General features: G+C 46.1%; 25 non-coding genes and 4 pseudogenes across 25 annotated transcripts; all 29 read right to left on the bottom strand.

The window, feature by feature from the left end:
* Positions 1-675: 675 nt before the first annotated feature.
* On the bottom strand, positions 676-866 carry LOC130306967 (U2 spliceosomal RNA). Its single transcript, XR_008856241.1, has one exon. It is a non-coding gene; the product is annotated as a U2 spliceosomal RNA (small nuclear RNA).
* Positions 867-2,955: 2,089 nt separating this feature from the next.
* Positions 2,956-3,141, bottom strand: LOC130306981 (U2 spliceosomal RNA). Its single transcript, XR_008856254.1, has one exon. It is a non-coding gene; the product is annotated as a U2 spliceosomal RNA (small nuclear RNA).
* A 5,389-nt stretch (positions 3,142-8,530) lies between these two features.
* LOC130306986 (U2 spliceosomal RNA) lies at positions 8,531-8,748 on the bottom strand (annotated as a pseudogene).
* A 2,089-nt stretch (positions 8,749-10,837) lies between these two features.
* On the bottom strand, positions 10,838-11,031 carry LOC130306979 (U2 spliceosomal RNA). The gene has a single exon (XR_008856252.1). It is a non-coding gene; the product is annotated as a U2 spliceosomal RNA (small nuclear RNA).
* A 2,089-nt stretch (positions 11,032-13,120) lies between these two features.
* On the bottom strand, positions 13,121-13,311 carry LOC130306966 (U2 spliceosomal RNA). Its single transcript, XR_008856240.1, has one exon. It is a non-coding gene; the product is annotated as a U2 spliceosomal RNA (small nuclear RNA).
* A 2,101-nt stretch (positions 13,312-15,412) lies between these two features.
* On the bottom strand, positions 15,413-15,603 carry LOC130306965 (U2 spliceosomal RNA). The gene has a single exon (XR_008856239.1). It is a non-coding gene; the product is annotated as a U2 spliceosomal RNA (small nuclear RNA).
* Positions 15,604-17,686: 2,083 nt separating this feature from the next.
* LOC130306964 (U2 spliceosomal RNA) lies at positions 17,687-17,877 on the bottom strand. Its single transcript, XR_008856238.1, has one exon. It is a non-coding gene; the product is annotated as a U2 spliceosomal RNA (small nuclear RNA).
* A 2,087-nt stretch (positions 17,878-19,964) lies between these two features.
* LOC130306963 (U2 spliceosomal RNA) lies at positions 19,965-20,155 on the bottom strand. The gene has a single exon (XR_008856237.1). It is a non-coding gene; the product is annotated as a U2 spliceosomal RNA (small nuclear RNA).
* Positions 20,156-22,245: 2,090 nt separating this feature from the next.
* LOC130306962 (U2 spliceosomal RNA) lies at positions 22,246-22,436 on the bottom strand. Its single transcript, XR_008856236.1, has one exon. It is a non-coding gene; the product is annotated as a U2 spliceosomal RNA (small nuclear RNA).
* Positions 22,437-24,521: 2,085 nt separating this feature from the next.
* LOC130306983 (U2 spliceosomal RNA) lies at positions 24,522-24,702 on the bottom strand (annotated as a pseudogene).
* Positions 24,703-25,394: 692 nt separating this feature from the next.
* Positions 25,395-25,554, bottom strand: LOC130306984 (U2 spliceosomal RNA; annotated as a pseudogene).
* Positions 25,555-27,643: 2,089 nt separating this feature from the next.
* LOC130306961 (U2 spliceosomal RNA) lies at positions 27,644-27,834 on the bottom strand. The gene has a single exon (XR_008856235.1). It is a non-coding gene; the product is annotated as a U2 spliceosomal RNA (small nuclear RNA).
* A 2,089-nt stretch (positions 27,835-29,923) lies between these two features.
* LOC130306960 (U2 spliceosomal RNA) lies at positions 29,924-30,114 on the bottom strand. Its single transcript, XR_008856234.1, has one exon. It is a non-coding gene; the product is annotated as a U2 spliceosomal RNA (small nuclear RNA).
* Positions 30,115-32,188: 2,074 nt separating this feature from the next.
* On the bottom strand, positions 32,189-32,379 carry LOC130306958 (U2 spliceosomal RNA). The gene has a single exon (XR_008856232.1). It is a non-coding gene; the product is annotated as a U2 spliceosomal RNA (small nuclear RNA).
* A 2,089-nt stretch (positions 32,380-34,468) lies between these two features.
* Positions 34,469-34,659, bottom strand: LOC130306957 (U2 spliceosomal RNA). The gene has a single exon (XR_008856231.1). It is a non-coding gene; the product is annotated as a U2 spliceosomal RNA (small nuclear RNA).
* A 2,082-nt stretch (positions 34,660-36,741) lies between these two features.
* LOC130306980 (U2 spliceosomal RNA) lies at positions 36,742-36,927 on the bottom strand. Its single transcript, XR_008856253.1, has one exon. It is a non-coding gene; the product is annotated as a U2 spliceosomal RNA (small nuclear RNA).
* Positions 36,928-42,316: 5,389 nt separating this feature from the next.
* On the bottom strand, positions 42,317-42,534 carry LOC130306985 (U2 spliceosomal RNA; annotated as a pseudogene).
* Positions 42,535-44,613: 2,079 nt separating this feature from the next.
* Positions 44,614-44,804, bottom strand: LOC130306956 (U2 spliceosomal RNA). The gene has a single exon (XR_008856230.1). It is a non-coding gene; the product is annotated as a U2 spliceosomal RNA (small nuclear RNA).
* A 2,090-nt stretch (positions 44,805-46,894) lies between these two features.
* On the bottom strand, positions 46,895-47,085 carry LOC130306955 (U2 spliceosomal RNA). The gene has a single exon (XR_008856229.1). It is a non-coding gene; the product is annotated as a U2 spliceosomal RNA (small nuclear RNA).
* Positions 47,086-49,176: 2,091 nt separating this feature from the next.
* LOC130306954 (U2 spliceosomal RNA) lies at positions 49,177-49,367 on the bottom strand. Its single transcript, XR_008856228.1, has one exon. It is a non-coding gene; the product is annotated as a U2 spliceosomal RNA (small nuclear RNA).
* Positions 49,368-51,455: 2,088 nt separating this feature from the next.
* On the bottom strand, positions 51,456-51,646 carry LOC130306953 (U2 spliceosomal RNA). Its single transcript, XR_008856227.1, has one exon. It is a non-coding gene; the product is annotated as a U2 spliceosomal RNA (small nuclear RNA).
* A 2,089-nt stretch (positions 51,647-53,735) lies between these two features.
* On the bottom strand, positions 53,736-53,926 carry LOC130306952 (U2 spliceosomal RNA). The gene has a single exon (XR_008856226.1). It is a non-coding gene; the product is annotated as a U2 spliceosomal RNA (small nuclear RNA).
* A 2,090-nt stretch (positions 53,927-56,016) lies between these two features.
* On the bottom strand, positions 56,017-56,207 carry LOC130306951 (U2 spliceosomal RNA). The gene has a single exon (XR_008856225.1). It is a non-coding gene; the product is annotated as a U2 spliceosomal RNA (small nuclear RNA).
* Positions 56,208-58,292: 2,085 nt separating this feature from the next.
* On the bottom strand, positions 58,293-58,483 carry LOC130306950 (U2 spliceosomal RNA). Its single transcript, XR_008856224.1, has one exon. It is a non-coding gene; the product is annotated as a U2 spliceosomal RNA (small nuclear RNA).
* Positions 58,484-60,570: 2,087 nt separating this feature from the next.
* LOC130306949 (U2 spliceosomal RNA) lies at positions 60,571-60,761 on the bottom strand. Its single transcript, XR_008856223.1, has one exon. It is a non-coding gene; the product is annotated as a U2 spliceosomal RNA (small nuclear RNA).
* A 2,083-nt stretch (positions 60,762-62,844) lies between these two features.
* LOC130306987 (U2 spliceosomal RNA) lies at positions 62,845-63,035 on the bottom strand. Its single transcript, XR_008856256.1, has one exon. It is a non-coding gene; the product is annotated as a U2 spliceosomal RNA (small nuclear RNA).
* A 2,091-nt stretch (positions 63,036-65,126) lies between these two features.
* On the bottom strand, positions 65,127-65,317 carry LOC130306982 (U2 spliceosomal RNA). Its single transcript, XR_008856255.1, has one exon. It is a non-coding gene; the product is annotated as a U2 spliceosomal RNA (small nuclear RNA).
* A 2,087-nt stretch (positions 65,318-67,404) lies between these two features.
* LOC130306970 (U2 spliceosomal RNA) lies at positions 67,405-67,595 on the bottom strand. The gene has a single exon (XR_008856244.1). It is a non-coding gene; the product is annotated as a U2 spliceosomal RNA (small nuclear RNA).
* A 2,085-nt stretch (positions 67,596-69,680) lies between these two features.
* Positions 69,681-69,871, bottom strand: LOC130306959 (U2 spliceosomal RNA). Its single transcript, XR_008856233.1, has one exon. It is a non-coding gene; the product is annotated as a U2 spliceosomal RNA (small nuclear RNA).
* Between the last annotated feature and the right edge of the window lie 101 nt (positions 69,872-69,972).

Below are 69,972 nucleotides of genomic sequence, written 5' to 3'. Positions count from 1 at the left end.
GCATCAGGTAGGTGCACTATAGCATAGCCTAACCCTCTGTACTTTGGTCTATATTGATGCGGGACATAGACAGCCAGCTGATGACCAATCCATTAGTGCAATGGATGGCTGGAAGCATTTGTCTTTGCCTTTGCAATACCACAGAAGCAATGCATGGTCAATGTACAGCAATGACACACCTGTGTGAACAGCCAGGAGACCCCCCCATGTTATGTTACATAGTTACATAGTTAGTACGGTCGAAAAAAGACATATGTCCATCAAGTTCAACCAGGGAATTAAGGGGTAGGGGTGTGGCGCGATATTGGGGAAGGGATGAGATTTTATATTTCTTCATAAGCATTAATCTTATTTTGTCAATTAGGAACATTCAGCACCCACCCGCTATCAAGGCAGCTGCCTATCATGTCATGCCCTACCTGCACAGGTGTGCTGGCTACTCAAATGATCCAATTAAGGAGGCCATTTAGTCAGCAGCAGCAGAAGTCCTGTGCCTGGACGCTCCAACAGCGGCCAGACACAAGCAGAAGCAGCAGAAGCAGCAGCAGCACCACCTTTTGTTTTTTGGCTGCAGCAGCAGCAGCAGCAGCAGCAAGGCCCACAGGGCTGGCTAGCTGGCTAGCCAGCAAGCAGGTAGCAATGAAAGTAGGAATCTTTCTTTTTAACCCTGTAAGGGGGTGGTGCACTGTACCCGAAGATACTGCCATATCGGGTCAATGCATAGGGCGACGGAAGCAAGCTTCGAAATCGGCCCCCGTTCTCAAAAATCCATTTAATATATGGTCCCCAGATAGGGGACGTATCAGATATTAAACTGATAAGAACAGATACTACACTTGATCTTAGCCAAAAGGCCGAGAAGCGATAACCGTGAAAGGGGCGGGCCCAACAAGGTCCCCTTCATGGGCACTATCACTGCTTGCTGTCAGGGAGGCTGCCAGACAATTTTCCATGCACACTCTGGGCTGGGGGGCAGTCAACCACCAGTACACACAGCAGAACCTAAACCCATACCATTATTGCTAAGCAGCAAGACAGGGGCCCATTGCACTCCCACGGGGCCTTTTTAAATGCAATCCATAACCCGGATTTGCCAGGAACCCTTCTTACTCCTCCTACTTGCATGTGACACTGGGCTTAGGATCTGCATAGGAAACACACACACAAGCACACACCTACCTTTGTTGCCTGCAGATGCCTCCTTGGCTGTCCCCAAACGGTATCAAACCAACACCCACGGGAAGCTGTAAGCATAGAGGACATGCCTGCACCCCATTGGACTTACCTGTGTGGGTTAAATCCGGGTTATTTGACAACCTATGGCGGTGATGGTTCTGCTCAGGCAGAGCAGTGCTGATGCTCCTCATAAAGCTGTCGCTGCTGTGAAGGTTCTAGGTGACATCACAATCCCTATGGTTACATACACAACAAAGCTGGGTTGTTGTTGTTTACACTCTGCAAGGCCTGTGGAAGTGAGTGACATCATAGCACTGTAGTTCTGAGGGTTCTAGATGGATGCAACAATCTCCTGTTGCTTCTATGAAGGCCATAATAGACGACATCACCAAACAGCTCCATAGTCACATACACAGCAAAGGAGAGATGTTGTTTACACCTAGTGATGTCAGTGGTATTGAGTGACATCACAGCACAGTGCTAAGGCTCCTGGGCCTGGACACAGCAGCGGCTGCAATATCTCAACGGAGAATACGTTTATATATATGTGTGTGTGTGCGCGTATATATATATATATATATATATATATATATATATATATATATATTTCTCCGCCGAAATCACTTTTAAACCCATTTCCACCTTTTTTTCCCTTCTCTTCCTCTTACTTTTTTTTCACGTTTTTTTACGTTTTTCTCCTTTTCGCCTCTTTTCTGGGCGTATTATTCTTCTTTTTCTTCTTTTTTTTCGTCTAATGCATACCCCATCAGTGCAGCAATGCTTATTCAATACCGCCAGCAGATGGAGACACTGGGGGATAATTTTCTAAGGATTTATACTGATTTTTCCTGTCTGAATTTGTCGCACAGAAAGTTGCAGGCCAAATATGTGTGACATTTCTGCGACTTTAGCTTCTAGAGCATTTTTACAACATTATACATAGGTGCTGAATACATAAAAAGCGACTGTTCAGCGACAGACAAGTCGCATCGGCTGAAAGTAGGCCAGAATGTCAGTCCATGTTGGAGCAGGTTTAGATACAGTCTAAAGCATAGATCTCAAAGTCTGTGCACAGAATTTAGCAAGGGCCTCGCACCTTCTGATGCATCAGGTAGGTGCACTATAGCATAGCCTAACCCTCTGTACTTTGGTCTATATTGATGCGGGACATAGACAGCCAGCTGATGACCAATCCATTAGTGCAATGGATGGCTGGAAGCATTTGTCTTTGCCTTTGCAATACCACAGAAGCAATGCATGGTCAATGTACAGCAATGACACACCTGTGTGAACAGCCAGGAGACCCCCCCATGTTATGTTACATAGTTACATAGTTAGTACGGTCGAAAAAAGACATATGTCCATCAAGTTCAACCAGGGAATTAAGGGGTAGGGGTGTGGCGCGATATTGGGGAAGGGATGAGATTTTATATTTCTTCATAAGCATTAATCTTATTTTGTCAATTAGGAACATTCAGCACCCACCCGCTATCAAGGCAGCTGCCTATCATGTCATGCCCTACCTGCACAGGTGTGCTGGCTACTCAAATGATCCAATTAAGGAGGCCATTTAGTCAGCAGCAGCAGAAGTCCTGTGCCTGGACGCTCCAACAGCGGCCAGACACAAGCAGAAGCAGCAGAAGCAGCAGCAGCACCACCTTTTGTTTTTTGGCTGCAGCAGCAGCAGCAGCAGCAGCAAGGCCCACAGGGCTGGCTAGCTGGCTAGCCAGCAAGCAGGTAGCAATGAAAGTAGGAATCTTTCTTTTTAACCCTGTAAGGGGGTGGTGCACTGTACCCGAAGATACTGCCATATCGGGTCAATGCATAGGGCGACGGAAGCAAGCTTCGAAATCGGCCCCCGTTCTCAAAAATCCATTTAATATATGGTCCCCAGATAGGGGACGTATCAGATATTAAACTGATAAGAACAGATAAGGTTTCAACAAAATTTTATTGAATAAATAAGAAACCATACAAAATTTAAAATGCAAAATAATAAAAGGTTCACAAAAGTTTTAAAATACAAATAATAAAACCAGTAATAAAAGGAGAAAAAATAAAAATGGCAGGATAAAACATTATACAAATGTCATAAAAACTGATTATATTGTTATTTCGTTCCATAGAGGCAGACACCACATGGATGCTGCCTCGCTGGCCCCCAACTGTTTCTTGTCTCTTAGGTAATAGATGTACATCTCACTCAGGGCCAGCTTTATACAGTTTTTAACATCAATAAAATCATGTTTAAAAAGTAAGATGTTCCTAACTTTCCAGATGGCATTTTTAAAACAATTAATAATCATCCAGCAGATCATCTGCTGTTTAAAATTGGGGCAGTTAAAAAGACCGTAAAAGACACATTCGTGATTAAAATCTTTTAGGCCGCAGGCCCACTTCAAAAGTGGGCCTACCTTCCTCCAAAGCTCCCGTGCAAAAGGGCAGTTCCAAAATATGTGCAGCACCGTTTCGTCCACTCCGCAGCCATCTCTCGGGCACTTGGCTCTCGCCACCAGTCCTCGCCTGTGCTGGAACTCACGAGTAGGGAGGCACTGGTGGACGACTGCCCAGGCAAGATCCCTGTGTACATTCGCCAGAAACTTCCCGTACACGTTCCGCCATACCTTTTTGGATCTTGCCTGTGTGAAATTGGACACTGCCAGGGTAACCTCACTCCGCCTGAGGACCTTTGATACCTTTCTCTGGTCCCCCAGTATGTCAGGCTCCAAATCTTGGAGACCTAGGAGCCTGACTGTCTTTTCCAACACCACATAATGTTTTGGGGGACACAGAAGCACCGGAGCGTTCAGAGGGATGCGCAACCATCTTTTAAAAACCATGCCCGCAGCGTACCTTAAAAAGCAGCTAAAAATGCCATCGGATTTAATAATTTTAAAACAGAAACAGAAATACTTTATGTAAAAGAAAGTAAAAAGGTTAGGAACATCTTTCCCGCCATTATCTTTACTTTTGTACATAAAATCACGCTTTAATTTCTCCATTTTTGAACCCCATAAAAAAGTAAAAACAATTCTAGTTACTTTTTTAATGTAAAAAATAGATGGAGGAAATACCATGGCAATGTATAGCATAATAGGGAGTAAAACCATCTTTATTATTAAAATCTTCCCCTCCATGGTAAGGTTTCTAAGATTCCACATTAAAATCTTCTTCTCCATCTTAGCTATAGCTGAATCCCAGTTAGGGCTCCCATCATTGACCTGGTTAAAAACAATACCTAAAACTTTAATTTGATCCTGTTGCATTGTGACTCCTGGGGTGATGGATGAATCCCAGGAGCCAATATAAAAACAGTCACATTTATCTGTGTTTAGCTTAAAACCAGAGACCTCGCAGAAATAGCTGGTGTTCCTCAATGCCCCCCTCATGGATGGAGAGTCCGGGCACAGTATGGTGACATCATCCATGTACCCCAACACCTTTAGATGGGTCCCTCCTCCACCAGGTATCGGTACGCCTCTTACTACCCGGTCTTTTCTGAGGAGGGCCATCAGTGGTTCGATTGCGCAAATAAAAAGGAGTGGGGACAGGGGGCAGCCCTGTTTGACACCTGATAAAAGAGGAACACCGCTGGTTAAAAAGCCATTAACAGAGACTTGACTAAAACAGGATCGGTATAAAAGCATGATTCGGCTTAAAATCGTTTCAGGCACTGCCATCTTTTTAAGAACTAAAAACAGGTATTCATGGGAGACCCTATCAAAGGCTTTTTCAAAGTCTAAGGATAAAATTGCTACAGTTTGATTTCTATCCTTAAAATACCATAAAACATCTCTTAAAATATTTAGGGATTCAGCTATAGACCTTCCAGGTACCCCACAAACCTGATTTGGGTGAATTAATTTATGAATAAAAGGTTTAAAACGAACAGCTAATAACTTGGCTAAAACTTTATAATCGACATTTAAAAGTGTGATGGGGCGCCAATTTTTTAGCATATCCTTTTCACCCTTTTTAAAAAGTAATGATACAATCCCCCTCCTCCAGGAAGGGGGAAGTTCATTAACAATAAAAGTTTCTTTATACAATAAAACCATATCATCCTTTAAAATATCCCAAAAAGCTAAATAAAATTCGATGGGTAAACCATCTTCCCCAGGGGCCTTCCCACTAGAAAAACTTTTAAAAACAAATAAAAGTTCATCTAAGTTAAGATCACGGGATAAAACCTCCTGGTCTAAAACATCTAGCTTAAAATCAAGGGAATTAAGAACATGTTCTAAAAAGGATGGATTAAGATCTTTCTTATTAAAAAGAAGCTGGTAGAAGTTAAAAACTGCATCTAACATGCCTTTTGGAGTGGATTCACCCTCAAGGTTTTGGATGATATCCCTCCTATTCATCACTTTTTTAAAAAAGAAACGGGAACATTTCTCGCCCTCCTCCAGGTGCTGCACATGTGAGTTAAAAATGATTTGTTTCCCTTTCTTTTCTATGGCATGTTTTATTTCAGTTTTAAGGTTTAAAATATCATTTTCTACATCCATACCAGCTTCTTTCAATTTAAAAAGTACATTTAAACGCATGTTAAGAACATAAAACCACTGTTTTTCCATTTTTGCCTTCTTCTTACCTGCTTTGATAAAAAAAAATCTGATTTTAGATTTGGTGCCCTCCCACCAGTGCAGCATAGGCTCGTGGGGTTTTCTTTGTGATTGCCAGCACTGGTAGGTCCGCACAAACTCCTCTTTTATCTCAGGGTCCTCTAGGAGTGTGGTGTTTAATCTCCAGAGGCCCCTTTTTGCTTTTTGCTCCCCCTCTAGCTCCAGGCCCACCAAGAGGAGCTTATGATCAGAGAAGATATTCTGCTCGAGCGTGCATTTCAGGGGTTTAAAAGCTCTAGAGGAAAAAATAAAATCGATTCTGGAGCTCACTCTTCCATTGGACCATGTGGCGCCCGGGTCCTCCGGCAAGAGATCCTTCCAGCAATCTTTCAAATTAAAATCATCAATAAAATTTTTAAGCAGGTAAGAAGTGCGGTCTTTACGATTAATATCCCCACCCTGCCGGTGTTCCCCATCACGTATGCAGTTAAAATCACCTCCCACCAGCAGGGGGGAAGACCCAACACAAAACAGTGGTAAAATTTCAAATAGTTCTGCCCGCTCCTGTTTATCAGGAGGGGCATACACATTTAAAACACGAATTAAAAGTCCATTAAAATATAGATGAATTAAAAGAGCTCTGCCAGGCACAATCTCAGTTACTGTATGAATCGAAAAGGACTGGCCTCGGCAGAGCAGCCCAACACCCACAGAACGACAGTCATTTGCACCGGACCATATGGATGGGCCCAGCTTCCAGTCTTCTTTTAAGTCTTTATAGTCCATTTTACTAGGGATTCCACATTCTTGTAGCAGGCAAAGGTCAAAGTCACATGTCTCTAGATAAGAAAATAAAGCAGCCCTGCGATCAGGGCTCTTTAAGGACCTCACATTGAGTGAGGCAATTTTTACAGGGATAGGCATAGTTTATGGAGAGTCCGTGCTTGGAGAATCAAAGTCAATAATAAGCTGCGTACCGTCATCCCCCGCCTGCGGGGTCATCAGCTCCTTGATGTTCTGAGGGTCGGAGCTTGAGATCGATGATGCCCCGACCCTGAGCTCGCTCTCTTCCGAACTACGGCACGCCGCTTTCCTTTGAATGTCTTCCTCTTCTTCTTCTCTTTGTCTTTTAAATGTCACACTGCTGTCCATATCCTCTGTGTTGCTCTCACTCGATGTAATCTCTGGCCCCCGGCTGATGGATCTGCGTCTTCTTTCATCTTTTGACGACTGGAACTGCTGCACAGGGGCCTGTGAGGCCTCTTTTCCGGAACCTTTGCCGCTACCTTGGGAAGTTTTCATCGCTTGTTCCCCAGCAAGCGTTGCTGAGGACTGTTGCTCCAACTTCCCCATCGATCGACGATGGCCAGTTTTACCCACCGGGTCCACTGCTGGCGGGGCAGCAAACCCTGGTTTGGCGCCACATGTCTTCTTGGCCCTGTCCTGTATAGGCGGAGTAACAGGACCGGGCTCAGACCTGGCCACCTGGCTCCCCTTCCGGCGGGCTTTCACCGGGGCCTCTTCGTCCGGAGCAGGGCGACCCTGGGCCAAGCCAGTACCTGGCTTATGCTGCAATTTTGGGTCCACCTCTGCCCCCACCGAGGCCCGTCGGCTGCCACCCGCCACAGGTGAGCCCCCTTCAGAAGTTTCGGCGGGCTCTTGAGCCAGGTAGGAAGTCGATCGACGTCTTTCAATTTCCCGGGCAGTAAACTCGATCACCCGCCCGGGCTTCGTGGAATCCCCATGGCCTCCCCCTAGCACTACCACCGGTGGGCCCCCCGATGGAGCACCAGAGATCTTGGGCCTGGACCCATCAGTACCTGCCATCTGGGGTTTGGGCATCTTAAAAAAGGACGTCTTTTGTCCTGTCCCCTCTTTGGGTGGGCCCAGCCTTGACCCACCCATCGTAGTTTTTGCTTTATGGGGACAGGAATTAAAATCGTGATTTTCCTCTCCGCAGAGGTTGCACCTTATCGTATGGCTACATCTTGAGGCTATGTGACCTTCTTGGCCACACCTATTGCAGCGAATCACACGCTCCGCGCCGCAGGTCTCCTGGGTGTGGCCAAACCTCAAGCAATTTCGGCAATACATAGGCATTTGAGGATAGAACAGGAAGCCCCGAACTCTCCCGATGGCAAAATTTGGGGGCGGATGGCAAAGACCCCCAATACCACCGGGATCCTTACGGAGCTTGACCCAGAACTTCCTCTTGCCGTTCCAGAACTGCACGGAGTTCAAGATTTTGTTTGCGAATCGCACCTCTTCGCAGTATCGCCGAAGAAAAGTGGCTATATCCTCCGTGGTCACATGAGGGCTGTGCATAGCCACCACCAACGGTATATGTTCCTCACCATAGAGGAACTGGAACGAAAGACCGTCGAGTCGATCGTCCCTCTGGTCCGCACCAGACAAGGTTGCATAGATGTTATCGCAACACGCCGTGGCCGTGAAGGTGACGGTATACAGGCCACGGCTTTCCTGGTCATTTAGACACAGGATGTCCTCCCTATTGAGGCGGAAGTAGTCAAGAAGAATCACCTCCGCAATGAAGCGGAGGTTCTTCAACTGACGATGGCTCTCCGACACCTCTATGCGGATGGTATTTCGCATCGACATTTCCCCAGAGGGGAAAGCCCAGGAGAACGGCATCTTCCACACCCAGGGACTAAGCCCCTTCCCCAATAGCAGCAGGGGCTCGGAATCCCGCTATAAAAGCGGAACCCTTACCCAAGGCAGAGGTCGGGGGTACCCTAGGTGCTTCCGAAGCTACAGGTAACGCTCAACGTACCGAAAATGCCTTCTGAGACACAAGGTCCCAGAGACAGGGGGATCGCAACCCGTTGTCTGTGGACTAAGCCCGCTCCCCAATAGCAGCAAGGGGGTGAAGTCCCTCCGTAAGGAGAGACAATCCCCCAAGGCCGAGAAGCGGGGTACCACAGACACCTTCCGACCAGACCAAATGCAGATACTACACTTGATCTTAGCCAAAAGGCCGAGAAGCGATAACCGTGAAAGGGGCGGGCCCAACAAGGTCCCCTTCATGGGCACTATCACTGCTTGCTGTCAGGGAGGCTGCCAGACAATTTTCCATGCACACTCTGGGCTGGGGGGCAGTCAACCACCAGTACACACAGCAGAACCTAAACCCATACCATTATTGCTAAGCAGCAAGACAGGGGCCCATTGCACTCCCACGGGGCCTTTTTAAATGCAATCCATAACCCGGATTTGCCAGGAACCCTTCTTACTCCTCCTACTTGCATGTGACACTGGGCTTAGGATCTGCATAGGAAACACACACACAAGCACACACCTACCTTTGTTGCCTGCAGATGCCTCCTTGGCTGTCCCCAAACGGTATCAAACCAACACCCACGGGAAGCTGTAAGCATAGAGGACATGCCTGCACCCCATTGGACTTACCTGTGTGGGTTAAATCCGGGTTATTTGACAACCTATGGCGGTGATGGTTCTGCTCAGGCAGAGCAGTGCTGATGCTCCTCATAAAGCTGTCGCTGCTGTGAAGGTTCTAGGTGACATCACAATCCCTATGGTTACATACACAACAAAGCTGGGTTGTTGTTGTTTACACTCTGCAAGGCCTGTGGAAGTGAGTGACATCATAGCACTGTAGTTCTGAGGGTTCTAGATGGATGCAACAATCTCCTGTTGCTTCTATGAAGGCCATAATAGACGACATCACCAAACAGCTCCATAGTCACATACACAGCAAAGGAGAGATGTTGTTTACACCTAGTGATGTCAGTGGTATTGAGTGACATCACAGCACAGTGCTAAGGCTCCTGGGCCTGGACACAGCAGCGGCTGCAATATCTCAACGGAGAATACGTTTATATATATGTGTGTGTGTGCGCGTATATATATATATATATATATATATATATATATATATATATATATTTCTCCGCCGAAATCACTTTTAAACCCATTTCCACCTTTTTTTCCCTTCTCTTCCTCTTACTTTTTTTTCACGTTTTTTTACGTTTTTCTCCTTTTCGCCTCTTTTCTGGGCGTATTATTCTTCTTTTTCTTCTTTTTTTTCGTCTAATGCATACCCCATCAGTGCAGCAATGCTTATTCAATACCGCCAGCAGATGGAGACACTGGGGGATAATTTTCTAAGGATTTATACTGATTTTTCCTGTCTGAATTTGTCGCACAGAAAGTTGCAGGCCAAATATGTGTGACATTTCTGCGACTTTAGCTTCTAGAGCATTTTTACAACATTATACATAGGTGCTGAATACATAAAAAGCGACTGTTCAGCGACAGACAAGTCGCATCGGCTGAAAGTAGGCCAGAATGTCAGTCCATGTTGGAGCAGGTTTAGATACAGTCTAAAGCATAGATCTCAAAGTCTGTGCACAGAATTTAGCAAGGGCCTCGCACCTTCTGATGCATCAGGTAGGTGCACTATAGCATAGCCTAACCCTCTGTACTTTGGTCTATATTGATGCGGGACATAGACAGCCAGCTGATGACCAATCCATTAGTGCAATGGATGGCTGGAAGCATTTGTCTTTGCCTTTGCAATACCACAGAAGCAATGCATGGTCAATGTACAGCAATGACACACCTGTGTGAACAGCCAGGAGACCCCCCCATGTTATGTTACATAGTTACATAGTTAGTACGGTCGAAAAAAGACATATGTCCATCAAGTTCAACCAGGGAATTAAGGGGTAGGGGTGTGGCGCGATATTGGGGAAGGGATGAGATTTTATATTTCTTCATAAGCATTAATCTTATTTTGTCAATTAGGAACATTCAGCACCCACCCGCTATCAAGGCAGCTGCCTATCATGTCATGCCCTACCTGCACAGGTGTGCTGGCTACTCAAATGATCCAATTAAGGAGGCCATTTAGTCAGCAGCAGCAGAAGTCCTGTGCCTGGACGCTCCAACAGCGGCCAGACACAAGCAGAAGCAGCAGAAGCAGCAGCAGCACCACCTTTTGTTTTTTGGCTGCAGCAGCAGCAGCAGCAGCAGCAAGGCCCACAGGGCTGGCTAGCTGGCTAGCCAGCAAGCAGGTAGCAATGAAAGTAGGAATCTTTCTTTTTAACCCTGTAAGGGGGTGGTGCACTGTACCCGAAGATACTGCCATATCGGGTCAATGCATAGGGCGACGGAAGCAAGCTTCGAAATCGGCCCCCGTTCTCAAAAATCCATTTAATATATGGTCCCCAGATAGGGGACGTATCAGATATTAAACTGATAAGAACAGATACTACACTTGATCTTAGCCACCAAAAGGCCGAGAAGCGATAACCGTGAAAGGGGCGGGCCCAACAAGGTCCCCTTCATGGGCACTATCACTGCTTGCTGTCAGGGAGGCTGCCAGACAATTTTCCATGCACACTCTGGGCTGGGGGGCAGTCAACCACCAGTACACACAGCAGAACCTAAACCCATACCATTATTGCTAAGCAGCAAGACAGGGGCCCATTGCACTCCCACGGGGCCTTTTTAAATGCAATCCATAACCCGGATTTGCCAGGAACCCTTCTTACTCCTCCTACTTGCATGTGACACTGGGCTTAGGATCTGCATAGGAAACACACACACAAGCACACACCTACCTTTGTTGCCTGCAGATGCCTCCTTGGCTGTCCCCAAACGGTATCAAACCAACACCCACGGGAAGCTGTAAGCATAGAGGACATGCCTGCACCCCATTGGACTTACCTGTGTGGGTTAAATCCGGGTTATTTGACAACCTATGGCGGTGATGGTTCTGCTCAGGCAGAGCAGTGCTGATGCTCCTCATAAAGCTGTCGCTGCTGTGAAGGTTCTAGGTGACATCACAATCCCTATGGTTACATACACAACAAAGCTGGGTTGTTGTTGTTTACACTCTGCAAGGCCTGTGGAAGTGAGTGACATCATAGCACTGTAGTTCTGAGGGTTCTAGATGGATGCAACAATCTCCTGTTGCTTCTATGAAGGCCATAATAGACGACATCACCAAACAGCTCCATAGTCACATACACAGCAAAGGAGAGATGTTGTTTACACCTAGTGATGTCAGTGGTATTGAGTGACATCACAGCACAGTGCTAAGGCTCCTGGGCCTGGACACAGCAGCGGCTGCAATATCTCAACGGAGAATACGTTTATATATATGTGTGTGTGTGCGCGTATATATATATATATATATATATATATATATATATATATATATATTTCTCCGCCGAAATCACTTTTAAACCCATTTCCACCTTTTTTTCCCTTCTCTTCCTCTTACTTTTTTTTCACGTTTTTTTACGTTTTTCTCCTTTTCGCCTCTTTTCTGGGCGTATTATTCTTCTTTTTCTTCTTTTTTTTCGTCTAATGCATACCCCATCAGTGCAGCAATGCTTATTCAATACCGCCAGCAGATGGAGACACTGGGGGATAATTTTCTAAGGATTTATACTGATTTTTCCTGTCTGAATTTGTCGCACAGAAAGTTGCAGGCCAAATATGTGTGACATTTCTGCGACTTTAGCTTCTAGAGCATTTTTACAACATTATACATAGGTGCTGAATACATAAAAAGCGACTGTTCAGCGACAGACAAGTCGCATCGGCTGAAAGTAGGCCAGAATGTCAGTCCATGTTGGAGCAGGTTTAGATACAGTCTAAAGCATAGATCTCAAAGTCTGTGCACAGAATTTAGCAAGGGCCTCGCACCTTCTGATGCATCAGGTAGGTGCACTATAGCATAGCCTAACCCTCTGTACTTTGGTCTATATTGATGCGGGACATAGACAGCCAGCTGATGACCAATCCATTAGTGCAATGGATGGCTGGAAGCATTTGTCTTTGCCTTTGCAATACCACAGAAGCAATGCATGGTCAATGTACAGCAATGACACACCTGTGTGAACAGCCAGGAGACCCCCCCATGTTATGTTACATAGTTACATAGTTAGTACGGTCGAAAAAAGACATATGTCCATCAAGTTCAACCAGGGAATTAAGGGGTAGGGGTGTGGCGCGATATTGGGGAAGGGATGAGATTTTATATTTCTTCATAAGCATTAATCTTATTTTGTCAATTAGGAACATTCAGCACCCACCCGCTATCAAGGCAGCTGCCTATCATGTCATGCCCTACCTGCACAGGTGTGCTGGCTACTCAAATGATCCAATTAAGGAGGCCATTTAGTCAGCAGCAGCAGAAGTCCTGTGCCTGGACGCTCCAACAGCGGCCAGACACAAGCAGAAGCAGCAGAAGCAGCAGCAGCACCACCTTTTGTTTTTTGGCTGCAGCAGCAGCAGCAGCAGCAGCAAGGCCCACAGGGCTGGCTAGCTGGCTAGCCAGCAAGCAGGTAGCAATGAAAGTAGGAATCTTTCTTTTTAACCCTGTAAGGGGGTGGTGCACTGTACCCGAAGATACTGCCATATCGGGTCAATGCATAGGGCGACGGAAGCAAGCTTCGAAATCGGCCCCCGTTCTCAAAAATCCATTTAATATATGGTCCCCAGATAGGGGACGTATCAGATATTAAACTGATAAGAACAGATACTACACTTGATCTTAGCCAAAAGGCCGAGAAGCGATAACCGTGAAAGGGGCGGGCCCAACAAGGTCCCCTTCATGGGCACTATCACTGCTTGCTGTCAGGGAGGCTGCCAGACAATTTTCCATGCACACTCTGGGCTGGGGGGCAGTCAACCACCAGTACACACAGCAGAACCTAAACCCATACCATTATTGCTAAGCAGCAAGACAGGGGCCCATTGCACTCCCACGGGGCCTTTTTAAATGCAATCCATAACCCGGATTTGCCAGGAACCCTTCTTACTCCTCCTACTTGCATGTGACACTGGGCTTAGGATCTGACACTGGGCTTAGGATCTGCATAGGAAACACACACACAAGCACACACCTACCTTTGTTGCCTGCAGATGCCTCCTTGGCTGTCCCCAAACGGTATCAAACCAACACCCACGGGAAGCTGTAAGCATAGAGGACATGCCTGCACCCCATTGGACTTACCTGTGTGGGTTAAATCCGGGTTATTTGACAACCTATGGCGGTGATGGTTCTGCTCAGGCAGAGCAGTGCTGATGCTCCTCATAAAGCTGTCGCTGCTGTGAAGGTTCTAGGTGACATCACAATCCCTATGGTTACATACACAACAAAGCTGGGTTGTTGTTGTTTACACTCTGCAAGGCCTGTGGAAGTGAGTGACATCATAGCACTGTAGTTCTGAGGGTTCTAGATGGATGCAACAATCTCCTGTTGCTTCTATGAAGGCCATAATAGACGACATCACCAAACAGCTCCATAGTCACATACACAGCAAAGGAGAGATGTTGTTTACACCTAGTGATGTCAGTGGTATTGAGTGACATCACAGCACAGTGCTAAGGCTCCTGGGCCTGGACACAGCAGCGGCTGCAATATCTCAACGGAGAATACGTTTATATATATGTGTGTGTGTGCGCGTATATATATATATATATATATATATATATATATATATATTCTCCGCCGAAATCACTTTTAAACCCATTTCCACCTTTTTTTCCCTTCTCTTCCTCTTACTTTTTTTTCACGTTTTTTTACGTTTTTCTCCTTTTCGCCTCTTTTCTGGGCGTATTATTCTTCTTTTTCTTCTTTTTTTTCGTCTAATGCATACCCCATCAGTGCAGCAATGCTTATTCAATACCGCCAGCAGATGGAGACACTGGGGGATAATTTTCTAAGGATTTATACTGATTTTTCCTGTCTGAATTTGTCGCACAGAAAGTTGCAGGCCAAATATGTGTGACATTTCTGCGACTTTAGCTTCTAGAGCATTTTTACAACATTATACATAGGTGCTGAATACATAAAAAGCGACTGTTCAGCGACAGACAAGTCGCATCGGCTGAAAGTAGGCCAGAATGTCAGTCCATGTTGGAGCAGGTTTAGATACAGTCTAAAGCATAGATCTCAAAGTCTGTGCACAGAATTTAGCAAGGGCCTCGCACCTTCTGATGCATCAGGTAGGTGCACTATAGCATAGCCTAACCCTCTGTACTTTGGTCTATATTGATGCGGGACATAGACAGCCAGCTGATGACCAATCCATTAGTGCAATGGATGGCTGGAAGCATTTGTCTTTGCCTTTGCAATACCACAGAAGCAATGCATGGTCAATGTACAGCAATGACACACCTGTGTGAACAGCCAGGAGACCCCCCCATGTTATGTTACATAGTTACATAGTTAGTACGGTCGAAAAAAGACATATGTCCATCAAGTTCAACCAGGGAATTAAGGGGTAGGGGTGTGGCGCGATATTGGGGAAGGGATGAGATTTTATATTTCTTCATAAGCATTAATCTTATTTTGTCAATTAGGAACATTCAGCACCCACCCGCTATCAAGGCAGCTGCCTATCATGTCATGCCCTACCTGCACAGGTGTGCTGGCTACTCAAATGATCCAATTAAGGAGGCCATTTAGTCAGCAGCAGCAGAAGTCCTGTGCCTGGACGCTCCAACAGCGGCCAGACACAAGCAGAAGCAGCAGAAGCAGCAGCAGCACCACCTTTTGTTTTTTGGCTGCAGCAGCAGCAGCAGCAGCAGCAAGGCCCACAGGGCTGGCTAGCTGGCTAGCCAGCAAGCAGGTAGCAATGAAAGTAGGAATCTTTCTTTTTAACCCTGTAAGGGGGTGGTGCACTGTACCCGAAGATACTGCCATATCGGGTCAATGCATAGGGCGACGGAAGCAAGCTTCGAAATCGGCCCCCGTTCTCAAAAATCCATTTAATATATGGTCCCCAGATAGGGGACGTATCAGATATTAAACTGATAAGAACAGATACTACACTTGATCTTAGCCAAAAGGCCGAGAAGCGATAACCGTGAAAGGGGCGGGCCCAACAAGGTCCCCTTCATGGGCACTATCACTGCTTGCTGTCAGGGAGGCTGCCAGACAATTTTCCATGCACACTCTGGGCTGGGGGGCAGTCAACCACCAGTACACACAGCAGAACCTAAACCCATACCATTATTGCTAAGCAGCAAGACAGGGGCCCATTGCACTCCCACGGGGCCTTTTTAAATGCAATCCATAACCCGGATTTGCCAGGAACCCTTCTTACTCCTCCTACTTGCATGTGACACTGGGCTTAGGATCTGCATAGGAAACACACACACAAGCACACACCTACCTTTGTTGCCTGGAGATGCCTCCTTGGCTGTCCCCAAACGGTATCAAACCAACACCCACGGGAAGCTGTAAGCATAGAGGACATGCCTGCACCCCATTGGACTTACCTGTGTGGGTTAAATCCGGGTTATTTGACAACCTATGGCGGTGATGGTTCTGCTCAGGCAGAGCAGTGCTGATGCTCCTCATAAAGCTGTCGCTGCTGTGAAGGTTCTAGGTGACATCACAATCCCTATGGTTACATACACAACAAAGCTGGGTTGTTGTTGTTTACACTCTGCAAGGCCTGTGGAAGTGAGTGACATCATAGCACTGTAGTTCTGAGGGTTCTAGATGGATGCAACAATCTCCTGTTGCTTCTATGAAGGCCATAATAGACGACATCACCAAACAGCTCCATAGTCACATACACAGCAAAGGAGAGATGTTGTTTACACCTAGTGATGTCAGTGGTATTGAGTGACATCACAGCACAGTGCTAAGGCTCCTGGGCCTGGACACAGCAGCGGCTGCAATATCTCAACGGAGAATACGTTTATATATGTGTGTGTGTGCGCGTATATATATATATATATATATATATATATATATATATATATTTCTCCGCCGAAATCACTTTTAAACCCATTTCCACCTTTTTTTCCCTTCTCTTCCTCTTACTTTTTTTTCACGTTTTTTTACGTTTTTCTCCTTTTCGCCTCTTTTCTGGGCGTATTATTCTTCTTTTTCTTCTTTTTTTTCGTCTAATGCATACCCCATCAGTGCAGCAATGCTTATTCAATACCGCCAGCAGATGGAGACACTGGGGGATAATTTTCTAAGGATTTATACTGATTTTTCCTGTCTGAATTTGTCGCACAGAAAGTTGCAGGCCAAATATGTGTGACATTTCTGCGACTTTAGCTTCTAGAGCATTTTTACAACATTATACATAGGTGCTGAATACATAAAAAGCGACTGTTCAGCGACAGACAAGTCGCATCGGCTGAAAGTAGGCCAGAATGTCAGTCCATGTTGGAGCAGGTTTAGATACAGTCTAAAGCATAGATCTCAAAGTCTGTGCACAGAATTTAGCAAGGGCCTCGCACCTTCTGATGCATCAGGTAGGTGCACTATAGCATAGCCTAACCCTCTGTACTTTGGTCTATATTGATGCGGGACATAGACAGCCAGCTGATGACCAATCCATTAGTGCAATGGATGGCTGGAAGCATTTGTCTTTGCCTTTGCAATACCACAGAAGCAATGCATGGTCAATGTACAGCAATGACACACCTGTGTGAACAGCCAGGAGACCCCCCCATGTTATGTTACATAGTTACATAGTTAGTACGGTCGAAAAAAGACATATGTCCATCAAGTTCAACCAGGGAATTAAGGGGTAGGGGTGTGGCGCGATATTGGGGAAGGGATGAGATTTTATATTTCTTCATAAGCATTAATCTTATTTTGTCAATTAGGAACATTCAGCACCCACCCGCTATCAAGGCAGCTGCCTATCATGTCATGCCCTACCTGCACAGGTGTGCTGGCTACTCAAATGATCCAATTAAGGAGGCCATTTAGTCAGCAGCAGCAGAAGTCCTGTGCCTGGACGCTCCAACAGCGGCCAGACACAAGCAGAAGCAGCAGAAGCAGCAGCAGCACCACCTTTTGTTTTTTGGCTGCAGCAGCAGCAGCAGCAGCAGCAAGGCCCACAGGGCTGGCTAGCTGGCTAGCCAGCAAGCAGGTAGCAATGAAAGTAGGAATCTTTCTTTTTAACCCTGTAAGGGGGTGGTGCACTGTACCCGAAGATACTGCCATATCGGGTCAATGCATAGGGCGACGGAAGCAAGCTTCGAAATCGGCCCCCGTTCTCAAAAATCCATTTAATATATGGTCCCCAGATAGGGGACGTATCAGATATTAAACTGATAAGAACAGATACTACACTTGATCTTAGCCAAAAGGCCGAGAAGCGATAACCGTGAAAGGGGCGGGCCCAACAAGGTCCCCTTCATGGGCACTATCACTGCTTGCTGTCAGGGAGGCTGCCAGACAATTTTCCATGCACACTCTGGGCTGGGGGGCAGTCAACCACCAGTACACACAGCAGAACCTAAACCCATACCATTATTGCTAAGCAGCAAGACAGGGGCCCATTGCACTCCCACGGGGCCTTTTTAAATGCAATCCATAACCCGGATTTGCCAGGAACCCTTCTTACTCCTCCTACTTGCATGTGACACTGGGCTTAGGATCTGCATAGGAAACACACACACAAGCACACACCTACCTTTGTTGCCTGCAGATGCCTCCTTGGCTGTCCCCAAACGGTATCAAACCAACACCCACGGGAAGCTGTAAGCATAGAGGACATGCCTGCACCCCATTGGACTTACCTGTGTGGGTTAAATCCGGGTTATTTGACAACCTATGGCGGTGATGGTTCTGCTCAGGCAGAGCAGTGCTGATGCTCCTCATAAAGCTGTCGCTGCTGTGAAGGTTCTAGGTGACATCACAATCCCTATGGTTACATACACAACAAAGCTGGGTTGTTGTTGTTTACACTCTGCAAGGCCTGTGGAAGTGAGTGACATCATAGCACTGTAGTTCTGAGGGTTCTAGATGGATGCAACAATCTCCTGTTGCTTCTATGAAGGCCATAATAGACGACATCACCAAACAGCTCCATAGTCACATACACAGCAAAGGAGAGATGTTGTTTACACCTAGTGATGTCAGTGGTATTGAGTGACATCACAGCACAGTGCTAAGGCTCCTGGGCCTGGACACAGCAGCGGCTGCAATATCTCAACGGAGAATACGTTTATATATATGTGTGTGTGTGCGCGTATATATATATATATATATATATATATATATATATATATATATTTCTCCGCCGAAATCACTTTTAAACCCATTTCCACCTTTTTTTCCCTTCTCTTCCTCTTACTTTTTTTTCACGTTTTTTTACGTTTTTCTCCTTTTCGCCTCTTTTCTGGGCGTATTATTCTTCTTTTTCTTCTTTTTTTTCGTCTAATGCATACCCCATCAGTGCAGCAATGCTTATTCAATACCGCCAGCAGATGGAGACACTGGGGGATAATTTTCTAAGGATTTATACTGATTTTTCCTGTCTGAATTTGTCGCACAGAAAGTTGCAGGCCAAATATGTGTGACATTTCTGCGACTTTAGCTTCTAGAGCATTTTTACAACATTATACATAGGTGCTGAATACATAAAAAGCGACTGTTCAGCGACAGACAAGTCGCATCGGCTGAAAGTAGGCCAGAATGTCAGTCCATGTTGGAGCAGGTTTAGATACAGTCTAAAGCATAGATCTCAAAGTCTGTGCACAGAATTTAGCAAGGGCCTCGCACCTTCTGATGCATCAGGTAGGTGCACTATAGCATAGCCTAACCCTCTGTACTTTGGTCTATATTGATGCGGGACATAGACAGCCAGCTGATGACCAATCCATTAGTGCAATGGATGGCTGGAAGCATTTGTCTTTGCCTTTGCAATACCACAGAAGCAATGCATGGTCAATGTACAGCAATGACACACCTGTGTGAACAGCCAGGAGACCCCCCCATGTTATGTTACATAGTTACATAGTTAGTACGGTCGAAAAAAGACATATGTCCATCAAGTTCAACCAGGGAATTAAGGGGTAGGGGTGTGGCGCGATATTGGGGAAGGGATGAGATTTTATATTTCTTCATAAGCATTAATCTTATTTTGTCAATTAGGAACATTCAGCACCCACCCGCTATCAAGGCAGCTGCCTATCATGTCATGCCCTACCTGCACAGGTGTGCTGGCTACTCAAATGATCCAATTAAGGAGGCCATTTAGTCAGCAGCAGCAGAAGTCCTGTGCCTGGACGCTCCAACAGCGGCCAGACACAAGCAGAAGCAGCAGAAGCAGCAGCAGCACCACCTTTTGTTTTTTGGCTGCAGCAGCAGCAGCAGCAGCAGCAAGGCCCACAGGGCTGGCTAGCTGGCTAGCCAGCAAGCAGGTAGCAATGAAAGTAGGAATCTTTCTTTTTAACCCTGTAAGGGGGTGGTGCACTGTACCCGAAGATACTGCCATATCGGGTCAATGCATAGGGCGACGGAAGCAAGCTTCGAAATCGGCCCCCGTTCTCAAAAATCCATTTAATATATGGTCCCCAGATAGGGGACGTATCAGATATTAAACTGATAAGAACAGATACTACACTTGATCTTAGCCAAAAGGCCGAGAAGCGATAACCGTGAAAGGGGCGGGCCCAACAAGGTCCCCTTCATGGGCACTATCACTGCTTGCTGTCAGGGAGGCTGCCAGACAATTTTCCATGCACACTCTGGGCTGGGGGGCAGTCAACCACCAGTACACACAGCAGAACCTAAACCCATACCATTATTGCTAAGCAGCAAGACAGGGGCCCATTGCACTCCCACGGGGCCTTTTTAAATGCAATCCATAACCCGGATTTGCCAGGAACCCTTCTTACTCCTCCTACTTGCATGTGACACTGGGCTTAGGATCTGCATAGGAAACACACACACAAGCACACACCTACCTTTGTTGCCTGCAGATGCCTCCTTGGCTGTCCCCAAATGGTATCAAACCAACACCCACGGGAAGCTGTAAGCATAGAGGACATGCCTGCACCCCATTGGACTTACCTGTGTGGGTTAAATCCGGGTTATTTGACAACCTATGGCGGTGATGGTTCTGCTCAGGCAGAGCAGTGCTGATGCTCCTCATAAAGCTGTCGCTGCTGTGAAGGTTCTAGGTGACATCACAATCCCTATGGTTACATACACAACAAAGCTGGGTTGTTGTTGTTTACACTCTGCAAGGCCTGTGGAAGTGAGTGACATCATAGCACTGTAGTTCTGAGGGTTCTAGATGGATGCAACAATCTCCTGTTGCTTCTATGAAGGCCATAATAGACGACATCACCAAACAGCTCCATAGTCACATACACAGCAAAGGAGAGATGTTGTTTACACCTAGTGATGTCAGTGGTATTGAGTGACATCACAGCACAGTGCTAAGGCTCCTGGGCCTGGACACAGCAGCGGCTGCAATATCTCAACGGAGAATACGTTTATATATATGTGTGTGTGTGCGCGTATATATATATATATATATATATATATATATATATATATATATATATTCTCCGCCGAAATCACTTTTAAACCCATTTCCACCTTTTTTTCCCTTCTCTTCCTCTTACTTTTTTTTCACGTTTTTTTACGTTTTTCTCCTTTTCGCCTCTTTTCTGGGCGTATTATTCTTCTTTTTCTTCTTTTTTTTCGTCTAATGCATACCCCATCAGTGCAGCAATGCTTATTCAATACCGCCAGCAGATGGAGACACTGGGGGATAATTTTCTAAGGATTTATACTGATTTTTCCTGTCTGAATTTGTCGCACAGAAAGTTGCAGGCCAAATATGTGTGACATTTCTGTGACTTTAGCTTCTAGAGCATTTTTACAACATTATACATAGGTGCTGAATACATAAAAAGCGACTGTTCAGCGACAGACAAGTCGCATCGGCTGAAAGTAGGCCAGAATGTCAGTCCATGTTGGAGCAGGTTTAGATACAGTCTAAAGCATAGATCTCAAAGTCTGTGCACAGAATTTAGCAAGGGCCTCGCACCTTCTGATGCATCAGGTAGGTGCACTATAGCATAGCCTAACCCTCTGTACTTTGGTCTATATTGATGCGGGACATAGACAGCCAGCTGATGACCAATCCATTAGTGCAATGGATGGCTGGAAGCATTTGTCTTTGCCTTTGCAATACCACAGAAGCAATGCATGGTCAATGTACAGCAATGACACACCTGTGTGAACAGCCAGGAGACCCCCCCATGTTATGTTACATAGTTACATAGTTAGTACGGTCGAAAAAAGACATATGTCCATCAAGTTCAACCAGGGAATTAAGGGGTAGGGGTGTGGCGCGATATTGGGGAAGGGATGAGATTTTATATTTCTTCATAAGCATTAATCTTATTTTGTCAATTAGGAACATTCAGCACCCACCCGCTATCAAGGCAGCTGCCTATCATGTCATGCCCTACCTGCACAGGTGTGCTGGCTACTCAAATGATCCAATTAAGGAGGCCATTTAGTCAGCAGCAGCAGAAGTCCTGTGCCTGGACGCTCCAACAGCGGCCAGACACAAGCAGAAGCAGCAGAAGCAGCAGCAGCACCACCTTTTGTTTTTTGGCTGCAGCAGCAGCAGCAGCAGCAGCAAGGCCCACAGGGCTGGCTAGCTGGCTAGCCAGCAAGCAGGTAGCAATGAAAGTAGGAATCTTTCTTTTTAACCCTGTAAGGGGGTGGTGCACTGTACCCGAAGATACTGCCATATCGGGTCAATGCATAGGGCGACGGAAGCAAGCTTCGAAATCGGCCCCCGTTCTCAAAAATCCATTTAATATATGGTCCCCAGATAGGGGACGTATCAGATATTAAACTGATAAGAACAGATACTACACTTGATCTTAGCCAAAAGGCCGAGAAGCGATAACCGTGAAAGGGGCGGGCCCAACAAGGTCCCCTTCATGGGCACTATCACTGCTTGCTGTCAGGGAGGCTGCCAGACAATTTTCCATGCACACTCTGGGCTGGGGGGCAGTCAACCACCAGTACACACAGCAGAACCTAAACCCATACCATTATTGCTAAGCAGCAAGACAGGGGCCCATTGCACTCCCACGGGGCCTTTTTAAATGCAATCCATAACCCGGATTTGCCAGGAACCCTTCTTACTCCTCCTACTTGCATGTGACACTGGGCTTAGGATCTGCATAGGAAACACACACACAAGCACACACCTACCTTTGTTGCCTGCAGATGCCTCCTTGGCTGTCCCCAAACGGTATCAAACCAACACCCACGGGAAGCTGTAAGCATAGAGGACATGCCTGCACCCCATTGGACTTACCTGTGTGGGTTAAATCCGGGTTATTTGACAACCTATGGCGGTGATGGTTCTGCTCAGGCAGAGCAGTGCTGATGCTCCTCATAAAGCTGTCGCTGCTGTGAAGGTTCTAGGTGACATCACAATCCCTATGGTTACATACACAACAAAGCTGGGTTGTTGTTGTTTACACTCTGCAAGGCCTGTGGAAGTGAGTGACATCATAGCACTGTAGTTCTGAGGGTTCTAGATGGATGCAACAATCTCCTGTTGCTTCTATGAAGGCCATAATAGACGACATCACCAAACAGCTCCATAGTCACATACACAGCAAAGGAGAGATGTTGTTTACACCTAGTGATGTCAGTGGTATTGAGTGACATCACAGCACAGTGCTAAGGCTCCTGGGCCTGGACACAGCAGCGGCTGCAATATCTCAACGGAGAATACGTTTATATATATGTGTGTGTGTGCGCGTATATATATATATATATATATATATATATATATATATATATTTCTCCGCCGAAATCACTTTTAAACCCATTTCCACCTTTTTTTCCCTTCTCTTCCTCTTACTTTTTTTTCAAGTTTTTTTACGTTTTTCTCCTTTTCGCCTCTTTTCTGGGCGTATTATTCTTCTTTTTCTTCTTTTTTTTCGTCTAATGCATACCCCATCAGTGCAGCAATGCTTATTCAATACCGCCAGCAGATGGAGACACTGGGGGATAATTTTCTAAGGATTTATACTGATTTTTCCTGTCTGAATTTGTCGCACAGAAAGTTGCAGGCCAAATATGTGTGACATTTCTGCGACTTTAGCTTCTAGAGCATTTTTACAACATTATACATAGGTGCTGAATACATAAAAAGCGACTGTTCAGCGACAGACAAGTCGCATCGGCTGAAAGTAGGCCAGAATGTCAGTCCATGTTGGAGCAGGTTTAGATACAGTCTAAAGCATAGATCTCAAAGTCTGTGCACAGAATTTAGCAAGGGCCTCGCACCTTCTGATGCATCAGGTAGGTGCACTATAGCATAGCCTAACCCTCTGTACTTTGGTCTATATTGATGCGGGACATAGACAGCCAGCTGATGACCAATCCATTAGTGCAATGGATGGCTGGAAGCATTTGTCTTTGCCTTTGCAATACCACAGAAGCAATGCATGGTCAATGTACAGCAATGACACACCTGTGTGAACAGCCAGGAGACCCCCCCATGTTATGTTACATAGTTACATAGTTAGTACGGTCGAAAAAAGACATATGTCCATCAAGTTCAACCAGGGAATTAAGGGGTAGGGGTGTGGCGCGATATTGGGGAAGGGATGAGATTTTATATTTCTTCATAAGCATTAATCTTATTTTGTCAATTAGGAACATTCAGCACCCACCCGCTATCAAGGCAGCTGCCTATCATGTCATGCCCTACCTGCACAGGTGTGCTGGCTACTCAAATGATCCAATTAAGGAGGCCATTTAGTCAGCAGCAGCAGAAGTCCTGTGCCTGGACGCTCCAACAGCGGCCAGACACAAGCAGAAGCAGCAGAAGCAGCAGCAGCACCACCTTTTGTTTTTTGGCTGCAGCAGCAGCAGCAGCAGCAGCAAGGCCCACAGGGCTGGCTAGCTGGCTAGCCAGCAAGCAGGTAGCAATGAAAGTAGGAATCTTTCTTTTTAACCCTGTAAGGGGGTGGTGCACTGTACCCGAAGATACTGCCATATCGGGTCAATGCATAGGGCGACGGAAGCAAGCTTCGAAATCGGCCCCCGTTCTCAAAAATCCATTTAATATATGGTCCCCAGATAGGGGACGTATCAGATATTAAACTGATAAGAACAGATTTTTTTTTTTTTTTATCTAAAGCCGAGGAACGTGCTTTCGATTCACCCAAAGTGCAAGAAAAAGTGCAAACGTGTTACACTAAAAAAACGTGCACAAAGGATGCGGTCTATCGCAAGCCCTTCTCCGATAGGAGAGAGGCCCCCCAACAAACCTTACCCTTCGCCTCCAGACCAAAAGGTACCTGCGAGGTTCCAGGTTCGATGTCCCTTTTCGCCGAAGCTACTAGGAGACCACAAATGCTCCCGGCATCCCCCTTGGCGTTAGCCAAGGTATCTGCCCGCAGAGCCGATTACGGTAGGTACCCTGCGAAGCAGGAGTACCCGGGGTGTTTGCAGGGAGGTGCGGAACCTAATGGCCACACACACCTCCCCTAGACCGCCAGGAGGGACACCCAGAAGGGCTACCGCATCCTGACAAATCCTGTGAACACACAACACGCAAAAAGTGACACAGTGAGACAAAAAATAAATAAATAAGTGAATGTGTGCAGATATACTGCCCGGACATCCGGCCGGATCTATAAAAATTTCTCTGATCCTAGCCAGAAGGCCGGGAATCAAGAGGTGAGTGCCACAAGGTGAAGAGATTATGGTGCCCGTGCTTCAACTCAGTGAGCCTATTCTCCCAGTGAGTTTCGGCACCTCGGGGTCACCACTCCCCGAGGCACAAAAGTACCTCGGCTCTAGACCCTCTCAGCCTCATGGCGAGACCCGGAGGGAACAGGTCACATCGGGGCAGCCGTCGAGCTGATTCCTCAGAACCAGCCCCGGAAAGCCCCGGTACACCTGCATCCTCCATGCAGCACCCATCCCCACCAGCATGAAAACTGATAAGAACAGATACTACACTTGATCTTAGCCAAAAGGCCGAGAAGCGATAACCGTGAAAGGGGCGGGCCCAACAAGGTCCCCTTCATGGGCACTATCACTGCTTGCTGTCAGGGAGGCTGCCAGACAATTTTCCATGCACACTCTGGGCTGGGGGGCAGTCAACCACCAGTACACACAGCAGAACCTAAACCCATACCATTATTGCTAAGCAGCAAGACAGGGGCCCATTGCACTCCCACGGGGCCTTTTTAAATGCAATCCATAACCCGGATTTGCCAGGAACCCTTCTTACTCCTCCTACTTGCATGTGACACTGGGCTTAGGATCTGCATAGGAAACACACACACAAGCACACACCTACCTTTGTTGCCTGCAGATGCCTCCTTGGCTGTCCCCAAACGGTATCAAACCAACACCCACGGGAAGCTGTAAGCATAGAGGACATGCCTGCACCCCATTGGACTTACCTGTGTGGGTTAAATCCGGGTTATTTGACAACCTATGGCGGTGATGGTTCTGCTCAGGCAGAGCAGTGCTGATGCTCCTCATAAAGCTGTCGCTGCTGTGAAGGTTCTAGGTGACATCACAATCCCTATGGTTACATACACAACAAAGCTGGGTTGTTGTTGTTTACACTCTGCAAGGCCTGTGGAAGTGAGTGACATCATAGCACTGTAGTTCTGAGGGTTCTAGATGGATGCAACAATCTCCTGTTGCTTCTATGAAGGCCATAATAGACGACATCACCAAACAGCTCCATAGTCACATACACAGCAAAGGAGAGATGTTGTTTACACCTAGTGATGTCAGTGGTATTGAGTGACATCACAGCACAGTGCTAAGGCTCCTGGGCCTGGACACAGCAGCGGCTGCAATATCTCAACGGAGAATACGTTTATATATATGTGTGTGTGTGCGCGTATATATATATATATATATATATATATATATATATATATATATATTTCTCCGCCGAAATCACTTTTAAACCCATTTCCACCTTTTTTTCCCTTCTCTTCCTCTTACTTTTTTTTCACGTTTTTTTACGTTTTTCTCCTTTTCGCCTCTTTTCTGGGCGTATTATTCTTCTTTTTCTTCTTTTTTTTCGTCTAATGCATACCCCATCAGTGCAGCAATGCTTATTCAATACCGCCAGCAGATGGAGACACTGGGGGATAATTTTCTAAGGATTTATACTGATTTTTCCTGTCTGAATTTGTCGCACAGAAAGTTGCAGGCCAAATATGTGTGACATTTCTGCGACTTTAGCTTCTAGAGCATTTTTACAACATTATACATAGGTGCTGAATACATAAAAAGCGACTGTTCAGCGACAGACAAGTCGCATCGGCTGAAAGTAGGCCAGAATGTCAGTCCATGTTGGAGCAGGTTTAGATACAGTCTAAAGCATAGATCTCAAAGTCTGTGCACAGAATTTAGCAAGGGCCTCGCACCTTCTGATGCATCAGGTAGGTGCACTATAGCATAGCCTAACCCTCTGTACTTTGGTCTATATTGATGCGGGACATAGACAGCCAGCTGATGACCAATCCATTAGTGCAATGGATGGCTGGAAGCATTTGTCTTTGCCTTTGCAATACCACAGAAGCAATGCATGGTCAATGTACAGCAATGACACACCTGTGTGAACAGCCAGGAGACCCCCCCATGTTATGTTACATAGTTACATAGTTAGTACGGTCGAAAAAAGACATATGTCCATCAAGTTCAACCAGGGAATTAAGGGGTAGGGGTGTGGCGCGATATTGGGGAAGGGATGAGATTTTATATTTCTTCATAAGCATTAATCTTATTTTGTCAATTAGGAACATTCAGCACCCACCCGCTATCAAGGCAGCTGCCTATCATGTCATGCCCTACCTGCACAGGTGTGCTGGCTACTCAAATGATCCAATTAAGGAGGCCATTTAGTCAGCAGCAGCAGAAGTCCTGTGCCTGGACGCTCCAACAGCGGCCAGACACAAGCAGAAGCAGCAGAAGCAGCAGCAGCACCACCTTTTGTTTTTTGGCTGCAGCAGCAGCAGCAGCAGCAGCAAGGCCCACAGGGCTGGCTAGCTGGCTAGCCAGCAAGCAGGTAGCAATGAAAGTAGGAATCTTTCTTTTTAACCCTGTAAGGGGGTGGTGCACTGTACCCGAAGATACTGCCATATCGGGTCAATGCATAGGGCGACGGAAGCAAGCTTCGAAATCGGCCCCCGTTCTCAAAAATCCATTTAATATATGGTCCCCAGATAGGGGACGTATCAGATATTAAACTGATAAGAACAGATACTACACTTGATCTTAGCCAAAAGGCCGAGAAGCGATAACCGTGAAAGGGGCGGGCCCAACAAGGTCCCCTTCATGGGCACTATCACTGCTTGCTGTCAGGGAGGCTGCCAGACAATTTTCCATGCACACTCTGGGCTGGGGGGCAGTCAACCACCAGTACACACAGCAGAACCTAAACCCATACCATTATTGCTAAGCAGCAAGACAGGGGCCCATTGCACTCCCACGGGGCCTTTTTAAATGCAATCCATAACCCGGATTTGCCAGGAACCCTTCTTACTCCTCCTACTTGCATGTGACACTGGGCTTAGGATCTGCATAGGAAACACACACACAAGCACACACCTACCTTTGTTGCCTGCAGATGCCTCCTTGGCTGTCCCCAAACGGTATCAAACCAACACCCACGGGAAGCTGTAAGCATAGAGGACATGCCTGCACCCCATTGGACTTACCTGTGTGGGTTAAATCCGGGTTATTTGACAACCTATGGCGGTGATGGTTCTGCTCAGGCAGAGCAGTGCTGATGCTCCTCATAAAGCTGTCGCTGCTGTGAAGGTTCTAGGTGACATCACAATCCCTATGGTTACATACACAACAAAGCTGGGTTGTTGTTGTTTACACTCTGCAAGGCCTGTGGAAGTGAGTGACATCATAGCACTGTAGTTCTGAGGGTTCTAGATGGATGCAACAATCTCCTGTTGCTTCTATGAAGGCCATAATAGACGACATCACCAAACAGCTCCATAGTCACATACACAGCAAAGGAGAGATGTTGTTTACACCTAGTGATGTCAGTGGTATTGAGTGACATCACAGCACAGTGCTAAGGCTCCTGGGCCTGGACACAGCAGCGGCTGCAATATCTCAACGGAGAATACGTTTATATATATGTGTGTGTGTGCGCGTATATATATATATATATATATATATATATATATATATATATATATTTCTCCGCCGAAATCACTTTTAAACCCATTTCCACCTTTTTTTCCCTTCTCTTCCTCTTACTTTTTTTTCACGTTTTTTTACGTTTTTCTCCTTTTCGCCTCTTTTCTGGGCGTATTATTCTTCTTTTTCTTCTTTTTTTTCGTCTAATGCATACCCCATCAGTGCAGCAATGCTTATTCAATACCGCCAGCAGATGGAGACACTGGGGGATAATTTTCTAAGGATTTATACTGATTTTTCCTGTCTGAATTTGTCGCACAGAAAGTTGCAGGCCAAATATGTGTGACATTTCTGCGACTTTAGCTTCTAGAGCATTTTTACAACATTATACATAGGTGCTGAATACATAAAAAGCGACTGTTCAGCGACAGACAAGTCGCATCGGCTGAAAGTAGGCCAGAATGTCAGTCCATGTTGGAGCAGGTTTAGATACAGTCTAAAGCATAGATCTCAAAGTCTGTGCACAGAATTTAGCAAGGGCCTCGCACCTTCTGATGCATCAGGTAGGTGCACTATAGCATAGCCTAACCCTCTGTACTTTGGTCTATATTGATGCGGGACATAGACAGCCAGCTGATGACCAATCCATTAGTGCAATGGATGGCTGGAAGCATTTGTCTTTGCCTTTGCAATACCACAGAAGCAATGCATGGTCAATGTACAGCAATGACACACCTGTGTGAACAGCCAGGAGACCCCCCCATGTTATGTTACATAGTTACATAGTTAGTACGGTCGAAAAAAGACATATGTCCATCAAGTTCAACCAGGGAATTAAGGGGTAGGGGTGTGGCGCGATATTGGGGAAGGGATGAGATTTTATATTTCTTCATAAGCATTAATCTTATTTTGTCAATTAGGAACATTCAGCACCCACCCGCTATCAAGGCAGCTGCCTATCATGTCATGCCCTACCTGCACAGGTGTGCTGGCTACTCAAATGATCCAATTAAGGAGGCCATTTAGTCAGCAGCAGCAGAAGTCCTGTGCCTGGACGCTCCAACAGCGGCCAGACACAAGCAGAAGCAGCAGAAGCAGCAGCAGCACCACCTTTTGTTTTTTGGCTGCAGCAGCAGCAGCAGCAGCAGCAAGGCCCACAGGGCTGGCTAGCTGGCTAGCCAGCAAGCAGGTAGCAATGAAAGTAGGAATCTTTCTTTTTAACCCTGTAAGGGGGTGGTGCACTGTACCCGAAGATACTGCCATATCGGGTCAATGCATAGGGCGACGGAAGCAAGCTTCGAAATCGGCCCCCGTTCTCAAAAATCCATTTAATATATGGTCCCCAGATAGGGGACGTATCAGATATTAAACTGATAAGAACAGATACTACACTTGATCTTAGCCAAAAGGCCGAGAAGCGATAACCGTGAAAGGGGCGGGCCCAACAAGGTCCCCTTCATGGGCACTATCACTGCTTGCTGTCAGGGAGGCTGCCAGACAATTTTCCATGCACACTCTGGGCTGGGGGGCAGTCAACCACCAGTACACACAGCAGAACCTAAACCCATACCATTATTGCTAAGCAGCAAGACAGGGGCCCATTGCACTCCCACGGGGCCTTTTTAAATGCAATCCATAACCCGGATTTGCCAGGAACCCTTCTTACTCCTCCTACTTGCATGTGACACTGGGCTTAGGATCTGCATAGGAAACACACACACAAGCACACACCTACCTTTGTTGCCTGCAGATGCCTCCTTGGCTGTCCCCAAACGGTATCAAACCAACACCCACGGGAAGCTGTAAGCATAGAGGACATGCCTGCACCCCATTGGACTTACCTGTGTGGGTTAAATCCGGGTTATTTGACAACCTATGGCGGTGATGGTTCTGCTCAGGCAGAGCAGTGCTGATGCTCCTCATAAAGCTGTCGCTGCTGTGAAGGTTCTAGGTGACATCACAATCCCTATGGTTACATACACAACAAAGCTGGGTTGTTGTTGTTTACACTCTGCAAGGCCTGTGGAAGTGAGTGACATCATAGCACTGTAGTTCTGAGGGTTCTAGATGGATGCAACAATCTCCTGTTGCTTCTATGAAGGCCATAATAGACGACATCACCAAACAGCTCCATAGTCACATACACAGCAAAGGAGAGATGTTGTTTACACCTAGTGATGTCAGTGGTATTGAGTGACATCACAGCACAGTGCTAAGGCTCCTGGGCCTGGACACAGCAGCGGCTGCAATATCTCAACGGAGAATACGTTTATATATATGTGTGTGTGTGCGCGTATATATATATATATATATATATATATATATATATATATATATTCTCCGCCGAAATCACTTTTAAACCCATTTCCACCTTTTTTTCCCTTCTCTTCCTCTTACTTTTTTTTCACGTTTTTTTACGTTTTTCTCCTTTTCGCCTCTTTTCTGGGCGTATTATTCTTCTTTTTCTTCTTTTTTTTCGTCTAATGCATACCCCATCAGTGCAGCAATGCTTATTCAATACCGCCAGCAGATGGAGACACTGGGGGATAATTTTCTAAGGATTTATACTGATTTTTCCTGTCTGAATTTGTCGCACAGAAAGTTGCAGGCCAAATATGTGTGACATTTCTGCGACTTTAGCTTCTAGAGCATTTTTACAACATTATACATAGGTGCTGAATACATAAAAAGCGACTGTTCAGCGACAGACAAGTCGCATCGGCTGAAAGTAGGCCAGAATGTCAGTCCATGTTGGAGCAGGTTTAGATACAGTCTAAAGCATAGATCTCAAAGTCTGTGCACAGAATTTAGCAAGGGCCTCGCACCTTCTGATGCATCAGGTAGGTGCACTATAGCATAGCCTAACCCTCTGTACTTTGGTCTATATTGATGCGGGACATAGACAGCCAGCTGATGACCAATCCATTAGTGCAATGGATGGCTGGAAGCATTTGTCTTTGCCTTTGCAATACCACAGAAGCAATGCATGGTCAATGTACAGCAATGACACACCTGTGTGAACAGCCAGGAGACCCCCCCATGTTATGTTACATAGTTACATAGTTAGTACGGTCGAAAAAAGACATATGTCCATCAAGTTCAACCAGGGAATTAAGGGGTAGGGGTGTGGCGCGATATTGGGGAAGGGATGAGATTTTATATTTCTTCATAAGCATTAATCTTATTTTGTCAATTAGGAACATTCAGCACCCACCCGCTATCAAGGCAGCTGCCTATCATGTCATGCCCTACCTGCACAGGTGTGCTGGCTACTCAAATGATCCAATTAAGGAGGCCATTTAGTCAGCAGCAGCAGAAGTCCTGTGCCTGGACGCTCCAACAGCGGCCAGACACAAGCAGAAGCAGCAGCAGCACCACCTTTTGTTTTTTGGCTGCAGCAGCAGCAGCAGCAGCAAGGCCCACAGGGCTGGCTAGCTGGCTAGCCAGCAAGCAGGTAGCAATGAAAGTAGGAATCTTTCTTTTTAACCCTGTAAGGGGGTGGTGCACTGTACCCGAAGATACTGCCATATCGGGTCAATGCATAGGGCGACGGAAGCAAGCTTCGAAATCGGCCCCCGTTCTCAAAAATCCATTTAATATATGGTCCCCAGATAGGGGACGTATCAGATATTAAACTGATAAGAACAGATACTACACTTGATCTTAGCCAAAAGGCCGAGAAGCGATAACCGTGAAAGGGGCGGGCCCAACAAGGTCCCCTTCATGGGCACTATCACTGCTTGCTGTCAGGGAGGCTGCCAGACAATTTTCCATGCACACTCTGGGCTGGGGGGCAGTCAACCACCAGTACACACAGCAGAACCTAAACCCATACCATTATTGCTAAGCAGCAAGACAGGGGCCCATTGCACTCCCACGGGGCCTTTTTAAATGCAATCCATAACCCGGATTTGCCAGGAACCCTTCTTACTCCTCCTACTTGCATGTGACACTGGGCTTAGGATCTGCATAGGAAACACACACACAAGCACACACCTACCTTTGTTGCCTGCAGATGCCTCCTTGGCTGTCCCCAAACGGTATCAAACCAACACCCACGGGAAGCTGTAAGCATAGAGGACATGCCTGCACCCCATTGGACTTACCTGTGTGGGTTAAATCCGGGTTATTTGACAACCTATGGCGGTGATGGTTCTGCTCAGGCAGAGCAGTGCTGATGCTCCTCATAAAGCTGTCGCTGCTGTGAAGGTTCTAGGTGACATCACAATCCCTATGGTTACATACACAACAAAGCTGGGTTGTTGTTGTTTACACTCTGCAAGGCCTGTGGAAGTGAGTGACATCATAGCACTGTAGTTCTGAGGGTTCTAGATGGATGCAACAATCTCCTGTTGCTTCTATGAAGGCCATAATAGACGACATCACCAAACAGCTCCATAGTCACATACACAGCAAAGGAGAGATGTTGTTTACACCTAGTGATGTCAGTGGTATTGAGTGACATCACAGCACAGTGCTAAGGCTCCTGGGCCTGGACACAGCAGCGGCTGCAATATCTCAACGGAGAATACGTTTATATATATGTGTGTGTGTGCGCGTATATATATATATATATATATATATATATATATATATATATATATTTCTCCGCCGAAATCACTTTTAAACCCATTTCCACCTTTTTTTCCCTTCTCTTCCTCTTACTTTTTTTTCACGTTTTTTTACGTTTTTCTCCTTTTCGCCTCTTTTCTGGGCGTATTATTCTTCTTTTTCTTCTTTTTTTTCGTCTAATGCATACCCCATCAGTGCAGCAATGCTTATTCAATACCGCCAGCAGATGGAGACACTGGGGGATAATTTTCTAAGGATTTATACTGATTTTTCCTGTCTGAATTTGTCGCACAGAAAGTTGCAGGCCAAATATGTGTGACATTTCTGCGACTTTAGCTTCTAGAGCATTTTTACAACATTATACATAGGTGCTGAATACATAAAAAGCGACTGTTCAGCGACAGACAAGTCGCATCGGCTGAAAGTAGGCCAGAATGTCAGTCCATGTTGGAGCAGGTTTAGATACAGTCTAAAGCATAGATCTCAAAGTCTGTGCACAGAATTTAGCAAGGGCCTCGCACCTTCTGATGCATCAGGTAGGTGCACTATAGCATAGCCTAACCCTCTGTACTTTGGTCTATATTGATGCGGGACATAGACAGCCAGCTGATGACCAATCCATTAGTGCAATGGATGGCTGGAAGCATTTGTCTTTGCCTTTGCAATACCACAGAAGCAATGCATGGTCAATGTACAGCAATGACACACCTGTGTGAACAGCCAGGAGACCCCCCCATGTTATGTTACATAGTTACATAGTTAGTACGGTCGAAAAAAGACATATGTCCATCAAGTTCAACCAGGGAATTAAGGGGTAGGGGTGTGGCGCGATATTGGGGAAGGGATGAGATTTTATATTTCTTCATAAGCATTAATCTTATTTTGTCAATTAGGAACATTCAGCACCCACCCGCTATCAAGGCAGCTGCCTATCATGTCATGCCCTACCTGCACAGGTGTGCTGGCTACTCAAATGATCCAATTAAGGAGGCCATTTAGTCAGCAGCAGCAGAAGTCCTGTGCCTGGACGCTCCAACAGCGGCCAGACACAAGCAGAAGCAGCAGAAGCAGCAGCAGCACCACCTTTTGTTTTTTGGCTGCAGCAGCAGCAGCAGCAGCAGCAAGGCCCACAGGGCTGGCTAGCTGGCTAGCCAGCAAGCAGGTAGCAATGAAAGTAGGAATCTTTCTTTTTAACCCTGTAAGGGGGTGGTGCACTGTACCCGAAGATACTGCCATATCGGGTCAATGCATAGGGCGACGGAAGCAAGCTTCGAAATCGGCCCCCGTTCTCAAAAATCCATTTAATATATGGTCCCCAGATAGGGGACGTATCAGATATTAAACTGATAAGAACAGATACTACACTTGATCTTAGCCAAAAGGCCGAGAAGCGATAACCGTGAAAGGGGCGGGCCCAACAAGGTCCCCTTCATGGGCACTATCACTGCTTGCTGTCAGGGAGGCTGCCAGACAATTTTCCATGCACACTCTGGGCTGGGGGGCAGTCAACCACCAGTACACACAGCAGAACCTAAACCCATACCATTATTGCTAAGCAGCAAGACAGGGGCCCATTGCACTCCCACGGGGCCTTTTTAAATGCAATCCATAACCCGGATTTGCCAGGAACCCTTCTTACTCCTCCTACTTGCATGTGACACTGGGCTTAGGATCTGCATAGGAAACACACACACAAGCACACACCTACCTTTGTTGCCTGCAGATGCCTCCTTGGCTGTCCCCAAACGGTATCAAACCAACACCCACGGGAAGCTGTAAGCATAGAGGACATGCCTGCACCCCATTGGACTTACCTGTGTGGGTTAAATCCGGGTTATTTGACAACCTATGGCGGTGATGGTTCTGCTCAGGCAGAGCAGTGCTGATGCTCCTCATAAAGCTGTCGCTGCTGTGAAGGTTCTAGGTGACATCACAATCCCTATGGTTACATACACAACAAAGCTGGGTTGTTGTTGTTTACACTCTGCAAGGCCTGTGGAAGTGAGTGACATCATAGCACTGTAGTTCTGAGGGTTCTAGATGGATGCAACAATCTCCTGTTGCTTCTATGAAGGCCATAATAGACGACATCACCAAACAGCTCCATAGTCACATACACAGCAAAGGAGAGATGTTGTTTACACCTAGTGATGTCAGTGGTATTGAGTGACATCACAGCACAGTGCTAAGGCTCCTGGGCCTGGACACAGCAGCGGCTGCAATATCTCAACGGAGAATACGTTTATATATATGTGTGTGTGTGCGCGTATATATATATATATATATATATATATATATATATATATATATATATTTCTCCGCCGAAATCACTTTTAAACCCATTTCCACCTTTTTTTCCCTTCTCTTCCTCTTACTTTTTTTTCACGTTTTTTTACGTTTTTCTCCTTTTCGCCTCTTTTCTGGGCGTATTATTCTTCTTTTTCTTCTTTTTTTTCGTCTAATGCATACCCCATCAGTGCAGCAATGCTTATTCAATACCGCCAGCAGATGGAGACACTGGGGGATAATTTTCTAAGGATTTATACTGATTTTTCCTGTCTGAATTTGTCGCACAGAAAGTTGCAGGCCAAATATGTGTGACATTTCTGCGACTTTAGCTTCTAGAGCATTTTTACAACATTATACATAGGTGCTGAATACATAAAAAGCGACTGTTCAGCGACAGACAAGTCGCATCGGCTGAAAGTAGGCCAGAATGTCAGTCCATGTTGGAGCAGGTTTAGATACAGTCTAAAGCATAGATCTCAAAGTCTGTGCACAGAATTTAGCAAGGGCCTCGCACCTTCTGATGCATCAGGTAGGTGCACTATAGCATAGCCTAACCCTCTGTACTTTGGTCTATATTGATGCGGGACATAGACAGCCAGCTGATGACCAATCCATTAGTGCAATGGATGGCTGGAAGCATTTGTCTTTGCCTTTGCAATACCACAGAAGCAATGCATGGTCAATGTACAGCAATGACACACCTGTGTGAACAGCCAGGAGACCCCCCCATGTTATGTTACATAGTTACATAGTTAGTACGGTCGAAAAAAGACATATGTCCATCAAGTTCAACCAGGGAATTAAGGGGTAGGGGTGTGGCGCGATATTGGGGAAGGGATGAGATTTTATATTTCTTCATAAGCATTAATCTTATTTTGTCAATTAGGAACATTCAGCACCCACCCGCTATCAAGGCAGCTGCCTATCATGTCATGCCCTACCTGCACAGGTGTGCTGGCTACTCAAATGATCCAATTAAGGAGGCCATTTAGTCAGCAGCAGCAGAAGTCCTGTGCCTGGACGCTCCAACAGCGGCCAGACACAAGCAGAAGCAGCAGCAGCACCACCTTTTGTTTTTTGGCTGCAGCAGCAGCAGCAGCAGCAGCAAGGCCCACAGGGCTGGCTAGCTGGCTAGCCAGCAAGCAGGTAGCAATGAAAGTAGGAATCTTTCTTTTTAACCCTGTAAGGGGGTGGTGCACTGTACCCGAAGATACTGCCATATCGGGTCAATGCATAGGGCGACGGAAGCAAGCTTCGAAATCGGCCCCCGTTCTCAAAAATCCATTTAATATATGGTCCCCAGATAGGGGACGTATCAGATATTAAACTGATAAGAACAGATAAGGTTTCAACAAAATTTTATTGAATAAATAAGAAACCATACAAAATTTAAAATGCAAAATAATAAAAGGTTCACAAAAGTTTTAAAATACAAATAATAAAACCAGTAATAAAAGGAGAAAAAATAAAAATGGCAGGATAAAACATTATACAAATGTCATAAAAACTGATTATATTGTTATTTCGTTCCATAGAGGCAGACACCACATGGATGCTGCCTCGCTGGCCCCCAACTGTTTCTTGTCTCTTAGGTAATAGATGTACATCTCACTCAGGGCCAGCTTTATACAGTTTTTAACATCAATAAAATCATGTTTAAAAAGTAAGATGTTCCTAACTTTCCAGATGGCATTCTTAAAACAATTAATAATCATCCAGCAGATCATCTGCTGTTTAAAATTGGGGCAGTTAAAAAGACCGTAAAAGACACATTCGTGATTAAAATCTTTTAGGCCGCAGGCCCACTTCAAAAGTGGGCCTACCTTCCTCCAAAGCTCCCGTGCAAAAGGGCAGTTCCAAAATATGTGCAGCACCGTTTCGTCCACTCCGCAGCCATCTCTCGGGCACTTGGCTCTCGCCACCAGTCCTCGCCTGTGCTGGAACTCACGAGTAGGGAGGCACTGGTGGACGATTGCCCAGGCAAGATCCCTGTGTACATTCGCCAGAAACTTCCCGTACACGTTCCGCCATACCTTTTTGGATCTTGCCTGTGTGAAATTGGACACTGCCAGGGTAACCTCACTCCGCCTGAGGACCTTTGATACCTTTCTCTGGTCCCCCAGTATGTCAGGCTCCAAATCTTGGAGACCTAGGAGCCTGACTGTCTTTTCCAACACCACATAATGTTTTGGGGGACACAGAAGCACCGGAGCGTTCAGAGGGATGCGCAACCATCTTTTAAAAACCATGCCCGCAGCGTACCTTAAAAAGCAGCTAAAAATGCCATCGGATTTAATAATTTTAAAACAGAAACAGAAATACTTTATGTAAAAGAAAGTAAAAAGGTTAGGAACATCTTTCCCGCCATTATCTTTACTTTTGTACATAAAATCACGCTTTAATTTCTCCATTTTTGAACCCCATAAAAAAGAAAAAACAATTCTAGTTACTTTTTTAATGTATAAAATAGATGGAGGAAATACCATGGCAATGTATAGCATAATAGGGAGTAAAACCATCTTTATTATTAAAATCTTCCCCTCCATGGTAAGGTTTCTAAGATTCCACATTAAAATCTTCTTCTCCATCTTAGCTATAGCTGAATCCCAGTTAGGGCTCCCATCATTGACCTGGTTAAAAACAATACCTAAAACTTTAATTTGATCCTGTTGCATTGTGACTCCTGGGGTGATGGATAAATCCCAGGAGCCAATATAAAAACAGTCACATTTATCTGTGTTTAGCTTAAAACCAGAGACCTCGCAGAAATAGCTGGTGTTCCTCAATGCCCCCCTCATGGATGGAGAGTCCGGGCACAGTATGGTGACATCATCCATGTACCCCAACACCTTTAGATGGGTCCCTCCTCCACCAGGTATCGGTACGCCTCTTACTACCCGGTCTTTTCTGAGGAGGGCCATCAGTGGTTCGATTGCGCAAATAAAAAGGAGTGGGGACAGGGGGCAGCCCTGTTTGACACCTGATAAAAGAGGAACACCGCTGGTTAAAAAGCCATTAACAGAGACTTGACTAAAACAGGATCGGTATAAAAGCATGATTCGGCTTAAAATCGTTTCAGGCACTGCCATCTTTTTAAGAACTAAAAACAGGTATTCATGGGAGACCCTATCAAAGGCTTTTTCAAAGTCTAAGGATAAAATTGCTACAGTTTGATTTCTATCCTTAAAATACCATAAAACATCTCTTAAAATATTTAGGGATTCAGCTATAGACCTTCCAGGTACCCCACAAACCTGATTTGGGTGAATTAATTTATGAATAAAAGGTTTAAAACGGACAGCTAATAACTTGGCTAAAACTTTATAATCGACATTTAAAAGTGTGATGGGGCGCCAATTTTTTAGCATATCCTTTTCACCCTTTTTAAAAAGTAATGATACAATCCCCCTCCTCCAGGAAGGGGGAAGTTCATTAACAATAAAAGTTTCTTTATACAATAAAACCATATCATCCTTTAAAATATCCCAAAAAGCTAAATAAAATTCGATGGGTAAACCATCTTCCCCAGGGGCCTTCCCACTAGAAAAACTTTTAAAAACAAATAAAAGTTCATCTAAGTTAAGATCACGGGATAAAACCTCCTGGTCTAAAACATCTAGCTTAAAATCAAGGGAATTAAGAACATGTTGTAAAAAGGATGGATTAAGATCTTTCTTATTAAAAAGAAGCTGGTAGAAGTTAAAAACTGCATCTAACATGCCTTTTGGAGTGGATTCACCCTCAAGGTTTTGGATGATATCCCTCCTATTCATCACTTTTTTAAAAAAGAAACGGGAACATTTCTCGCCCTCCTCCAGGTGCTGCACATGTGAGTTAAAAATGATTTGTTTCCCTTTCTTTTCTATGGCATGTTTTATTTCAGTTTTAAGGTTTAAAATATCATTTTCTACATCCATACCAGCTTCTTTCAATTTAAAAAGTACATTTAAACGCATGTTAAGAACATAAAACCACTGTTTTTCCATTTTTGCCTTCTTCTTACCTGCTTTGATAAAAAAAAATCTGATTTTAGATTTGGTGCCCTCCCACCAGTGCAGCATAGGCTCGTGGGGTTTTCTTTGTGATTGCCAGCATTGGTAGGTCCGCACAAACTCCTCTTTTATCTCAGGGTCCTCTAGGAGTGTGGTGTTTAATCTCCAGAGGCCCCTTTTTGCTTTTTGCTCCCCCTCTAGCTCCAGGCCCACCAAGAGGAGCTTATGATCAGAGAAGATATTCTGCTCGAGCGTGCATTTCAGGGGTTTAAAAGCTCTAGAGGAAAAAATAAAATCGATTCTGGAGCTCACTCTTCCATTGGACCATGTGGCGCCTGGGTCCTCCGGCAAGAGATCCTTCCAGCAATCTTTCAAATTAAAATCATCAATAAAATTTTTAAGCAGGTAAGAAGTGCGGTCTTTACGATTAATATCCCCACCCTGCCGGTGTTCCCCATCACGTATGCAGTTAAAATCACCTCCCACCAGCAGGGGGGAAGACCCAACACAAAACAGTGGTAAAATTTCAAATAGTTCTGCCCGCTCCTGTTTATCAGGAGGGGCATACACATTTAAAACACGAATTAAAAGTCCATTAAAATATAGATGAATTAAAAGAGCTCTGCCAGGCACAATCTCAGTTACTGTATGAATAGAAAAGGACTGGCCTCGGCAGAGCAGCCCAACACCCACAGAACGACAGTCATTTGCACCGGACCATATGGATGGGCCCAGCTTCCAGTCTTCTTTTAAGTCTTTATAGTCCATTTTACTAGGGATTCCACATTCTTGTAGCAGGCAAAGGTCAAAGTCACATGTCTCTAGATAAGAAAATAAAGCAGCCCTGCGATCAGGGCTCTTTAAGGACCTCACATTGAGTGAGGCAATTTTTACAGGGATAGGCATAGTTTATGGAGAGTCCGTGCTTGGAGAATCAAAGTCAATAATAAGCTGCGTACCGTCATCCCCCGCCTGCGGGGTCATCAGCTCCTTGATGTTCTGAGGGTCGGAGCTTGAGATCGATGATGCCCCGACCCTGAGCTCGCTCTCGTCCGAACTACGGCACGCCGCTTTCCTTTGAATGTCTTCCTCTTCTTCTTCTCTTTGTCTTTTAAATGTCACACTGCTGTCCATATCCTCTGTGTTGCTCTCACTCGATGTAATCTCTGGCCCCCGGCTGATGGATCTGCGTCTTCTTTCATCATTTGACGACTGGAACTGCTGCACAGGGGCCTGTGAGGCCTCTTTTCCGGAACCTTTGCCGCTACCTTGGGAAGTTTTCATCGCTTGTTCCCCAGCAAGCGTTGCTGAGGACTGTTGCTCCAACTTCCCCATCGATCGACGATGGCCAGTTTTACCCACCGGGTCCACTGCTGGCGGGGCAGCAAACCCTGGTTTGGCGCCACTTGTCTTCTTGGCCCTGTCCTGTATAGGCGGAGTAACAGGACCGGGCTCAGACCTGGCCACCTGGCTCCCCTTCCGGCGGGCTTTCACCGGGGCCTCTTCGTCCGGAGCAGGGCGACCCTGGGCCAAGCCAGTACCTGGCTTATGCTGCAATTTTGGGTCCACTTTTGCCCCCACCGAGGCCCGTCGGCTGCCACCCGCCACAGGTGAGCCCCCTTCAGAAGTTTCGGCGGGCTCTTGAGCCAGGTAGGAAGTCGATCGACGTCTTTCAATTTCCCGGGCAGTAAACTCGATCACCCGCCCGGGCTTCGTGGAATCCCCATGGCCTCCCCCTAGCACTACCACCGGTGGGCCCCCCGATGGAGCACCAGAGGTCTTGGGCCTGGACCCATCAGTACCTCCCATCTGGGGTTTGGGCATCTTAAAAAAGGACGTCTTTTGTCCTGTCCCCTCTTTGGGTGGGCCCAGCCTTGACCCACCCATCGTAGTTTTTGCTTTATGGGGACAGGAATTAAAATCGTGATTTTCCTCTCCGCAGAGGTTGCACCTTATCGTATGGCTACATCTTGAGGCTATGTGACCTTCTTGGCCACACCTATTGCAGCGAATCACACGCTCCGCGCCGCAGGTCTCCTGGGTGTGGCCAAACCTCAAGCAATTTCGGCAATACATAGGCATTTGAGGATAGAACAGGAAGCCCCGAACTCTCCCGATGGCAAAATTTGGGGGCGGATGGCAAAGACCCCCAATACCACCGGGATCCTTACGGAGCTTGACCCAGAACTTCCTCTTGCCGTTCCAGAACCGCACGGAGTTCAAGATTTTGTTTGCGAATCGCACCTCTTCGCAGTATCGCCGAAGAAAAGTGGCTATATCCTCCGTGGTCACATGAGGGCTGTGCATAGCCACCACCAACGGTATATGTTCCTCACCATAGAGGAACTGGAACGAAAGACCGTCGAGTCGATCGTCCCTCTGGTCCGCACCAGACAAGGTTGCATAGATGTTATCGCAACACGCCGTGGCCGTGAAGGTGACGGTATACAGGCCACGGCTTTCCTGGTCATTTAGACACAGGATGTCCTCCCTATTGAGGCGGAAGTAGTCAAGAAGAATCACCTCCGCAATGAAGCGGAGGTTCTTCAACTGACGATGGCTCTCCGACACCTCTATGCGGATGGTATTTCGCATCGACATTTCCCCAGAGGGGAAAGCCCAGGAGAACGGCATCTTCCACACCCAGGGACTAAGCCCCTTCCCCAATAGCAGCAGGGGCTCGGAATCCCGCTATAAAAGCGGAACCCTTACCCAAGGCAGAGGTCGGGGGTACCCTAGGTGCTTCCGAAGCTACAGGTAACGCTCAACGTACCGAAAATGCCTTCTGAGACACAAGGTCCCAGAGACAGGGGGATCGCAACCCGTTGTCCGTGGACTAAGCCCGCTCCCCAATAGCAGCAAGGGGGTGAAGTCCCTCCGTAAGGAGAGACAATCCCCCAAGGCCGAGAAGCGGGGTACCACAGACACCTTCCGACCAGACCAAATGCAGATACTACACTTGATCTTAGCCAAAAGGCCGAGAAGCGATAACCGTGAAAGGGGCGGGCCCAACAAGGTCCCCTTCATGGGCACTATCACTGCTTGCTGTCAGGGAGGCTGCCAGACAATTTTCCATGCACACTCTGGGCTGGGGGGCAGTCAACCACCAGTACACACAGCAGAACCTAAACCCATACCATTATTGCTAAGCAGCAAGACAGGGGCCCATTGCACTCCCACGGGGCCTTTTTAAATGCAATCCATAACCCGGATTTGCCAGGAACCCTTCTTACTCCTCCTACTTGCATGTGACACTGGGCTTAGGATCTGCATAGGAAACACACACACAAGCACACACCTACCTTTGTTGCCTGCAGATGCCTCCTTGGCTGTCCCCAAACGGTATCAAACCAACACCCACGGGAAGCTGTAAGCATAGAGGACATGCCTGCACCCCATTGGACTTACCTGTGTGGGTTAAATCCGGGTTATTTGACAACCTATGGCGGTGATGGTTCTGCTCAGGCAGAGCAGTGCTGATGCTCCTCATAAAGCTGTCGCTGCTGTGAAGGTTCTAGGTGACATCACAATCCCTATGGTTACATACACAACAAAGCTGGGTTGTTGTTGTTTACACTCTGCAAGGCCTGTGGAAGTGAGTGACATCATAGCACTGTAGTTCTGAGGGTTCTAGATGGATGCAACAATCTCCTGTTGCTTCTATGAAGGCCATAATAGACGACATCACCAAACAGCTCCATAGTCACATACACAGCAAAGGAGAGATGTTGTTTACACCTAGTGATGTCAGTGGTATTGAGTGACATCACAGCACAGTGCTAAGGCTCCTGGGCCTGGACACAATATCTCAACGGAGAATACGTTTATATATATGTGTGTGTGTGCGCGTATATATATATATATATATATATATATATATATATATATATATATATTTCTCCGCCGAAATCACTTTTAAACCCATTTCCACCTTTTTTTCCCTTCTCTTCCTCTTACTTTTTTTTCACGTTTTTTTACGTTTTTCTCCTTTTCGCCTCTTTTCTGGGCGTATTATTCTTCTTTTTCTTCTTTTTTTTCGTCTAATGCATACCCCATCAGTGCAGCAATGCTTATTCAATACCGCCAGCAGATGGAGACACTGGGGGATAATTTTCTAAGGATTTATACTGATTTTTCCTGTCTGAATTTGTCGCACAGAAAGTTGCAGGCCAAATATGTGTGACATTTCTGCGACTTTAGCTTCTAGAGCATTTTTACAACATTATACATAGGTGCTGAATACATAAAAAGCGACTGTTCAGCGACAGACAAGTCGCATCGGCTGAAAGTAGGCCAGAATGTCAGTCCATGTTGGAGCAGGTTTAGATACAGTCTAAAGCATAGATCTCAAAGTCTGTGCACAGAATTTAGCAAGGGCCTCGCACCTTCTGATGCATCAGGTAGGTGCACTATAGCATAGCCTAACCCTCTGTACTTTGGTCTATATTGATGCGGGACATAGACAGCCAGCTGATGACCAATCCATTAGTGCAATGGATGGCTGGAAGCATTTGTCTTTGCCTTTGCAATACCACAGAAGCAATGCATGGTCAATGTACAGCAATGACACACCTGTGTGAACAGCCAGGAGACCCCCCCATGTTATGTTACATAGTTACATAGTTAGTACGGTCGAAAAAAGACATATGTCCATCAAGTTCAACCAGGGAATTAAGGGGTAGGGGTGTGGCGCGATATTGGGGAAGGGATGAGATTTTATATTTCTTCATAAGCATTAATCTTATTTTGTCAATTAGGAACATTCAGCACCCACCCGCTATCAAGGCAGCTGCCTATCATGTCATGCCCTACCTGCACAGGTGTGCTGGCTACTCAAATGATCCAATTAAGGAGGCCATTTAGTCAGCAGCAGCAGAAGTCCTGTGCCTGGACGCTCCAACAGCGGCCAGACACAAGCAGAAGCAGCAGAAGCAGCAGCAGCACCACCTTTTGTTTTTTGGCTGCAGCAGCAGCAGCAGCAGCAGCAAGGCCCACAGGGCTGGCTAGCTGGCTAGCCAGCAAGCAGGTAGCAATGAAAGTAGGAATCTTTCTTTTTAACCCTGTAAGGGGGTGGTGCACTGTACCCGAAGATACTGCCATATCGGGTCAATGCATAGGGCGACGGAAGCAAGCTTCGAAATCGGCCCCCGTTCTCAAAAATCCATTTAATATATGGTCCCCAGATAGGGGACGTATCAGATATTAAACTGATAAGAACAGATACTACACTTGATCTTAGCCAAAAGGCCGAGAAGCGATAACCGTGAAAGGGGCGGGCCCAACAAGGTCCCCTTCATGGGCACTATCACTGCTTGCTGTCAGGGAGGCTGCCAGACAATTTTCCATGCACACTCTGGGCTGGGGGGCAGTCAACCACCAGTACACACAGCAGAACCTAAACCCATACCATTATTGCTAAGCAGCAAGACAGGGGCCCATTGCACTCCCACGGGGCCTTTTTAAATGCAATCCATAACCCGGATTTGCCAGGAACCCTTCTTACTCCTCCTACTTGCATGTGACACTGGGCTTAGGATCTGCATAGGAAACACACACACAAGCACACACCTACCTTTGTTGCCTGCAGATGCCTCCTTGGCTGTCCCCAAACGGTATCAAACCAACACCCACGGGAAGCTGTAAGCATAGAGGACATGCCTGCACCCCATTGGACTTACCTGTGTGGGTTAAATCCGGGTTATTTGACAACCTATGGCGGTGATGGTTCTGCTCAGGCAGAGCAGTGCTGATGCTCCTCATAAAGCTGTCGCTGCTGTGAAGGTTCTAGGTGACATCACAATCCCTATGGTTACATACACAACAACTGGGTTGTTGTTGTTTACACTCTGCAAGGCCTGTGGAAGTGAGTGACATCATAGCACTGTAGTTCTGAGGGTTCTAGATGGATGCAACAATCTCCTGTTGCTTCTATGAAGGCCATAATAGACGACATCACCAAACAGCTCCATAGTCACATACACAGCAAAGGAGAGATGTTGTTTACACCTAGTGATGTCAGTGGTATTGAGTGACATCACAGCACAGTGCTAAGGCTCCTGGGCCTGGACACAGCAGCGGCTGCAATATCTCAACGGAGAATACGTTTATATATATGTGTGTGTGTGCGCGTATATATATATATATATATATATATATATATATATATATATATATTTCTCCGCCGAAATCACTTTTAAACCCATTTCCACCTTTTTTTCCCTTCTCTTCCTCTTACTTTTTTTTCACGTTTTTTTACGTTTTTCTCCTTTTCGCCTCTTTTCTGGGCGTATTATTCTTCTTTTTCTTCTTTTTTTTCGTCTAATGCATACCCCATCAGTGCAGCAATGCTTATTCAATACCGCCAGCAGATGGAGACACTGGGGGATAATTTTCTAAGGATTTATACTGATTTTTCCTGTCTGAATTTGTCGCACAGAAAGTTGCAGGCCAAATATGTGTGACATTTCTGCGACTTTAGCTTCTAGAGCATTTTTACAACATTATACATAGGTGCTGAATACATAAAAAGCGACTGTTCAGCGACAGACAAGTCGCATCGGCTGAAAGTAGGCCAGAATGTCAGTCCATGTTGGAGCAGGTTTAGATACAGTCTAAAGCATAGATCTCAAAGTCTGTGCACAGAATTTAGCAAGGGCCTCGCACCTTCTGATGCATCAGGTAGGTGCACTATAGCATAGCCTAACCCTCTGTACTTTGGTCTATATTGATGCGGGACATAGACAGCCAGCTGATGACCAATCCATTAGTGCAATGGATGGCTGGAAGCATTTGTCTTTGCCTTTGCAATACCACAGAAGCAATGCATGGTCAATGTACAGCAATGACACACCTGTGTGAACAGCCAGGAGACCCCCCCATGTTATGTTACATAGTTACATAGTTAGTACGGTCGAAAAAAGACATATGTCCATCAAGTTCAACCAGGGAATTAAGGGGTAGGGGTGTGGCGCGATATTGGGGAAGGGATGAGATTTTATATTTCTTCATAAGCATTAATCTTATTTTGTCAATTAGGAACATTCAGCACCCACCCGCTATCAAGGCAGCTGCCTATCATGTCATGCCCTACCTGCACAGGTGTGCTGGCTACTCAAATGATCCAATTAAGGAGGCCATTTAGTCAGCAGCAGCAGAAGTCCTGTGCCTGGACGCTCCAACAGCGGCCAGACACAAGCAGAAGCAGCAGAAGCAGCAGCAGCACCACCACCTTTTGTTTTTTGGCTGCAGCAGCAGCAGCAGCAGCAGCAAGGCCCACAGGGCTGGCTAGCTGGCTAGCCAGCAAGCAGGTAGCAATGAAAGTAGGAATCTTTCTTTTTAACCCTGTAAGGGGGTGGTGCACTGTACCCGAAGATACTGCCATATCGGGTCAATGCATAGGGCGACGGAAGCAAGCTTCGAAATCGGCCCCCGTTCTCAAAAATCCATTTAATATATGGTCCCCAGATAGGGGACGTATCAGATATTAAACTGATAAGAACAGATACTACACTTGATCTTAGCCAAAAGGCCGAGAAGCGATAACCGTGAAAGGGGCGGGCCCAACAAGGTCCCCTTCATGGGCACTATCACTGCTTGCTGTCAGGGAGGCTGCCAGACAATTTTCCATGCACACTCTGGGCTGGGGGGCAGTCAACCACCAGTACACACAGCAGAACCTAAACCCATACCATTATTGCTAAGCAGCAAGACAGGGGCCCATTGCACTCCCACGGGGCCTTTTTAAATGCAATCCATAACCCGGATTTGCCAGGAACCCTTCTTACTCCTCCTACTTGCATGTGACACTGGGCTTAGGATCTGCATAGGAAACACACACACAAGCACACACCTACCTTTGTTGCCTGCAGATGCCTCCTTGGCTGTCCCCAAACGGTATCAAACCAACACCCACGGGAAGCTGTAAGCATAGAGGACATGCCTGCACCCCATTGGACTTACCTGTGTGGGTTAAATCCGGGTTATTTGACAACCTATGGCGGTGATGGTTCTGCTCAGGCAGAGCAGTGCTGATGCTCCTCATAAAGCTGTCGCTGCTGTGAAGGTTCTAGGTGACATCACAATCCCTATGGTTACATACACAACAAAGCTGGGTTGTTGTTGTTTACACTCTGCAAGGCCTGTGGAAGTGAGTGACATCATAGCACTGTAGTTCTGAGGGTTCTAGATGGATGCAACAATCTCCTGTTGCTTCTATGAAGGCCATAATAGACGACATCACCAAACAGCTCCATAGTCACATACACAGCAAAGGAGAGATGTTGTTTACACCTAGTGATGTCAGTGGTATTGAGTGACATCACAGCACAGTGCTAAGGCTCCTGGGCCTGGACACAGCAGCGGCTGCAATATCTCAACGGAGAATACGTTTATATATATGTGTGTGTGTGCGCGTATATATATATATATATATATATATATATATATATATATATATATATTTCTCCGCCGAAATCACTTTTAAACCCATTTCCACCTTTTTTTCCCTTCTCTTCCTCTTACTTTTTTTTCACGTTTTTTTACGTTTTTCTCCTTTTCGCCTCTTTTCTGGGCGTATTATTCTTCTTTTTCTTCTTTTTTTTCGTCTAATGCATACCCCATCAGTGCAGCAATGCTTATTCAATACCGCCAGCAGATGGAGACACTGGGGGATAATTTTCTAAGGATTTATACTGATTTTTCCTGTCTGAATTTGTCGCACAGAAAGTTGCAGGCCAAATATGTGTGACATTTCTGCGACTTTAGCTTCTAGAGCATTTTTACAACATTATACATAGGTGCTGAATACATAAAAAGCGACTGTTCAGCGACAGACAAGTCGCATCGGCTGAAAGTAGGCCAGAATGTCAGTCCATGTTGGAGCAGGTTTAGATACAGTCTAAAGCATAGATCTCAAAGTCTGTGCACAGAATTTAGCAAGGGCCTCGCACCTTCTGATGCATCAGGTAGGTGCACTATAGCATAGCCTAACCCTCTGTACTTTGGTCTATATTGATGCGGGACATAGACAGCCAGCTGATGACCAATCCATTAGTGCAATGGATGGCTGGAAGCATTTGTCTTTGCCTTTGCAATACCACAGAAGCAATGCATGGTCAATGTACAGCAATGACACACCTGTGTGAACAGCCAGGAGACCCCCCCATGTTATGTTACATAGTTACATAGTTAGTACGGTCGAAAAAAGACATATGTCCATCAAGTTCAACCAGGGAATTAAGGGGTAGGGGTGTGGCGCGATATTGGGGAAGGGATGAGATTTTATATTTCTTCATAAGCATTAATCTTATTTTGTCAATTAGGAACATTCAGCACCCACCCGCTATCAAGGCAGCTGCCTATCATGTCATGCCCTACCTGCACAGGTGTGCTGGCTACTCAAATGATCCAATTAAGGAGGCCATTTAGTCAGCAGCAGCAGAAGTCCTGTGCCTGGACGCTCCAACAGCGGCCAGACACAAGCAGAAGCAGCAGAAGCAGCAGCAGCACCACCTTTTGTTTTTTGGCTGCAGCAGCAGCAGCAGCAGCAGCAAGGCCCACAGGGCTGGCTAGCTGGCTAGCCAGCAAGCAGGTAGCAATGAAAGTAGGAATCTTTCTTTTTAACCCTGTAAGGGGGTGGTGCACTGTACCCGAAGATACTGCCATATCGGGTCAATGCATAGGGCGACGGAAGCAAGCTTCGAAATCGGCCCCCGTTCTCAAAAATCCATTTAATATATGGTCCCCAGATAGGGGACGTATCAGATATTAAACTGATAAGAACAGATACTACACTTGATCTTAGCCAAAAGGCCGAGAAGCGATAACCGTGAAAGGGGCGGGCCCAACAAGGTCCCCTTCATGGGCACTATCACTGCTTGCTGTCAGGGAGGCTGCCAGACAATTTTCCATGCACACTCTGGGCTGGGGGGCAGTCAACCACCAGTACACACAGCAGAACCTAAACCCATACCATTATTGCTAAGCAGCAAGACAGGGGCCCATTGCACTCCCACGGGGCCTTTTTAAATGCAATCCATAACCCGGATTTGCCAGGAACCCTTCTTACTCCTCCTACTTGCATGTGACACTGGGCTTAGGATCTGCATAGGAAACACACACACAAGCACACACCTACCTTTGTTGCCTGCAGATGCCTCCTTGGCTGTCCCCAAACGGTATCAAACCAACACCCACGGGAAGCTGTAAGCATAGAGGACATGCCTGCACCCCATTGGACTTACCTGTGTGGGTTAAATCCGGGTTATTTGACAACCTATGGCGGTGATGGTTCTGCTCAGGCAGAGCAGTGCTGATGCTCCTCATAAAGCTGTCGCTGCTGTGAAGGTTCTAGGTGACATCACAATCCCTATGGTTACATACACAACAAAGCTGGGTTGTTGTTGTTTACACTCTGCAAGGCCTGTGGAAGTGAGTGACATCATAGCACTGTAGTTCTGAGGGTTCTAGATGGATGCAACAATCTCCTGTTGCTTCTATGAAGGCCATAATAGACGACATCACCAAACAGCTCCATAGTCACATACACAGCAAAGGAGAGATGTTGTTTACACCTAGTGATGTCAGTGGTATTGAGTGACATCACAGCACAGTGCTAAGGCTCCTGGGCCTGGACACAGCAGCGGCTGCAATATCTCAACGGAGAATACGTTTATATATATGTGTGTGTGTGCGCGTATATATATATATATATATATATATATATATATATATATATATATATTTCTCCGCCGAAATCACTTTTAAACCCATTTCCACCTTTTTTTCCCTTCTCTTCCTCTTACTTTTTTTTCACGTTTTTTTACGTTTTTCTCCTTTTCGCCTCTTTTCTGGGCGTATTATTCTTCTTTTTCTTCTTTTTTTTCGTCTAATGCATACCCCATCAGTGCAGCAATGCTTATTCAATACCGCCAGCAGATGGAGACACTGGGGGATAATTTTCTAAGGATTTATACTGATTTTTCCTGTCTGAATTTGTCGCACAGAAAGTTGCAGGCCAAATATGTGTGACATTTCTGCGACTTTAGCTTCTAGAGCATTTTTACAACATTATACATAGGTGCTGAATACATAAAAAGCGACTGTTCAGCGACAGACAAGTCGCATCGGCTGAAAGTAGGCCAGAATGTCAGTCCATGTTGGAGCAGGTTTAGATACAGTCTAAAGCATAGATCTCAAAGTCTGTGCACAGAATTTAGCAAGGGCCTCGCACCTTCTGATGCATCAGGTAGGTGCACTATAGCATAGCCTAACCCTCTGTACTTTGGTCTATATTGATGCGGGACATAGACAGCCAGCTGATGACCAATCCATTAGTGCAATGGATGGCTGGAAGCATTTGTCTTTGCCTTTGCAATACCACAGAAGCAATGCATGGTCAATGTACAGCAATGACACACCTGTGTGAACAGCCAGGAGACCCCCCCATGTTATGTTACATAGTTACATAGTTAGTACGGTCGAAAAAAGACATATGTCCATCAAGTTCAACCAGGGAATTAAGGGGTAGGGGTGTGGCGCGATATTGGGGAAGGGATGAGATTTTATATTTCTTCATAAGCATTAATCTTATTTTGTCAATTAGGAACATTCAGCACCCACCCGCTATCAAGGCAGCTGCCTATCATGTCATGCCCTACCTGCACAGGTGTGCTGGCTACTCAAATGATCCAATTAAGGAGGCCATTTAGTCAGCAGCAGCAGAAGTCCTGTGCCTGGACGCTCCAACAGCGGCCAGACACAAGCAGAAGCAGCAGAAGCAGCAGCAGCACCACCTTTTGTTTTTTGGCTGCAGCAGCAGCAGCAGCAGCAAGGCCCACAGGGCTGGCTAGCTGGCTAGCCAGCAAGCAGGTAGCAATGAAAGTAGGAATCTTTCTTTTTAACCCTGTAAGGGGGTGGTGCACTGTACCCGAAGATACTGCCATATCGGGTCAATGCATAGGGCGACGGAAGCAAGCTTCGAAATCGGCCCCCGTTCTCAAAAATCCATTTAATATATGGTCCCCAGATAGGGGACGTATCAGATATTAAACTGATAAGAACAGATACTACACTTGATCTTAGCCAAAAGGCCGAGAAGCGATAACCGTGAAAGGGGCGGGCCCAACAAGGTCCCCTTCATGGGCACTATCACTGCTTGCTGTCAGGGAGGCTGCCAGACAATTTTCCATGCACACTCTGGGCTGGGGGGCAGTCAACCACCAGTACACACAGCAGAACCTAAACCCATACCATTATTGCTAAGCAGCAAGACAGGGGCCCATTGCACTCCCACGGGGCCTTTTTAAATGCAATCCATAACCCGGATTTGCCAGGAACCCTTCTTACTCCTCCTACTTGCATGTGACACTGGGCTTAGGATCTGCATAGGAAACACACACACAAGCACACACCTACCTTTGTTGCCTGCAGATGCCTCCTTGGCTGTCCCCAAACGGTATCAAACCAACACCCACGGGAAGCTGTAAGCATAGAGGACATGCCTGCACCCCATTGGACTTACCTGTGTGGGTTAAATCCGGGTTATTTGACAACCTATGGCGGTGATGGTTCTGCTCAGGCAGAGCAGTGCTGATGCTCCTCATAAAGCTGTCGCTGCTGTGAAGGTTCTAGGTGACATCACAATCCCTATGGTTACATACACAACAAAGCTGGGTTGTTGTTGTTTACACTCTGCAAGGCCTGTGGAAGTGAGTGACATCATAGCACTGTAGTTCTGAGGGTTCTAGATGGATGCAACAATCTCCTGTTGCTTCTATGAAGGCCATAATAGACGACATCACCAAACAGCTCCATAGTCACATACACAGCAAAGGAGAGATGTTGTTTACACCTAGTGATGTCAGTGGTATTGAGTGACATCACAGCACAGTGCTAAGGCTCCTGGGCCTGGACACAGCAGCGGCTGCAATATCTCAACGGAGAATACGTTTATATATATGTGTGTGTGTGCGCGTATATATATATATATATATATATATATATATATATATATATATATTTCTCCGCCGAAATCACTTTTAAACCCATTTCCACCTTTTTTTCCCTTCTCTTCCTCTTACTTTTTTTTCACGTTTTTTTACGTTTTTCTCCTTTTCGCCTCTTTTCTGGGCGTATTATTCTTCTTTTTCTTCTTTTTTTTCGTCTAATGCATACCCCATCAGTGCAGCAATGCTTATTCAATACCGCCAGCAGATGGAGACACTGGGGGATAATTTTCTAAGGATTTATACTGATTTTTCCTGTCTGAATTTGTCGCACAGAAAGTTGCAGGCCAAATATGTGTGACATTTCTGCGACTTTAGCTTCTAGAGCATTTTTACAACATTATACATAGGTGCTGAATACATAAAAAGCGACTGTTCAGCGACAGACAAGTCGCATCGGCTGAAAGTAGGCCAGAATGTCAGTCCATGTTGGAGCAGGTTTAGATACAGTCTAAAGCATAGATCTCAAAGTCTGTGCACAGAATTTAGCAAGGGCCTCGCACCTTCTGATGCATCAGGTAGGTGCACTATAGCATAGCCTAACCCTCTGTACTTTGGTCTATATTGATGCGGGACATAGACAGCCAGCTGATGACCAATCCATTAGTGCAATGGATGGCTGGAAGCATTTGTCTTTGCCTTTGCAATACCACAGAAGCAATGCATGGTCAATGTACAGCAATGACACACCTGTGTGAACAGCCAGGAGACCCCCCCATGTTATGTTACATAGTTACATAGTTAGTACGGTCGAAAAAAGACATATGTCCATCAAGTTCAACCAGGGAATTAAGGGGTAGGGGTGTGGCGCGATATTGGGGAAGGGATGAGATTTTATATTTCTTCATAAGCATTAATCTTATTTTGTCAATTAGGAACATTCAGCACCCACCCGCTATCAAGGCAGCTGCCTATCATGTCATGCCCTACCTGCACAGGTGTGCTGGCTACTCAAATGATCCAATTAAGGAGGCCATTTAGTCAGCAGCAGCAGAAGTCCTGTGCCTGGACGCTCCAACAGCGGCCAGACACAAGCAGAAGCAGCAGAAGCAGCAGCAGCACCACCTTTTGTTTTTTGGCTGCAGCAGCAGCAGCAGCAGCAGCAAGGCCCACAGGGCTGGCTAGCTGGCTAGCCAGCAAGCAGGTAGCAATGAAAGTAGGAATCTTTCTTTTTAACCCTGTAAGGGGGTGGTGCACTGTACCCGAAGATACTGCCATATCGGGTCAATGCATAGGGCGACGGAAGCAAGCTTCGAAATCGGCCCCCGTTCTCAAAAATCCATTTAATATATGGTCCCCAGATAGGGGACGTATCAGATATTAAACTGATAAGAACAGATACTACACTTGATCTTAGCCAAAAGGCCGAGAAGCGATAACCGTGAAAGGGGCGGGCCCAACAAGGTCCCCTTCATGGGCACTATCACTGCTTGCTGTCAGGGAGGCTGCCAGACAATTTTCCATGCACACTCTGGGCTGGGGGGCAGTCAACCACCAGTACACACAGCAGAACCTAAACCCATACCATTATTGCTAAGCAGCAAGACAGGGGCCCATTGCACTCCCACGGGGCCTTTTTAAATGCAATCCATAACCCGGATTTGCCAGGAACCCTTCTTACTCCTCCTACTTGCATGTGACACTGGGCTTAGGATCTGCATAGGAAACACACACACAAGCACACACCTACCTTTGTTGCCTGCAGATGCCTCCTTGGCTGTCCCCAAACGGTATCAAACCAACACCCACGGGAAGCTGTAAGCATAGAGGACATGCCTGCACCCCATTGGACTTACCTGTGTGGGTTAAATCCGGGTTATTTGACAACCTATGGAGGTGATGGTTCTGCTCAGGCAGAGCAGTGCTGATGCTAATCATAAAGCTGTCGCTGCTGTGAAGGTTCTAGGTGACATCACAATCCCTATGGTTACATACACAACAAAGCTGGGTTGTTGTTGTTTACACTCTGCAAGGCCTGTGGAAGTGAGTGACATCATAGCACTGTAGTTCTGAGGGTTCTAGATGGATGCAACAATCTCCTGTTGCTTCTATGAAGGCCATAATAGACGACATCACCAAACAGCTCCATAGTCACATACACAGCAAAGGAGAGATGTTGTTTACACCTAGTGATGTCAGTGGTATTGAGTGACATCACAGCACAGTGCTAAGGCTCCTGGGCCTGGACACAGCAGCGGCTGCAATATCTCAACGGAGAATACGTTTATATATATGTGTGTGTGTGCGCGTATATATATATATATATATATATATATATATATATATATATATTTCTCCGCCGAAATCACTTTTAAACCCATTTCCACCTTTTTTTCCCTTCTCTTCCTCTTACTTTTTTTTCACGTTTTTTTACGTTTTTCTTCTTTTCGCCTCTTTTCTGGGCGTATTATTCTTCTTTTTCTTCTTTTTTTTCGTCTAATGCATACCCCATCAGTGCAGCAATGCTTATTCAATACCGCCAGCAGATGGAGACACTGGGGGATAATTTTCTAAGGATTTATACTGATTTTTCCTGTCTGAATTTGTCGCACAGAAAGTTGCAGGCCAAATATGTGTGACATTTCTGCGACTTTAGCTTCTAGAGCATTTTTACAACATTATACATAGGTGCTGAATACATAAAAAGCGACTGTTCAGCGACAGACAAGTCGCATCGGCTGAAAGTAGGCCAGAATGTCAGTCCATGTTGGAGCAGGTTTAGATACAGTCTAAAGCATAGATCTCAAAGTCTGTGCACAGAATTTAGCAAGGGCCTCGCACCTTCTGATGCATCAGGTAGGTGCACTATAGCATAGCCTAACCCTCTGTACTTTGGTCTATATTGATGCGGGACATAGACAGCCAGCTGATGACCAATCCATTAGTGCAATGGATGGCTGGAAGCATTTGTCTTTGCCTTTGCAATACCACAGAAGCAATGCATGGTCAATGTACAGCAATGACACACCTGTGTGAACAGCCAGGAGACCCCCCCATGTTATGTTACATAGTTACATAGTTAGTACGGTCGAAAAAAGACATATGTCCATCAAGTTCAACCAGGGAATTAAGGGGTAGGGGTGTGGCGCGATATTGGGGAAGGGATGAGATTTTATATTTCTTCATAAGCATTAATCTTATTTTGTCAATTAGGAACATTCAGCACCCACCCGCTATCAAGGCAGCTGCCTATCATGTCATGCCCTACCTGCACAGGTGTGCTGGCTACTCAAATGATCCAATTAAGGAGGCCATTTAGTCAGCAGCAGCAGAAGTCCTGTGCCTGGACGCTCCAACAGCGGCCAGACACAAGCAGAAGCAGCAGAAGCAGCAGCAGCACCACCTTTTGTTTTTTGGCTGCAGCAGCAGCAGCAGCAGCAGCAGCAAGGCCCACAGGGCTGGCTAGCTGGCTAGCCAGCAAGCAGGTAGCAATGAAAGTAGGAATCTTTCTTTTTAACCCTGTAAGGGGGTGGTGCACTGTACCCGAAGATACTGCCATATCGGGTCAATGCATAGGGCGACGGAAGCAAGCTTCGAAATCGGCCCCCGTTCTCAAAAATCCATTTAATATATGGTCCCCAGATAGGGGACGTATCAGATATTAAACTGATAAGAACAGATACTACACTTGATCTTAGCCAAAAGGCCGAGAAGCGATAACCGTGAAAGGGGCGGGCCCAACAAGGTCCCCTTCATGGGCACTATCACTGCTTGCTGTCAGGGAGGCTGCCAGACAATTTTCCATGCACACTCTGGGCTGGGGGGCAGTCAACCACCAGTACACACAGCAGAACCTAAACCCATACCATTATTGCTAAGCAGCAAGACAGGGGCCCATTGCACTCCCACGGGGCCTTTTTAAATGCAATCCATAACCCGGATTTGCCAGGAACCCTTCTTACTCCTCCTACTTGCATGTGACACTGGGCTTAGGATCTGCATAGGAAACACACACACAAGCACACACCTACCTTTGTTGCCTGCAGATGCCTCCTTGGCTGTCCCCAAACGGTATCAAACCAACACCCACGGGAAGCTGTAAGCATAGAGGACATGCCTGCACCCCATTGGACTTACCTGTGTGGGTTAAATCCGGGTTATTTGACAACCTATGGCGGTGATGGTTCTGCTCAGGCAGAGCAGTGCTGATGCTCCTCATAAAGCTGTCGCTGCTGTGAAGGTTCTAGGTGACATCACAATCCCTATGGTTACATACACAACAAAGCTGGGTTGTTGTTGTTTACACTCTGCAAGGCCTGTGGAAGTGAGTGACATCATAGCACTGTAGTTCTGAGGGTTCTAGATGGATGCAACAATCTCCTGTTGCTTCTATGAAGGCCATAATAGACGACATCACCAAACAGCTCCATAGTCACATACACAGCAAAGGAGAGATGTTGTTTACACCTAGTGATGTCAGTGGTATTGAGTGACATCACAGCACAGTGCTAAGGCTCCTGGGCCTGGACACAGCAGCGGCTGCAATATCTCAACGGAGAATACGTTTATATATATGTGTGTGTGTGCGCGTATATATATATATATATATATATATATATATATATATATATTTCTCCGCCGAAATCACTTTTAAACCCATTTCCACCTTTTTTTCCCTTCTCTTCCTCTTACTTTTTTTTCACGTTTTTTTACGTTTTTCTCCTTTTCGCCTCTTTTCTGGGCGTATTATTCTTCTTTTTCTTCTTTTTTTTCGTCTAATGCATACCCCATCAGTGCAGCAATGCTTATTCAATACCGCCAGCAGATGGAGACACTGGGGGATAATTTTCTAAGGATTTATACTGATTTTTCCTGTCTGAATTTGTCGCACAGAAAGTTGCAGGCCAAATATGTGTGACATTTCTGCGACTTTAGCTTCTAGAGCATTTTTACAACATTATACATAGGTGCTGAATACATAAAAAGCGACTGTTCAGCGACAGACAAGTCGCATCGGCTGAAAGTAGGCCAGAATGTCAGTCCATGTTGGAGCAGGTTTAGATACAGTCTAAAGCATAGATCTCAAAGTCTGTGCACAGAATTTAGCAAGGGCCTCGCACCTTCTGATGCATCAGGTAGGTGCACTATAGCATAGCCTAACCCTCTGTACTTTGGTCTATATTGATGCGGGACATAGACAGCCAGCTGATGACCAATCCATTAGTGCAATGGATGGCTGGAAGCATTTGTCTTTGCCTTTGCAATACCACAGAAGCAATGCATGGTCAATGTACAGCAATGACACACCTGTGTGAACAGCCAGGAGACCCCCCCATGTTATGTTACATAGTTACATAGTTAGTACGGTCGAAAAAAGACATATGTCCATCAAGTTCAACCAGGGAATTAAGGGGTAGGGGTGTGGCGCGATATTGGGGAAGGGATGAGATTTTATATTTCTTCATAAGCATTAATCTTATTTTGTCAATTAGGAACATTCAGCACCCACCCGCTATCAAGGCAGCTGCCTATCATGTCATGCCCTACCTGCACAGGTGTGCTGGCTACTCAAATGATCCAATTAAGGAGGCCATTTAGTCAGCAGCAGCAGAAGTCCTGTGCCTGGACGCTCCAACAGCGGCCAGACACAAGCAGAAGCAGCAGAAGCAGCAGCAGCACCACCTTTTGTTTTTTGGCTGCAGCAGCAGCAGCAGCAGCAGCAAGGCCCACAGGGCTGGCTAGCTGGCTAGCCAGCAAGCAGGTAGCAATGAAAGTAGGAATCTTTCTTTTTAACCCTGTAAGGGGGTGGTGCACTGTACCCGAAGATACTGCCATATCGGGTCAATGCATAGGGCGACGGAAGCAAGCTTCGAAATCGGCCCCCGTTCTCAAAAATCCATTTAATATATGGTCCCCAGATAGGGGACGTATCAGATATTAAACTGATAAGAACAGATACTACACTTGATCTTAGCCAAAAGGCCGAGAAGCGATAACCGTGAAAGGGGCGGGCCCAACAAGGTCCCCTTCATGGGCACTATCACTGCTTGCTGTCAGGGAGGCTGCCAGACAATTTTCCATGCACACTCTGGGCTGGGGGGCAGTCAACCACCAGTACACACAGCAGAACCTAAACCCATACCATTATTGCTAAGCAGCAAGACAGGGGCCCATTGCACTCCCACGGGGCCTTTTTAAATGCAATCCATAACCCGGATTTGCCAGGAACCCTTCTTACTCCTCCTACTTGCATGTGACACTGGGCTTAGGATCTGCATAGGAAACACACACACAAGCACACACCTACCTTTGTTGCCTGCAGATGCCTCCTTGGCTGTCCCCAAACGGTATCAAACCAACACCCACGGGAAGCTGTAAGCATAGAGGACATGCCTGCACCCCATTGGACTTACCTGTGTGGGTTAAATCCGGGTTATTTGACAACCTATGGCGGTGATGGTTCTGCTCAGGCAGAGCAGTGCTGATGCTCCTCATAAAGCTGTCGCTGCTGTGAAGGTTCTAGGTGACATCACAATCCCTATGGTTACATACACAACAAAGCTGGGTTGTTGTTGTTTACACTCTGCAAGGCCTGTGGAAGTGAGTGACATCATAGCACTGTAGTTCTGAGGGTTCTAGATGGATGCAACAATCTCCTGTTGCTTCTATGAAGGCCATAATAGACGACATCACCAAACAGCTCCATAGTCACATACACAGCAAAGGAGAGATGTTGTTTACACCTAGTGATGTCAGTGGTATTGAGTGACATCACAGCACAGTGCTAAGGCTCCTGGGCCTGGACACAGCAGCGGCTGCAATATCTCAACGGAGAATACGTTTATATATATATGTGTGTGTGTGCGCGTATATATATATATATATATATATATATATATATATATATATTTCTCCGCCGAAATCACTTTTAAACCCATTTCCACCTTTTTTTCCCTTCTCTTCCTCTTACTTTTTTTTCACGTTTTTTTACGTTTTTCTCCTTTTCGCCTCTTTTCTGGGCGTATTATTCTTCTTTTTCTTCTTTTTTTTCGTCTAATGCATACCCCATCAGTGCAGCAATGCTTATTCAATACCGCCAGCAGATGGAGACACTGGGGGATAATTTTCTAAGGATTTATACTGATTTTTCCTGTCTGAATTTGTCGCACAGAAAGTTGCAGGCCAAATATGTGTGACATTTCTGCGACTTTAGCTTCTAGAGCATTTTTACAACATTATACATAGGTGCTGAATACATAAAAAGCGACTGTTCAGCGACAGACAAGTCGCATCGGCTGAAAGTAGGCCAGAATGTCAGTCCATGTTGGAGCAGGTTTAGATACAGTCTAAAGCATAGATCTCAAAGTCTGTGCACAGAATTTAGCAAGGGCCTCGCACCTTCTGATGCATCAGGTAGGTGCACTATAGCATAGCCTAACCCTCTGTACTTTGGTCTATATTGATGCGGGACATAGACAGCCAGCTGATGACCAATCCATTAGTGCAATGGATGGCTGGAAGCATTTGTCTTTGCCTTTGCAATACCACAGAAGCAATGCATGGTCAATGTACAGCAATGACACACCTGTGTGAACAGCCAGGAGACCCCCCCATGTTATGTTACATAGTTACATAGTTAGTACGGTCGAAAAAAGACATATGTCCATCAAGTTCAACCAGGGAATTAAGGGGTAGGGGTGTGGCGCGATATTGGGGAAGGGATGAGATTTTATATTTCTTCATAAGCATTAATCTTATTTTGTCAATTAGGAACATTCAGCACCCACCCGCTATCAAGGCAGCTGCCTATCATGTCATGCCCTACCTGCACAGGTGTGCTGGCTACTCAAATGATCCAATTAAGGAGGCCATTTAGTCAGCAGCAGCAGAAGTCCTGTGCCTGGACGCTCCAACAGCGGCCAGACACAAGCAGAAGCAGCAGAAGCAGCAGCAGCACCACCTTTTGTTTTTTGGCTGCAGCAGCAGCAGCAGCAGCAGCAAGGCCCACAGGGCTGGCTAGCTGGCTAGCCAGCAAGCAGGTAGCAATGAAAGTAGGAATCTTTCTTTTTAACCCTGTAAGGGGGTGGTGCACTGTACCCGAAGATACTGCCATATCGGGTCAATGCATAGGGCGACGGAAGCAAGCTTCGAAATCGGCCCCCGTTCTCAAAAATCCATTTAATATATGGTCCCCAGATAGGGGACGTATCAGATATTAAACTGATAAGAACAGATACTACACTTGATCTTAGCCAAAAGGCCGAGAAGCGATAACCGTGAAAGGGGCGGGCCCAACAAGGTCCCCTTCATGGGCACTATCACTGCTTGCTGTCAGGGAGGCTGCCAGACAATTTTCCATGCACACTCTGGGCTGGGGGGCAGTCAACCACCAGTACACACAGCAGAACCTAAACCCATACCATTATTGCTAAGCAGCAAGACAGGGGCCCATTGCACTCCCACGGGGCCTTTTTAAATGCAATCCATAACCCGGATTTGCCAGGAACCCTTCTTACTCCTCCTACTTGCATGTGACACTGGGCTTAGGATCTGCATAGGAAACACACACACAAGCACACACCTACCTTTGTTGCCTGCAGATGCCTCCTTGGCTGTCCCCAAACGGTATCAAACCAACACCCACGGGAAGCTGTAAGCATAGAGGACATGCCTGCACCCCATTGGACTTACCTGTGTGGGTTAAATCCGGGTTATTTGACAACCTATGGCGGTGATGGTTCTGCTCAGGCAGAGCAGTGCTGATGCTCCTCATAAAGCTGTCGCTGCTGTGAAGGTTCTAGGTGACATCACAATCCCTATGGTTACATACACAACAAAGCTGGGTTGTTGTTGTTTACACTCTGCAAGGCCTGTGGAAGTGAGTGACATCATAGCACTGTAGTTCTGAGGGTTCTAGATGGATGCAACAATCTCCTGTTGCTTCTATGAAGGCCATAATAGACGACATCACCAAACAGCTCCATAGTCACATACACAGCAAAGGAGAGATGTTGTTTACACCTAGTGATGTCAGTGGTATTGAGTGACATCACAGCACAGTGCTAAGGCTCCTGGGCCTGGACACAGCAGCGGCTGCAATATCTCAACGGAGAATACGTTTATATATATGTGTGTGTGTGCGCGTATATATATATATATATATATATATATATATATTTCTCCGCCGAAATCACTTTTAAACCCATTTCCACCTTTTTTTCCCTTCTCTTCCTCTTACTTTTTTTTCACGTTTTTTTACGTTTTTCTCCTTTTCGCCTCTTTTCTGGGCGTATTATTCTTCTTTTTCTTCTTTTTTTTCGTCTAATGCATACCCCATCAGTGCAGCAATGCTTATTCAATACCGCCAGCAGATGGAGACACTGGGGGATAATTTTCTAAGGATTTATACTGATTTTTCCTGTCTGAATTTGTCGCACAGAAAGTTGCAGGCCAAATATGTGTGACATTTCTGCGACTTTAGCTTCTAGAGCATTTTTACAACATTATACATAGGTGCTGAATACATAAAAAGCGACTGTTCAGCGACAGACAAGTCGCATCGGCTGAAAGTAGGCCAGAATGTCAGTCCATGTTGGAGCAGGTTTAGATACAGTCTAAAGCATAGATCTCAAAGTCTGTGCACAGAATTTAGCAAGGGCCTCGCACCTTCTGATGCATCAGGTAGGTGCACTATAGCATAGCCTAACCCTCTGTACTTTGGTCTATATTGATGCGGGACATAGACAGCCAGCTGATGACCAATCCATTAGTGCAATGGATGGCTGGAAGCATTTGTCTTTGCCTTTGCAATACCACAGAAGCAATGCATGGTCAATGTACAGCAATGACACACCTGTGTGAACAGCCAGGAGACCCCCCCATGTTATGTTACATAGTTACATAGTTAGTACGGTCGAAAAAAGACATATGTCCATCAAGTTCAACCAGGGAATTAAGGGGTAGGGGTGTGGCGCGATATTGGGGAAGGGATGAGATTTTATATTTCTTCATAAGCATTAATCTTATTTTGTCAATTAGGAACATTCAGCACCCACCCGCTATCAAGGCAGCTGCCTATCATGTCATGCCCTACCTGCACAGGTGTGCTGGCTACTCAAATGATCCAATTAAGGAGGCCATTTAGTCAGCAGCAGCAGAAGTCCTGTGCCTGGACGCTCCAACAGCGGCCAGACACAAGCAGAAGCAGCAGAAGCAGCAGCAGCACCACCTTTTGTTTTTTGGCTGCAGCAGCAGCAGCAGCAGCAGCAGCAGCAAGGCCCACAGGGCTGGCTAGCTGGCTAGCCAGCAAGCAGGTAGCAATGAAAGTAGGAATCTTTCTTTTTAACCCTGTAAGGGGGTGGTGCACTGTACCCGAAGATACTGCCATATCGGGTCAATGCATAGGGCGACGGAAGCAAGCTTCGAAATCGGCCCCCGTTCTCAAAAATCCATTTAATATATGGTCCCCAGATAGGGGACGTATCAGATATTAAACTGATAAGAACAGATACTACACTTGATCTTAGCCAAAAGGCCGAGAAGCGATAACCGTGAAAGGGGCGGGCCCAACAAGGTCCCCTTCATGGGCACTATCACTGCTTGCTGTCAGGGAGGCTGCCAGACAATTTTCCATGCACACTCTGGGCTGGGGGGCAGTCAACCACCAGTACACACAGCAGAACCTAAACCCATACCATTATTGCTAAGCAGCAAGACAGGGGCCCATTGCACTCCCACGGGGCCTTTTTAAATGCAATCCATAACCCGGATTTGCCAGGAACCCTTCTTACTCCTCCTACTTGCATGTGACACTGGGCTTAGGATCTGCATAGGAAACACACACACAAGCACACACCTACCTTTGTTGCCTGCAGATGCCTCCTTGGCTGTCCCCAAACGGTATCAAACCAACACCCACGGGAAGCTGTAAGCATAGAGGACATGCCTGCACCCCATTGGACTTACCTGTGTGGGTTAAATCCGGGTTATTTGACAACCTATGGCGGTGATGGTTCTGCTCAGGCAGAGCAGTGCTGATGCTCCTCATAAAGCTGTCGCTGCTGTGAAGGTTCTAGGTGACATCACAATCCCTATGGTTACATACACAACAAAGCTGGGTTGTTGTTGTTTACACTCTGCAAGGCCTGTGGAAGTGAGTGACATCATAGCACTGTAGTTCTGAGGGTTCTAGATGGATGCAACAATCTCCTGTTGCTTCTATGAAGGCCATAATAGACGACATCACCAAACAGCTCCATAGTCACATACACAGCAAAGGAGAGATGTTGTTTACACCTAGTGATGTCAGTGGTATTGAGTGACATCACAGCACAGTGCTAAGGCTCCTGGGCCTGGACACAGCAGCGGCTGCAATATCTCAACGGAGAATACGTTTATATATATGTGTGTGTGTGCGCGTATATATATATATATATATATATATATATATATATATATATATATATTTCTCCGCCGAAATCACTTTTAAACCCATTTCCACCTTTTTTTCCCTTCTCTTCCTCTTACTTTTTTTTCACGTTTTTTTACGTTTTTCTCCTTTTCGCCTCTTTTCTGGGCGTATTATTCTTCTTTTTCTTCTTTTTTTTCGTCTAATGCATACCCCATCAGTGCAGCAATGCTTATTCAATACCGCCAGCAGATGGAGACACTGGGGGATAATTTTCTAAGGATTTATACTGATTTTTCCTGTCTGAATTTGTCGCACAGAAAGTTGCAGGCCAAATATGTGTGACATTTCTGCGACTTTAGCTTCTAGAGCATTTTTACAACATTATACATAGGTGCTGAATACATAAAAAGCGACTGTTCAGCGACAGACAAGTCGCATCGGCTGAAAGTAGGCCAGAATGTCAGTCCATGTTGGAGCAGGTTTAGATACAGTCTAAAGCATAGATCTCAAAGTCTGTGCACAGAATTTAGCAAGGGCCTCGCACCTTCTGATGCATCAGGTAGGTGCACTATAGCATAGCCTAACCCTCTGTACTTTGGTCTATATTGATGCGGGACATAGACAGCCAGCTGATGACCAATCCATTAGTGCAATGGATGGCTGGAAGCATTTGTCTTTGCCTTTGCAATACCACAGAAGCAATGCATGGTCAATGTACAGCAATGACACACCTGTGTGAACAGCCAGGAGACCCCCCCATGTTATGTTACATAGTTACATAGTTAGTACGGTCGAAAAAAGACATATGTCCATCAAGTTCAACCAGGGAATTAAGGGGTAGGGGTGTGGCGCGATATTGGGGAAGGGATGAGATTTTATATTTCTTCATAAGCATTAATCTTATTTTGTCAATTAGGAACATTCAGCACCCACCCGCTATCAAGGCAGCTGCCTATCATGTCATGCCCTACCTGCACAGGTGTGCTGGCTACTCAAATGATCCAATTAAGGAGGCCATTTAGTCAGCAGCAGCAGAAGTCCTGTGCCTGGACGCTCCAACAGCGGCCAGACACAAGCAGAAGCAGCAGAAGCAGCAGCAGCACCACCTTTTGTTTTTTGGCTGCAGCAGCAGCAGCAGCAGCAGCAAGGCCCACAGGGCTGGCTAGCTGGCTAGCCAGCAAGCAGGTAGCAATGAAAGTAGGAATCTTTCTTTTTAACCCTGTAAGGGGGTGGTGCACTGTACCCGAAGATACTGCCATATCGGGTCAATGCATAGGGCGACGGAAGCAAGCTTCGAAATCGGCCCCCGTTCTCAAAAATCCATTTAATATATGGTCCCCAGATAGGGGACGTATCAGATATTAAACTGATAAGAACAGATACTACACTTGATCTTAGCCAAAAGGCCGAGAAGCGATAACCGTGAAAGGGGCGGGCCCAAAAAGGTCCCCTTCATGGGCACTATCACTGCTTGCTGTCAGGGAGGCTGCCAGACAATTTTCCATGCACACTCTGGGCTGGGGGGCAGTCAACCACCAGTACACACAGCAGAACCTAAACCCATACCATTATTGCTAAGCAGCAAGACAGGGGCCCATTGCACTCCCACGGGGCCTTTTTAAATGCAATCCATAACCCGGATTTGCCAGGAACCCTTCTTACTCCTCCTACTTGCATGTGACACTGGGCTTAGGATCTGCATAGGAAACACACACACAAGCACACACCTACCTTTGTTGCCTGCAGATGCCTCCTTGGCTGTCCCCAAACGGTATCAAACCAACACCCACGGGAAGCTGTAAGCATAGAGGACATGCCTGCACCCCATTGGACTTACCTGTGTGGGTTAAATCCGGGTTATTTGACAACCTATGGCGGTGATGGTTCTGCTCAGGCAGAGCAGTGCTGATGCTCCTCATAAAGCTGTCGCTGCTGTGAAGGTTCTAGGTGACATCACAATCCCTATGGTTACATACACAACAAAGCTGGGTTGTTGTTGTTTACACTCTGCAAGGCCTGTGGAAGTGAGTGACATCATAGCACTGTAGTTCTGAGGGTTCTAGATGGATGCAACAATCTCCTGTTGCTTCTATGAAGGCCATAATAGACGACATCACCAAACAGCTCCATAGTCACATACACAGCAAAGGAGAGATGTTGTTTACACCTAGTGATGTCAGTGGTATTGAGTGACATCACAGCACAGTGCTAAGGCTCCTGGGCCTGGACACAGCAGCGGCTGCAATATCTCAACGGAGAATACGTTTATATATATGTGTGTGTGTGCGCGTATATATATATATATATATATATATATATATATATATATATATTTCTCCGCCGAAATCACTTTTAAACCCATTTCCACCTTTTTTTCCCTTCTCTTCCTCTTACTTTTTTTTCACGTTTTTTTACGTTTTTCTCCTTTTCGCCTCTTTTCTGGGCGTATTATTCTTCTTTTTCTTCTTTTTTTTCGTCTAATGCATACCCCATCAGTGCAGCAATGCTTATTCAATACCGCCAGCAGATGGAGACACTGGGGGATAATTTTCTAAGGATTTATACTGATTTTTCCTGTCTGAATTTGTCGCACAGAAAGTTGCAGGCCAAATATGTGTGACATTTCTGCGACTTTAGCTTCTAGAGCATTTTTACAACATTATACATAGGTGCTGAATACATAAAAAGCGACTGTTCAGCGACAGACAAGTCGCATCGGCTGAAAGTAGGCCAGAATGTCAGTCCATGTTGGAGCAGGTTTAGATACAGTCTAAAGCATAGATCTCAAAGTCTGTGCACAGAATTTAGCAAGGGCCTCGCACCTTCTGATGCATCAGGTAGGTGCACTATAGCATAGCCTAACCCTCTGTACTTTGGTCTATATTGATGCGGGACATAGACAGCCAGCTGATGACCAATCCATTAGTGCAATGGATGGCTGGAAGCATTTGTCTTTGCCTTTGCAATACCACAGAAGCAATGCATGGTCAATGTACAGCAATGACACACCTGTGTGAACAGCCAGGAGACCCCCCCATGTTATGTTACATAGTTACATAGTTAGTACGGTCGAAAAAAGACATATGTCCATCAAGTTCAACCAGGGAATTAAGGGGTAGGGGTGTGGCGCGATATTGGGGAAGGGATGAGATTTTATATTTCTTCATAAGCATTAATCTTATTTTGTCAATTAGGAACATTCAGCACCCACCCGCTTTCAAGGCAGCTGCCTATCATGTCATGCCCTACCTGCACAGGTGTGCTGGCTACTCAAATGATCCAATTAAGGAGGCCATTTAGTCAGCAGCAGCAGAAGTCCTGTGCCTGGACGCTCCAACAGCGGCCAGACACAAGCAGAAGCAGCAGAAGCAGCAGCAGCACCACCTTTTGTTTTTTGGCTGCAGCAGCAGCAGCAGCAGCAGCAAGGCCCACAGGGCTGGCTAGCTGGCTAGCCAGCAAGCAGGTAGCAATGAAAGTAGGAATCTTTCTTTTTAACCCTGTAAGGGGGTGGTGCACTGTACCCGAAGATACTGCCATATCGGGTCAATGCATAGGGCGACGGAAGCAAGCTTCGAAATCGGCCCCCGTTCTCAAAAATCCATTTAATATATGGTCCCCAGATAGGGGACGTATCAGATATTAAACTGATAAGAACAGATACTACACTTGATCTTAGCCAAAAGGCCGAGAAGCGATAACCGTGAAAGGGGCGGGCCCAACAAGGTCCCCTTCATGGGCACTATCACTGCTTGCTGTCAGGGAGGCTGCCAGACAATTTTCCATGCACACTCTGGGCTGGGGGGCAGTCAACCACCAGTACACACAGCAGAACCTAAACCCATACCATTATTGCTAAGCAGCAAGACAGGGGCCCATTGCACTCCCACGGGGCCTTTTTAAATGCAATCCATAACCCGGATTTGCCAGGAACCCTTCTTACTCCTCCTACTTGCATGTGACACTGGGCTTAGGATCTGCATAGGAAACACACACACAAGCACACACCTACCTTTGTTGCCTGCAGATGCCTCCTTGGCTGTCCCCAAACGGTATCAAACCAACACCCACGGGAAGCTGTAAGCATAGAGGACATGCCTGCACCCCATTGGACTTACCTGTGTGGGTTAAATCCGGGTTATTTGACAACCTATGGCGGTGATGGTTCTGCTCAGGCAGAGCAGTGCTGATGCTCCTCATAAAGCTGTCGCTGCTGTGAAGGTTCTAGGTGACATCACAATCCCTATGGTTACATACACAACAAAGCTGGGTTGTTGTTGTTTACACTCTGCAAGGCCTGTGGAAGTGAGTGACATCATAGCACTGTAGTTCTGAGGGTTCTAGATGGATGCAACAATCTCCTGTTGCTTCTATGAAGGCCATAATAGACGACATCACCAAACAGCTCCATAGTCACATACACAGCAAAGGAGAGATGTTGTTTACACCTAGTGATGTCAGTGGTATTGAGTGACATCACAGCACAGTGCTAAGGCTCCTGGGCCTGGACACAGCAGCGGCTGCAATATCTCAACGGAGAATACGTTTATATATATGTGTGTGTGTGCGCGTATATATATATATATATATATATATATATATATATATATATTTCTCCGCCGAAATCACTTTTAAACCCATTTCCACCTTTTTTTCCCTTCTCTTCCTCTTACTTTTTTTTCACGTTTTTTTACGTTTTTCTCCTTTTCGCCTCTTTTCTGGGCGTATTATTCTTCTTTTTCTTCTTTTTTTTCGTCTAATGCATACCCCATCAGTGCAGCAATGCTTATTCAATACCGCCAGCAGATGGAGACACTGGGGGATAATTTTCTAAGGATTTATACTGATTTTTCCTGTCTGAATTTGTCGCACAGAAAGTTGCAGGCCAAATATGTGTGACATTTCTGCGACTTTAGCTTCTAGAGCATTTTTACAACATTATACATAGGTGCTGAATACATAAAAAGCGACTGTTCAGCGACAGACAAGTCGCATCGGCTGAAAGTAGGCCAGAATGTCAGTCCATGTTGGAGCAGGTTTAGATACAGTCTAAAGCATAGATCTCAAAGTCTGTGCACAGAATTTAGCAAGGGCCTCGCACCTTCTGATGCATCAGGTAGGTGCACTATAGCATAGCCTAACCCTCTGTACTTTGGTCTATATTGATGCGGGACATAGACAGCCAGCTGATGACCAATCCATTAGTGCAATGGATGGCTGGAAGCATTTGTCTTTGCCTTTGCAATACCACAGAAGCAATGCATGGTCAATGTACAGCAATGACACACCTGTGTGAACAGCCAGGAGACCCCCCCATGTTATGTTACATAGTTACATAGTTAGTACGGTCGAAAAAAGACATATGTCCATCAAGTTCAACCAGGGAATTAAGGGGTAGGGGTGTGGCGCGATATTGGGGAAGGGATGAGATTTTATATTTCTTCATAAGCATTAATCTTATTTTGTCAATTAGGAACATTCAGCACCCACCCGCTATCAAGGCAGCTGCCTATCATGTCATGCCCTACCTGCACAGGTGTGCTGGCTACTCAAATGATCCAATTAAGGAGGCCATTTAGTCAGCAGCAGCAGAAGTCCTGTGCCTGGACGCTCCAACAGCGGCCAGACACAAGCAGAAGCAGCAGAAGCAGCAGCAGCACCACCTTTTGTTTTTTGGCTGCAGCAGCAGCAGCAGCAGCAGCAAGGCCCACAGGGCTGGCTAGCTGGCTAGCCAGCAAGCAGGTAGCAATGAAAGTAGGAATCTTTCTTTTTAACCCTGTAAGGGGGTGGTGCACTGTACCCGAAGATACTGCCATATCGGGTCAATGCATAGGGCGACGGAAGCAAGCTTCGAAATCGGCCCCCGTTCTCAAAAATCCATTTAATATATGGTCCCCAGATAGGGGACGTATCAGATATTAAACTGATAAGAACAGATACTACACTTGATCTTAGCCAAAAGGCCGAGAAGCGATAACCGTGAAAGGGGCGGGCCCAACAAGGTCCCCTTCATGGGCACTATCACTGCTTGCTGTCAGGGAGGCTGCCAGACAATTTTCCATGCACACTCTGGGCT

Source organism: Hyla sarda, unplaced genomic scaffold (genome assembly GCF_029499605.1).
Source record: "Hyla sarda isolate aHylSar1 unplaced genomic scaffold, aHylSar1.hap1 scaffold_1413, whole genome shotgun sequence".
NCBI classification, from domain to species: domain Eukaryota; kingdom Metazoa; phylum Chordata; class Amphibia; order Anura; family Hylidae; genus Hyla; species Hyla sarda.
Note: the sequence above shows the minus strand (reverse complement) of the source record. Positions and strands in the feature narration are given on the sequence as shown.